General features: G+C 38.9%; 3 pseudogenes; 2 read left to right on the top strand and 1 right to left on the bottom strand.

Moving 5' to 3' along the window:
* Positions 1–23,938: 23,938 nt before the first annotated feature.
* On the bottom strand, positions 23,939–24,745 carry LOC129498850 (40S ribosomal protein S2-like; annotated as a pseudogene).
* A 2,528-nt stretch (positions 24,746–27,273) lies between these two features.
* On the top strand, positions 27,274–50,502 carry LOC129498432 (cytoskeleton-associated protein 2-like; annotated as a pseudogene).
* Positions 50,503–63,832: 13,330 nt separating this feature from the next.
* On the top strand, positions 63,833–64,157 carry LOC129498431 (60S ribosomal protein L36a-like; annotated as a pseudogene).
* The last annotated feature ends 7,932 nt before the right edge of the window (positions 64,158–72,089 follow it).

Genomic DNA, 72,089 nt, shown 5'->3' with positions numbered 1-72,089 from the left:
AGAGCAGACTTTGTATAGTGAGAATTTTCTATGTTTGTGAAAGAGAGCAAGAAAATACAGTGAAATAACCAACCAACCAACAGTCCCATGGATAATCCCCCCAAGTCCTTTCAGACTAATTGGTTATTAGCTTGACCCTCACACGTAACTGTTTGAAAATATTAGGGACTGCACCAACTAATGAAGTATTATCAGTATTTAGTTTTATTGCCAAATCATGTAGGAGAAAAAAATAAAAAAATCCAAGACCATAAGGCAAGAAGACTAAAAAATTGTGTAGCCTAGGGCCTATATCAACTGACTTTCGTCGTGGTGTGAACCTATTAAACACCCTTAAATTGGGTTAATATCACTAGCATCTGAGAACCCAGTGTCCCTATATGCCATGTAGGTTTTGGTGGAGGCAGGGGCCATACCTTCATGAAATAATCATCAGTGTTTTGAAGAAATGAAAACAGGAATGTGAAACATTTGGATGATAAGGGTGAATAAGGGCATAGGGACTCTGATCTTAAGGGAAAAAAGCTGTCGAAAAAGATGCTAATCACTGGTGTTGAGAAAACATGATTGCTTGTTTACCAGGTCCATGTCTGCCAACGAGAACGGGGTGAATAATAAATACTGTTCTTCAGGACTCTAAGCAACCTATAGTCATCAATCAACGAATTAATCATCAAACATCTGTGAAGGAAAGACATGGTTCTTATCTGCGGGCTATTATAGTCTAGTTAGGGAGAGAAGACACGTGCATGAATAGTTGAAGACTCCAAGGCATTACATGGTAACCTCGAGGAGAACCTGAAGTTTCCAGATCAGCTCACACTAAAATCTATGCATGGATTCCATTAACTCCATTGCTTCCTACCCCTCCCCCATGAATTAGGGCATAAATTCGGCCACCTCTTCCTCACGTGAACACCCCTGGAGAGTTGCTCAAGGGTGCTCATGAATTGTGCTCATGTGATCAGCTCCAGCTTCCTCAGGGAGGCTGCAAGACTCTGGGAAAGTAGTCTCACCTCTTCGGTGGTTGCCAGTGCCCTCCGTGACATTACTCACCTTGTGAATGCCACCACTGCTGCTTCTTGGAGTGTGAGGGCTGTGCAGTGTTCGCAGGATAGGTGGGGAGAAGACACACGGTCCCTAATTTGTGTCATTCCGTGTCACATCAGCCCTAGAAGTGGCACTACTTGCATCCAACGTTTCATAAGACCACTCTGGAAAATATCTCCTTAAACTGCTGATTCTAACTGCTGTGAAGGTGAGGGGTTTCTGGGACCATGTGAAATCAGACTTGATGTTACTACTTTTATGATTTACTACCTTTTGCATACCTTTGTGTCCCAGGTGCCAGGTCTTCTTATCCAAAATAAAACGCTCACACATATTAAGCCATGCAAATATCCTCTTGCCCAAGTGGGATGGGGTTGTGTCTAAACGTCTCCTCTGCCTCTAACTATACTTTGGCTCAGCTGTTCCGCGAATTACCATGACATGATAAAGGAATTCAGGGCAGTGGAAATTTTCTCTGGCTTAGGGTGGTCAGACCAGAAGAAGAAATAACAGGAAGCACTTGATTTTTTGCTGTGAGGATAATTAGAGTCCTCTAGGAGGGAAGGAGAAGAAGATCAAAGCAGCTTTCCAAGTAAAAAGGGTGGTGTAATAAATGTTGGGGCACCAGCCTTATCCCTGCTTCAGGACACAGGCACTCCTTTCCTCAGTTGCCAGGAGTGTTGGCTCTGAAGTTCACAGCTGAGTCCTTGTCCAGGAATTGCCCTCAGCTCAAGGGAACCTGTCACCCAAGGTTATAGCACCTTTCAAGGAGCAACCTGTACCCAGTGTTTGGTTAATGTGAAGATACAAAGGCCAGTCTCCTCTACTCAGTGTGAGACCCTCTGCAGTCCAGCCCCACTCCAGAGCTCCCCAAAGGTTTGGTTGAGGTCTCTGTTGCAACCACATCATCCCCTTTTTCACCAACTTCTTCCTCTGCCCCATCCTCTGATCATTTCCTTACAGTGTTCCCCAGAGCACTTTCCCTTAAAATTCCCATATGTTGATCTCAGTCTCAGTCTGTTCTAAAGGAAACCCACCTAAGAAAAATGAGGAATAAAATATTTTTAGGGGACAGGGAATCTATCAAGCTAGTTAGAGTGAAAGTTCAGTTAGGGTTGGTAGTCGGGGATATAAAGTTTGAAGAGTTGTCCGAGAGGCCCTTGAATGCCAGGCTACAGCATTAGCGGCCCCTGGGCTCCCAGCAGCTTCTCCATCCTATACCTGGAGTGTGCTCTCTTGACCACAGAACTCCAGCTGATTACAGAATCCTTCGTTCAGCTGAGAATCAGTCTGATTCATATGTTGTGAAGCCTGCACCCATCACAGCCATACATTTTTAGAAGGAATGGGATATCATTCTAATTTCTAATGAGAACTTCTTACCCATTGAGACTTCAGACATGTTTGTTTCCAATAGTCATTTGATATACAAAATTTAAGGCTACTGAGGTGGAAATGAAAGGCAGGGAGAACAAAACAATCCATATAAATATTGAGTATATATCCACCATTCGGGACCAGAATCTCTTTTCGAAGACCACTTGTTTGAGAATGTATTGTATTAGGCCTACTTTGTCTAGGGTAACCTTTTAAAAAGAATCTCATCATATAGGATAACATACACATAGGATGAATAAATAATAGGATTTTTAAAATATATCAAATGATGATGTATGGTTTGACATAAAATATCACATTTTCAATTTTGGTTCTTCTCCAACATCACTGCCACATTTAATTCGTACATGGCAGCATCATGAAGGTCTATGCAGTCTTACCGAGCACATCTTCATCACAGTCTGTGACGGTCTGTGCATTGACACACAGTATCATGTGTGACTTGAGTAGTGTGAGACCACCGCCACCCCTGTCCAGAATCACTACATTATTATTCCTATTTCCTTCTTTGGCTCTCTCTCTCTCTCTCTCTCTCTCTCTCTCTCGAGAGAGAGAGAGAGTCAGTCTCTCTTTAAATAACTTTGTATCAATGTTTCTGATATGAGTTGGATTTCAACCCCAAAGATATGAAGCAAAAATATTTATAATTTCATTCAGATTTCCATGGCCTAAAAGACATTTTATGCTTGGTGATTTTCATCTTTCTCTGTCGTGGAACAGTAGCTGGAGGAAACAAGGGTAAAAGGGTCAGCAGCTTCAGTTTACTTAGAACATCTGTCATGATTTTATCTCTTACTTCATATTGCTCATGTGGCCTGAAATGCAGAAGGAATCCTGCGTAGGCCTTGAAGAAAAATCACTACTTAAAAAAAAGATGCATGAAAAGAACATTCTTCCTTATCAGACAAAGCCCAAAAGGTGTGTATGTTGGGGGGTGGGGTGGGGAGTGGTGTGCTTACATGCGTGAGAGAGAGAGACAAAGACAGAGATACTAACAGTGCAGTCTCTGATTGTTTTTGCTGATCCTCATCACGTAAGTTGACCAAAAAAGACCAATGAGGCACCCACTGAACTCTGAGCAACTCTTTACGTTTGAGTCAGAATTTCACATGGAACTTTATTTTTATTTTATATTGTTGGGGACCCCATGATTTCTTCCAACATCAAACACCCCATTTTTTCAAATATAGCTATTGTAAATGCCTTATATATTTTAATCACAAACAAGTATAACTAAAATGAGTCCATATCTAGGGCAAAGAGATGTTATTAGAATTCATATACTAACAGCCTTCCGTTTTGCATTTTTTTATATGTACCAGTTTGATAAATATGATGATTCAGTACCAGGACTTAACAAAGGAGAACAAACAAATGATAATGAAGAGAGTATTACTACTAGATGACTTAATTATGACAACAAATCTGTCAGTGAACAACTCAAAATACATAGCATTTTAGGATCCTTTAATGTAGAAGCAAAGGTCTCTATACATTTAATGGCCTGGAGGGCATCTTTGTCTAACAGAATCAAGCAGCAAGGACTGTTAATGATACTGATGGGTAGGATCAGAAAGACTCAATATGTCTATATCAACTCTGCTCAAGAAGGCAGGGGTTTTAAGATACCTTAGAAAAACCTAAACAGACTTAGGGAAAAGCAATTTGGACCTCAAAAACACAGATATTTAGTATCTGAAAAATTCACTAAGGCAGAAAGATGGAATATCCAAGAAATCTAAATCGCGGAGGCAATATTGTCCAGAAACACATACTAACATCAAAGACATATACACTGTCCATATCTCTGCACTTATCCAAGAGCACAGCTAGTATAATTAACAAGATACACACATGCATCCAGGCACACAGCGTACCACCATGCACCAACTCTAGGAGAAAAGGTATGCTATGCTTTCTTCTGAGTGTGGTGAGTATTTATCATTTGAGGCAGTTACCTGCTCTCTTTTAAAAGCAACTCTTAGAGTATTGCACTGAAGTTGATGATTTTGTCCAAAATATTAAGTGGAAGAGACAATCTTTTACTGAAGTTCTAAAACCTGTATGGTTAAGTCCATCTCATTTTACTTTTTAGTAAAAATCACACATTTATTTGCCAGAATTTGCTGCCTGAATGTGCTGTGGCTCTCCTGCAGAAACCAAGTCGGCTTAGTTAGCGTCTACGTTCATTCCTAAAAAATTGGTGATAACATGCTGTGTTGTTTTTTTTTTCTATAGCTAAAGGTCAGTATGTTTTTAAAAATAATATTTCACAGGAATATAAAATAATAATGGCACTTATAAAGTCATAGATGCTTAGGAGAAAATAGCGTAATTGTAAAAAAAAAGAACATGAGGAGTTGTGTTTTCCCTAAGTGTGCAAAATATCGCAGGGAAGTTTGGTACAATCATCCTCATGTATGTTATTTGGTTTGCTAGCACTGCTTCTTTCTCTTGTCTCATTCCTGATGACCCCCTCCTTGTCTGCACTCTGTTTTATGTTTTCCAGAACAGCGATATGACAAAGACTAGCATTTAGTCTTTGAAAACACTATTAGCAATAAAAAGATGGGGATAAACTTTCCTACTCTAGGCAAATCTACCCAGCAGATATTTTAAGACTTCACAGAAATTGAGTTCTTTTCTCTTTTCTTTTTTTTTTTAAACCTAGTCCAAACCTACTAAAACATTCACCATGCCTGCTGCCTAATGCATTTATTCATGGCCTATATATATTCTCCTCTATAACCTCTTCCTTCATGTCTTCATTTTAATAATATTGCTTATGTGAAAATTGCTGGATAAATTATTCAATTTTTTTCTATTATCCAGTATATCTGCAATAAAACTGATAAACTATCTCTGTAAATACATTTATAATAATTTAAGTTAGTCTTCTCTGCTTATTTGTCTGTCTGCCTGCCTGTCTTTCTTTATCTAGCTCTTTACACTCCCTTCTCAGAGCCTTTGGCTAGGGTGGACTTGAAGTACTTTGTTTCTGTTTGTTATATAATGAAGACAAGCTGCTAAGTAGATGCAAATGCTATTTCTGTAGTTACTTTTCATTTCACATGAAATTTCATTAGTGTTAAGTATGGAAAATTAATTACTCCTTAATCACAAGTCCACAGAACTTAATCACCAACTACAAATAACTATGTTAAAGGGTAATGCTATGGATTAAGCATAAATCAACAAAGCAGGGAAATTCTGCTTTACGGCCAAAATTTAGGTGGGTACTCATGACCTCTAGTTGCCAACAACAACAAAAAATATAGGTACAATCTTTGTGCTAGAACAGTATTTTTCAAGTATTTAATTTTTCAGTCTCTATATATAGTCTCTATATATGTACATATATATAGTCTTTCTATATAGAAACTGAATATATATATTTTTCACATATATAAAATATGATAAAATAAAACTTCAAATTGTTTGCAGTTGACTAGAGGAGCTGGACAAGTAAAAAGAGATGGAGATTCACCCTTTGATTAGGGCTCTACACAGATGTTTTGAAAGGGTAACAGAAGAAGCAGCTAATTAAACCTTTAGGTGATTTGTGAAAATTCATGGGACCACAGGATGTTAAATAGAAATGCTTAGGTCAATATTTACTCATATCTTCCCTTTTATCTGTTTTCCACTTTCTTCAGTGGGACTTATATATATATATATATATATATATTTTTTAAGATTTTATTTATTTATTCATAAAGACAGAGAGAGAGAGGCAGAGACACAGGCAGAGGGAGAAGCAGGCTCCACACAGAGAGCCCGACGTGGGACTCGATCCAGGGTCTCCAGGATCACACCCTGGGCTGCAGGCGGCACTAAACCGCTGCGCCACTGGGGCTGCCCTATATATATTTTTAATGACCAAATCAGTGATGTGCTGGTCTTCATGCTGGTTGGCAGTTGGCAACCGGTGAGATCCCATTGTTGCCTCTCTTTCCAACTCTGAATTCAGTGACATCATGTCAATTAGTCCCTTGAAATTGTTGATGGTAATAGTATTCACACTACAAGGATTGGTAAATGCTACTAAGCAGGACTTAAAAAAAAATCCTCTAAAAAAGCATATTGTTAAACATTTACCAGCATGCCACCTGGCCAGGAAATGTAGCATTCCTTGAATCTACTGGAAAACTTAGTGAAGGTTAATGAGACAAGATAGTTCTTCCAATATGTCTAATTCATAGTCCATGAGAAAGCAGAGGTTAGAATTATAAATAAGACACTATCCTTGCTTTCTTAGAAATTACAATAAGGAGGATAAGGTAGGTCATCAATCTATCCCAAGACCAAATCAGTTTAAAAATTTTGAGAGAAGAAAGACCTTCTAGAAGGACCGCTATAAAAATACATTTCAGGGATACCTGGTTGGCTTAGTGGTTGAGCACCTGCCTTTGGCTTAGGTTATGATCCTGGGGTCTTGGGATTGAATCCTGCATCAGGCTCCCTGCAGGAGCTTCTCCCTCTGCCTGTGTCTCTGCCTCTTTCTCTGTGTCTCTCATGAGTAAGTAAATAAAACCTTTAAAAAAAATAAAAATAAGTAAAAATACATTTCAATGGTTGTTCTCTGGATTGTGGGTTCATTAGGGCCCTACAGTTGCTGACATGCAAAGTCTGTGTGTCACTCAGTCAAGAGTATTGTTGTTTTGGGGAATGAAATTTCTCAGAGAGTTTTTTACCAAAACCTGTCTTCCTTCTGTAGAGATCCTACCCAATGTCAGCAATAGAAACAGTGTAACATAGTGTTTAAGAATGTTGACATAGGCCTCTGAGTACCTTGGTTCCTGTACTCCATTACAATAAAATACTGGGAAAGCTATATTATAAACCTCTGCTTCATATTCCTTTCACTTAAAGTTAGAATAGTAATAGTATTTAAAAATCATAGAATTTTTTGAAGAATAATTACAGATATGAAAGCACTCAGGACCTGCCTGGCATATCCTATATACTCAAATGTCTATTGTCTTTTTTTAAATTCGGGCTTGATCTACTTATTCCTGAGGAGGGGTCATTTGTTCATTTATTTATTTGTTTGTTTGTTTGTTTGTTTGTTTTGAGAAAGAGAGAGAGAGGAGGCGGGGCAGAGGCGAAGGGAGAAGCAGACTCTGCTGAGCAGGGAACCTGACGTGGGGCTCAATCCAAGACCCTGAAAGGCAGATGCTTAACCATCTGAGCCATCCACATGCCCCTATATTGTCTTTATTAACACACATTCACGAGAACTGACAGGTTCCACAAAATGGATTAGGCATGATCCAATCCTATGACTGTGAATACTTTTCAGACTTACAGAAGTCATTGCTAATCCTTGAGCTTGACAAATATGAAAATTAACCATAGCATATTGAGCATTTGCCCAATCTCTCTACAATTATCCCTGACTATTTGTGATGCTATCTTCATCTTTTTCTAGCATTATGTTCAAATACAGGAAAAGAGATAGGAATTTGCTTGTATTGTTAGGTTTACCTAATCAATGAGAGGGGAAAGTCACAGATCTGGAAATATGATTAAGTTGACCTCATAATATGACATTTTAAAGAAAGATAAGGTGAACATATTTTTGGAAAGACATAAGCACTGAAAAGAAGACCTAGGACTTGCTCTTCACTTTGCTGGTCAGGGAGTTATTTACCACCTGTCAGTTCCACGAAGTCTCTGTTTAAAAGTAATAGAGAAAACGCGACCTTTCAACACAGAATGTTTACTTCACTTCCAGTTCTGCTTCTGTGTTTCAGGAATCCCACTGTAAAGGGGGAATCCCACTGTGATCCCACAAATGTGATGGGAGCTGGAGGCATCTCTGAGACATAAAGTAGGCATTTATGGTCTTTAGTGAATCACTTATAAAATTCCTTGGAAATGAAAACCTGCTACATTGGGCCTAGATCCATAAGACCCAAGAACCATAGATCACCTCTGTAAAGAGCACTATACACATTTACCATGTGCACATTTATGGAATGATGTTTGGATGGAGGATGAGAAAAACAGAAAGTGGGCAGGATTCTTCTATGCAGTTTTAAAATCTTGGACCATTGTGGAAACCTCTAGGACTAGTCCTGGTTACCATAGTATAGATACTGGTGTAAAAAACAGAGCAAGTGAGTTCAAGCCTCAGGTTGGGCTCCATGCTGGGCATGAAGCCTACTTAAAACAAAAAAAAAAAAGGACCTGTGTTTTAATTCCAGCACTACCACTAATTTGCCAAGATGTTATGCAAATAACTAGATTTTGTTTCCCTTCTTTTTAGGGTGTTGGGTTAGACACATGGTTTTCAAACTGTTCCAAGAACCTTTAGCACACCAACAGAGGGGTCTTGGGGATGGCATTCAGAGGTGGTAATATCAGCCCTGAGATGCCCAGGCTACCAGTCCCTGACCACCACTTCAATTAGCACAATACCACTTCAATCAGTTTTACAGATTAAATACTTTTAAGTTTTTTTATATGTTATATGTAATTTTCAAAAAATATCACTTGTTAAAAGTTAAAAAAACCATTAAACTGGTTCAGCCTTACAGATTGGACACCCCCTTTTTTACACTTTCCCATCATTAGTTTAGTTGATACTTCATGTAATACTCATAATTAGCTCATACTACTTACATTATCTAGACTCATAATTACTTAGAATGTAGATTATTATATAAAACTCTGATGAAATAAAAATAAGGAGGTGAATATTCAGTAGGGTTGAGATTGTTCCAATACTTTAGGTGTTACAAGCTAACAAGGGAAAAATATTGTCTTCTATTAGTTGTAAGGCATCTTTCATCTCATTCTTCCTTTTCCATCTGATGTGGTTTATCGCAGAATTCAATACTGGAAAGTACCTAAAGGAATTTATCACTTTACAGAGGAATGACTAGAGGGTTATTAGGAATTGCTCGAGGTAGTATTCTATGTCCAGGGTTCTTTCCTCTGTATCATATACTTTTGCCAAAGAATAAACATGCAAGCTACCTGAAGCAACCATATGGAGACATTTAATCACATTTCCCCCTTTCTCTTTGTGTCTGTCTCTCTCTTTCACTTCCTCTTTCCCTCCCTCCCTCCTTATTTCTTTCTTTCTTTCTTTCTTTCTTTCTTTCTTTCTTTCTTTCTTTCTTTCTTTCTTTCATTTACTAAACAATGTTTGAACTTCTACAAGTTGCTCAGCACTTTACAGTTATATAAGATCTGGTACTTGTCTTATGAAGTAGTCTAGAAGAGGAGACAGACAAGTAAATCACTTATATGTGTATAGAATGCTAGATCCTTTGGGAGAAATATTCAAGGGTCCTGTTGAAGCAAGAAACAAGACTTTTAAGTCATAGAGGCAATCAGGGATGGCCATGGAGAAAGTGGCACTTGGAGTTTTACATTTTTGAAGAATGAATAGAAATTGGGTAGACAAAAGGTGTCTATGGGTCTAATTATGTGTGGAGAGACAGGCTGTGGAGGGAATATTCAAGACAGAAGAAAAAAGACAGGTGCCTAAAACAGATGACACATCGGAGGATCTGCAAGTTTCTTAGTAAGTCTGGATGAAAGGGTGCCTGTCAGAAGGGGTGTTGGGACATGAGAGGACAGAGACATCATAGAGGGCCTTGTGAGACAGAATTCATAAGCATGAATTTTACCCTAAAAATGTTAGGGCGCAGCACATAGTGATCGATCGAGGAGATGTCATCAGCAGGTCAGGATCATAGAAGATAACTGCCTGGGCTGTGTGGAGAGACTGGAGGAGGCCAGGCCCCAAGATGGCAAAACCATAAGGCTACGCTTCTTGTAATCCAAGACAGCGTGATGAGGGTTATAGTGTGCGTGCGAGAGAACTGACAGCAGGGAATAGATCTTTCACAAATTGATTAACAATTAACCCTGTCCTTACCTAAAGGGGTTAAGAAAAATATATGGCAAGAAACAGATTATTTTGGGCCTCCCATGGACCTGGGTACACTTAACGATAAAGATCAAAATCCTAAATCTGTAATTCTTCACCTAACAAACACTCCCATAGATGTTTCCATGACATTAAAAGTAGAAAATGTCTCCAGGAGAGTTAAATACAGTATTTTTTTTTCTTTTGACAGAGTAACAGATTACTTGCTATTCTCTGACTTTGAGTTTCTTCTCTGGATGTTGGTTATGTTTTTATCTTCTGGAGTCCATCCAATACTGTGTTAGTTCAAAGACATATACTAAGATAAAAAATAGTATTAGTTCAGGAAAGAGATTCACATCCATCAGATCAGTCAAAATAATCAATATATTCATTGTATAGAACTAGCTACACATGCAAGTGAGCTATGGAGAAATGAGTATGGATGCAGAAAAGGACTTGTGTTATAAATTATAGAAATAGAAAGAGCTTATTTTGTTAAAACCAAGGGTTATAACGATCATAGATAAAAGTAGATCTGAACGTTCTTTTATTTTATTTATTTTACTGGGAATACTCAGCTTGAATCACAGAGCCAGTGGTTCTCAACTGGTGGTGCCAAGATCAGCAGCATCAGCCTTACCTGGGAACCTCTTCGAAAGGCAAGTTCTGCAAATCCACTGCAGACTTACAGAAACTCTACAGGGCAGAGGAGGCAGTAATCTGGCCTTTAACGAGCCTGCATGGAGATTCTGATGCACATCACTGTTCGAGAACCACCATGAGTTGAGCTGTTATCCCAGTGGGTAAGAGCATGGACTTCAGAATCAGGCAGACATGTCTTGAAAAGTGGGCTCTTTTACTAAAGACAAGTGGTCTTGGGCAATTTACTTAGCTTCCCTGAACTTCAGTTTCCTCATTTGTAAAATGGAGACAAATGTACTTCCTACAGTATAGGGTGGTGGTAGAGATTCAGTGAGATCATTCATTCATTCATTCATTCATTCATTCATTCATTCATTCTTACTCATTGGGCTTCCTCCCAGGTGCTCTTACCAGCCCTGGAGTTTTAATGGTGAATAAAAGAGACAGATCTTGACTTGGGAGGCGGGGAGATACACAGAGCATTTCACATCGTGGAGACTCATCACCCGGTCTGTTTGGCTCACGGGAAGCTCTCGATAAACGTTATCTGTGATGAGTATTAGGTAATGGTTTCCTTGAATCTGAATTCAAAAGCAATACCATTTTCAATACTCTCAAATCAGCTTTTGGAAATGTTGTTGAGATCAATATAGGTCTGCCTGGAGCAGCATTAGGAAAAAAAAAAAAAAAACAAAACAACCCTTTGGTTCTTAAAACAGAAAAAAACCCTAGAGACTCTAACTTATGAAAATGAAATTGCCACTAACTTCAAGACAACACTTCACCCTAATGGGAATGGAGACCCACTCAGGGCTGGTGTTGAGGCCATTCTGAAATACTGCGCTTGTAAAGGATTTAGAACACCCCAAAGTTTCTGTCCTATAGCCTGCTGACCACAATAAAAACTGACCTGTTCTAATACCAAACGCTGCCGGAAAGCGCTCTGTGTTTGATGGAGGGAAGCAATCTTCTGGGTGTCCCAGAAAAGCAGCTACAACTTTCTTAACAGCCTCTCTCATCTGGTGATGGAGGCCTCATCCTTTAAATAAAAAAAGGGCAGAGAAAATGCTGAGAGGCAGTTTGATCTAACTCAACCTTTTCAAATGACTACACTAATTTTAAACATGTGAATTTAACTGTATGTTTGCCCCTCTATAAACAGGGCGAACAAACAGTATATCATTTTTACACTTGAACTGTATTATGATTTTAATGCAGGCTCAGGTGAGGTGAGGTCAGAAGATACAATTAAATGGATCTGGTACCAGCTGGAGATTAGGCTCTCTTTAACCATGCTTGGGTGATTTATCCATCAACAACTCATGTACTGCTCCATAAAAATTGATATCTGTTTAAAAAGAGGTATTAAAATACAGTGTACTTTTAAAATTAGAGACTAAAATATTGTGTAGTTGCCAGCAGGTAGTTTATTTAATATTCATGTGCAATATGAAACAGAAAGCCTCCTGTTCTTGGAGTAAATATCTATTAGAATAAATTTGCCCCAGTTACTGATCTATATGGAGCTTCTGTGCTTGGTCAAGTCCTTGGAAACAAATGCAGAAACAAACTTTCAAATTATTTACAGCCCGCCAGCGTGTGGGATGGAGATACAGAACAACCTTACTAGTTAAATAACTTTGTTCCTCAAGGATTTATTTCCATGTTGTTTTTTCATGAAAGGCTGTTTAAAAAGAAAAACGGGGGAAAAAAGGGAACAGAAGTGCCAAGTAAATGGATTTATTAAGACGAAATACAACATCCTGGTGCTTTTATATATTCTACTGTAAACTATGACTGGTAGGCTTCAATCTTGCAGCTGAATTTCATTCCTAATAGATGTTAATTCAAATATTTGGATTTTCAGCATCCAAAGCCAACTCAGAGCACTAAGTAAAGGGCAATCATTTGTCTACTAATATGCATATCAAAAACTTAAACAAATGAGCATTTAAAAGTAATATTTGATTAACCATTCGCTGAAAGAAAAGTAATTCCGCCTGTCTAATCCAGTAATTTATATAGTTTAGTGATTTGCTTGTCAATAATGAACAAATTGCCCTAATATATTACTGCAATGCTTCATTTTCATTAAGACATCTGCCAACTTTTCAAAAAACCTTTTCCATTTGGGACTTGACTTATAATTGTAGAGTCCCTTGGGGGAATTTCAATATTATTCTAATCAATTTTATCCACAATACACAATATGGATGATTACATTGTGGTGTAATTTCCAAAGTTACCTTCTCGCATTAGTCATTTGCAAGGAGAGAGGACACTGCCAATGTCTCCAGAACCTATTTTAGAAAAGAAACTCACTGCAGCAACGGAGCAAAGAATATTTTTCATCATTTGAATGCATCACAACATGAATATGTATATGTACAGATAGGCTTATATAATTTACAATCACACTTCTAAGCTTTATGGTCTATAACATTTATATGTTATCTTTATGCAATCAGATGATAATGGATTTTACAACCTCAAGATTCAGAAGTCGAAAGTCCTCCAAGACGATCTTCCTGTGTATGGATTCCTGTGGTAATGCAGTTGTCTTTTTTTCCTTTTTATAACAAAGAGAGGTGGATCACAGTCCCAGGGAAAGCTAGAAAAAGGAAAGTGGTGTTAGTCTTACTCCAAATTTAATCAAGGATCCCAAAGAGTCTTTATCCATAACACGTGTAATATCTGGGCTTCTGTCTTTACTCTCATTTTCATCTCTAAACCTCTCCTGATCCGGGGGCAAAGAAGTCATACTACTTGTTGAAAGATGACTCCAGGACCCGCCCCCCATCATTATGATTGTCTTCCCCATGGGCATCTCGTCTATCTTTAAGACTGTAAAACTTACTCCTAATGTGTCAGAGAAGTCCCCCTTCAGTTTAGTGGTGAGTATCAAGGAGCACAGAAGAGGAGACAAATAGGTCAAATAAATATTTTAAACGTATAGAAAGAAAAGAAAATCAGAAGAGCAAGTAATAAACTTTCTGGTGAGCAGGTCAGTGGTATTATCAAGAGAGTTAAGTTTCTTGGATTCCTACAGGCCTTTACCAAGCTTTCAGACTCCCATTTCTTTATTTTTTAAAGATTTTTTTTATTCACGAAAGAGAGAGAGAGAAGCAGGGACCCCAATGCAGGACTCAATCCCAGACCCAGGGATCACGCCCTAAGCGGAAGGCAGATGCTCAACTGCTGAGCCACCCAGGGGTTCCCCGACTCCCATTTCTTTAAGCACTAGCAGGGAGTAGCAAAAATGAAATCTAATTCTCAGGTTTCTACATCAAGTTTCTTTCCTATTTTTAATGCATTTATAAGTCATTTCAATCAATCATTTTTTTACTTCAAAGTTTTAACATGAATTTCGTTATTATTCATTTATTATTAAATTATTCATTTATTATTTATATTTTGTTTATAAAAATAATATATTTATTAATATAAATTAATAATAATAAATTAATGAATTGTATTTAATTTAATGGATTAAAATGAACAGTTGGCTCCTTCCCAACCAAATTAGGTGCAAATTCATCATGAAAAGCAATAAAGTTGTCACTAACAAATATTTATTAAATGCTTACCAAACACAAGGTAATTCCTAGAGCATTATATGAGGAGAATTTTAAGAAAATACCTGTAAAAGAAGTCTTTGAAAACTACAAAGATACGTATTGTTTGTAGGTAAGGAGATTCAATATATCAAGGCTTTTTGTCCTATTTATATTAACTTACTCTTCATCAAAATAACTCTGATCAAAATATTACCAAGACTTTTCTTTTAATTTGTAAAAATGAGCTTATCTGGAAAAAACAAAAACAAAAACTTAGGATATGTGGAGTAAGAGGGGAAAGTATTCCAGGCTGGGAAATGGATGGGCCAAGTTTTATGGGCAACAATTTGGAAAGGATGATCCGGAGATGATAGACGTGTTTGATGGAACCCAGAACTCACATGGGAAGGAGGGGGATTGGTTTACAGAGACAGAGTGGACCCAGATGGGGGAGAACTTTTGATTCTCAACTAAGTACAGGGACTTGCTTGCAGAGGGAAATAATTTAAGGGTTTTGAGCCAGGGAATTACACGTGGAGAGAGCTACTTAAGAGCAGCTGCGCAGTCGTGTCCATGATGGATTGGAAGGGGAAGAGACTCCAGACAGCCAGAATAGTTCGAAGGCTATTGAAATAATCTATGCATGAAATGGTAAAGGCCCAGAATAAAATCATATAATTTATAAATGGAGGGACCTTCAGATCATCTGAAGTGCAGTGGCTTTCAAGCTCTTTTTTAACCATAAGCCATCGTTAAGAAATGTGTTTTACTTACACACGTATGCACATAAAACAAAAAAGTTTAACAGGACACCATTTATGCTTAATATTTACTGTGACATTTGACATTTTTTTCCTCTTTTCCTTTTAAATTTTAGAAAATGCTGATGGAAACACACTATATTTATTTTAAGATTTTCGAACAGGTTGTGACTTGCTGTTTGTAAAACATGGATCAGGTGCAGCCCCTTTACTTTTCAGAAGAGAAGCTAAGGTACAAAGAAACTGACAGACTTGTCTGGGGGTCCAACTGCTGGTGATTGGAGGCCGGGGCATGACCACTATGGTGAGGCTGGTTCCAGGGTAGAAATAGAGCTGAGCGTGATTTTAGAGAAGAAACAGGCAAAACAAAGTAACTGACTGTGAAATATTAAAGCCAACCAGTTAATTGGGTAAACACATTTGCCATAGAATTTCAGGTGTCTGAAGAAGGAACTGTCTTAAGAGTTCAGTGTGTGTGTCTGTGTCTCTCATGAATAAATAAATAAAATCTTTAAAAAAACACTACTGTTGCTAAAAATTCAATAACATTTATTTTTAAAACTTTAAAATCATTTTTAAAACTTAAAAAAATTAATAATCTTGTGCAGCTGCATCCGATAACTATATACTGGACTTTGCATCAACCTATATTGTTTCTTTCAGCAATAAGGCATGTATGTGTGTGTGTGTGTGTGTGTGTGTGAACAGTGCTTCCTTTTTACTTCCACCAATATTCTCTAAGAAGGCAAGTTGCCTCTTACCGGACTACCTCTGAAAAGAAACAGCCTCTGACAGGAAAGTGAGCTGCTGGGTGGCAGCCGACAGCAACTCTGTTATTTTGCACTGATACAGCATTTTAATATAAATGGCTGAAATGCAATCTGAAAATAGTTATTCATCACAAACTCCACAAAGCTGGTTAGCACTTAAGATATTATATTATACTGGCGGGCTGACTTCTCTCTAGGTGCCTCCCTTCCTTTAATGGTGATAACGGGATTTTCACACTGCCCATTTAAGGGAGGAAGAGGCAGTGGTACAACCAAGTCACAAACACTATGGCTGTACCCGAAGAGGGTCCAGCGTTCCTAATACCAAATCTACTTGGGCTTTTTTCTATTTTACCCAAATAGCTTAGAGTTTTGTCCTTGGGGAAAATGAAACAGAGAAACTGGTCATCAAGGAGTCAGAGTTTAAATCATTAGCAGTAATTACATGTAACGCTTATTCTAAGTTTTACTGCAGGTCCAGAGATTCTTGTTACTCTGAATTCTTTAAGTTTATATGGGCTTTGAACCTATAAAGTGAATACACTGCTTCCCAACATACCAAATTTCCAGACCACCTTAGAAATCTTCTAGCCACCTAACTGCTCTGCTAAAGAGATCCTTGACTTCTGCACACAACTCCATACGTCACTCTCGCTAAGTGACCATCATGGTGAAGGAGTAAGTTCATTTCAAGTTCCTTTAACCCATGGTGAAAACATACACCTCACCTTTACTCCCCAGAATATCTAACAGAAAAGGGCATCCCCCAAATCTGATAGCATGAGATGGAAGGTTATGCCACAAGGAAAAAGAGGGAAGTGGAAGACACCCAGAGAGGGATGATGCAGTACAGCAGGATATTTTGAAACTGCTGTTTTCATGAGGTTGCATCTTACAGTTCAGGGTGTGTGTGTGTGTGTGTGTGTGTGTGTGTGTGTGTGTGTAAGTAATGAACAACAAGCACCTGGGAGTTACTTTATCTTCAATGAGATGAATCTCCGAGAAAGATGAGATTAGAGATGGAATAAGCTTTCTGATGAGGTTCAAAGATAGGGCCAAGAGATCTGAAATCAACAATACTTCATGCTTTTTTGTTAAATGTAAGTTTTATAGGCGAGCTTTTCACGTTGCACCAAAATCCCATAGATCAGAAAAGACTACATGAAAGAGCTGTGCCAAAATATCTTTCGTGACAAAATGGTTGACTTAAACTTGTAACCTGGTGTAGTGTAGTGACTTGTCCCCCAACCCCCACCTGGGGACTTCTGGCAATGTCTGTGGACATTGGTTTTTTTTTTTCTTTTTTAGATTGTCACAGCTCCGAAGGAATTTGTCTGCTACTGGCACATAGTAGGTAGAGGCCAGGGATACTGATGAACATCCGCAATGCACAGGGAAACCTCTCCCCACACCGCCACAACAAGGAACATCAGTCGGTAGGAAACCACAAGGTGGAGGGGAGAGAACTAAGACATAGACTGGTATTTTTGAGAGTGTCTACGTGTAAAAACAGAAGAGAGGGTAACATAGATTTCTATCCAAAAAACTTCTTTTGAACGCAATTACTCTTCATTAGACAATAAACAATTCATCTTGCCCCAGCAAATCGCTTACTGAATTCTTATCCACCACTTGACTCTGAACCTGACCCAGTGAGCTCACTTGTGAGAATTTATCTTATGGAAATAATCTAAAAGAAAGACATGGTCATAGGCATATTCTTTGCAATGTTATTTATAACCTAAAATCTAACCCTAGAGTAAGATAAATTGATTTAGAGGTCATAATGTAGCATACCAGAGAAAATGTGGATTCTGCAATCAGAGCTGAAATTCAGGAGAGAGGTCAAAGCAAGTAATATAAATTCAGTGTATTAATGTTGCCCTAAGATTCAACATACCTATATCTCCAAATGAAATTTAATCTGCTCCAAATTCTTACGTGTCTGGTTAGCAGAAAACTCAACCCTTGTTATTATTGGGGGGTTCCCTACTGCTGCCTTTAATATGGTTGTAGAATTCTCAACTTTCTTGGGGCTAGAAAACTGGGGAGGAACTGACTTCTTAACCCTGAGAGTTTGTTTATTCCTGCTTTTGCTTTTTCTATTATGTGTTGCTGCTCTTGAGCCCTGGTACTGACAACACAAAACACTTAGGGCTGCCCTCTCTGCCCTCTTGGCCTGTGGTGGGCCTGGGCCAGACGCCACCTGGAATCAGAGACGGAGCCTGGCCACCCCAACCTGCTTTGAGGTGCACCACCTTCCTTCTGGTCAGACCCTGTCCCATGTGCTTTTCCCTCTTAAAATATCTCTTCTTTGTGAGCTGGAAACACAAAGCTCCTTTCTTCTCTGTTTCTCTCAAGGTTGAATACAATATTTAGAAACAAAACAGAGCACATGGATTTGGAAGAAAGAAAAAGGATCAACACAACTCTCAGTTTTTTTTTTCCTCAATCACTTGCTCTTTACATTAACAGGGTATGTATCATAATAAAAGAGCATAATTGAAAACCATTACCAAGGAAAAGTAGAGAGCACACAACTGGTTGAAGATCCCTTGCTTCCTGTGAATGTTAATAGAAAGAGAAGCCAATGAAAAGATAGAAAATTATAATCAGAGAGATGAGATAATATTCCAGGAAGCAGGATTTCAACAAATCCCCCAGAAATTTGAGAAAGATAGAAGGTTTCAGAATTTGATAAATTAGTTGAATTTGATCACAGAGCGATCGTCAAAACCGTGAAGTCGTCAACAGTGCAATTTCAGGAGCTTTGTCAAAGTTAGGTGAGTGTCCCGAAGAATGAGAGGGTTAAAATGAGGGCAGTCAGATCAGTTTGTTTTCAAATCTGGCAACGGGAAGAAGAAACAGGATCTGTGTATGAGGGATGAGAGAGCATCAAAGAAAATTTGTTGGGTAATGAGCTCTAGATGTACATAAATGCATAAGTGAAGATAAGTACTGGACAAGGAGAGCTAGAGGGCAAGGAAGGCAGAGACGGGAAAACAGAAGCAGGGGGCAGCCCGGGGGGCTCAGGGGTTTAGCACCGCCTTCAGCCCAGGGCCTGATCCTAGAGACCCAGGATCCAGTCCCACATCAGGCTCCCTGCATGGAGCCTGCTTCTCCTTCTGCCTGTGTCTCTGTCTCTCTCTCTGTGTCTCCCATGAATAAATAAATAAAATATTTAAAGAAAAAAAAAAAAGAAAACAGAAGCAGGGAGGGAGGCCAAACAAAAGGAAGTGAGGTTAGGAGCACAAACTGTTGGAGGGAGGGAGGAGATCATCTTGAAAGAAGGAAGCAAAAGTCCTCGAGACTAAAGAGAGGAGGCATATGGAGATATTTTAAAGTAAAACCATTGGAAAATGAGAATGCTCCATCCGATAACCCCAGCGCTGAGTAAAGTATGAGGGGAGTTCCTTGTCAGAGAGGACCAGCAGCCTGGGGACCTGGTTCAGGCGCTGATGATTTGTAGAGGCATTTTTTTTTCCAAATTAAAAGTTTAATATAGTTCATTAAAATAAAAGAGTGAAACAAGCTTAGCTTTGTGTTAATTTTTTGTTTATATGCAAATACATAACTACCACCTAAGCTCCTTGTAAATGCCAGGACATGCTGATATAAAATGACTCTTTTTAAAAAATGAATTATGATCCCATCCAGAAGTGCAACCCATGTATCAACTTGGGCTGACACGATTGTTTTTATTTCTAATAAAGGCCTTCATTTACTTAAAATGTCGCTCCCTCGGTATTCTATGTCTCTTTTAAACATGTAAGACCATTGCTGTAAAAACGGGAAATTACACTGTATCAAAAGCCATTGAAAGTATTAGTTGGAAACTTGATAGGGCTACATAGAATCTTAATCTTGAAAATGCTGTAAAATTTGACTCCATCATAATAACCACAAGAGGCAGATGAACATGACTGAGTTAAGGTCTGTTCTATAAATCATCACTTGGTGAATGAATGAGGAAAAAGATAAGCTGTAACCAAAATGGTGAAGAGTGAGACGGGAACACTCCTCTCTGGAATTATCTTTCAATAAAGTTCAGCTGGGAGCTGAAGAAATGGAGAATTATAGGTTGTGTACTGTGGGCAGCGGTATAGCTGCCAACCGGATGAACTTAGGTGTGGGATCTTGGGTTTTGAAAGCCAAGTTCTCACTCTTTATGTAAGATGACAAAACCAGAAAATGTAATGGCAATCATAAGCGGACATTGTAGATGTGACTAATATGAAGTTTGCTACCTGGCATTATACATTTGTGATGTAAAGTCTGTGCATATGCTAATAACCTTTTATTGCTTAAATCATTCGGTTTAACTCAACAAACATTTGCTTAGCCTTGACTACTTACAAAGTACTGCCTGGGAACTGAAATCCAAAGATGGAAGAGACCAGTCCTTCAACTACAAATGTTAGAATGTTGTGGACAGAATAATATAAACACCTCTTGAGAGTGTGCGTGGCCAGCCGGCTCTATTCTGAATTATGGAGATTCCAATAAAATTGTATTCAAACATGGGAGAGGAAGTGTTTCTACTCTCACTAGCGTTATGAACATGTCACTTTTTAAAAAGATTTTATTTATTTACTCATGAGAGACACAGAGAAAGGCAAAGGCATAGGCAGATGGAGAAGGAAGCCGCCTGTGGGGAGCCCGATGCGGGACTTGATCCCAGGACCCCGGGATCACCATTCAACCCAAAGGCAGCCACTGAACCACTGAGCCACCCAGGTGCCTTGATATATGTTATTTTTTAATGCTTGTTTTTTTTTAATGCTTGTTTTTATCTTTGCATTGTTATAGATTAGCCCAGTACCCACCTGATGGAAAGTAGGCATTAAACAATATTTGATTAAATGACAATGAGGGATGAGTGCTAAAAGCTTTTAGAAAAAAGATCGGGCTTGTTGATTTCATGGAAATATCTGTGTACTACTTTCTACTGAAGATCCACCACTTGACAAATGCTCACCTAGTCATAGCCTCTGTCTTCATGAAGCTTTTAGTCGGGCAGAACTTGAATGTTGAAGCCTTTCACAATATTTTACTCACTAGAATACAATGAAAGTTTGAAATCGAAAGATCAATGTCCCATCACGACATTGAATAGTAAATTGAGCAAGGCAAGGAAAAAATATGCCAAAACTTGGCATGGTGTAGGCATAGCAGAAACAGCCCCAGCAGTCAGTGTGCATTTGACTACAGCACCATCGTTAAAGGGCCAAGCATCATGCTGGTGAGGGAATGAAAAGACATCTAAGAATCTAAGAGAAGGAATAAAACCCCATTTATGCTTTATCCATAGAGTCAAAATTTAAAAAGTTTTTCCATGGATACTGGCTAATTTTCATTTCCTTTTAGTCTTCATTATTAATGATTTAAAAGTGCAGACGGAAAAGATGTGATTGTGGGATGCTAAATAGGTAGGCTTGTCTGAAGCAGAGAATTTAAAAGTGAAAGGGTAGAAATACAAGAACAAGAGAAAATGTAACACAGTCTTGGGTTGGATCATAAAAAGCCCCAAATGCCCCCTGCTAAGGAATTTACACTTGCACAATGAGAAGCAAAGCTTTTTGAAGAGGAGAATGTATTGCTGAAAACAGGATATTGAGGAAATTAGTCTGCATTTTTTTGGCAGGAAGGAATGGAAGGGACGTTGAGAGAAGAAAGTCAGAACTATTTATTACCATTCCAGAGCCGCAAGGGCACAAGTTGCACAGGTACATTGGCAATCTGCCTTCTTCTCAGCATCAGGTTCTATGTCCTGTGCAATAAATGGTTGTGGAAATAGTAGATGGTCAGGTCTCTCTTATTGGGAATGTCTGTTCTGATCACCTTCGAGTTCAAAACAAGACTTCTTGATTAGGAGTTTTACAATTTATGTATTAACAATATTTTCCATTTAGAATGCCTTGGGAAATTTCATGTCTATTTATAATCTCTGATGTCAGTGAGGGGGAAAAAAAAGGCTGATTTACAATGCATCATTCAGCCCATGGGTGGGACTAATGAACATTAGGTTATAGGCAGCAAGAATGTTGATAAGGGAAAGAATAGCAGGTTCTAAAGAGGACTTGTGGTTCAGCACTATCATTAGGCTCAATAAATAGAATCTTTGAAGATAATTCAGTATTCTGAGTTGCCACTAAAATAGAAGGAAAAATTGGGTGCTTTCTTTTTTTGCGGTAGAGAAAGTTATCTTTTTTTTTTAACTTTGTTAAGGAATAATTGACAAATATATTTGTGTGTTTGTGTGCGTGTTGTGTGTTTGTGTGGTGAGAAGGCTTAAGATCTACTCTCAGCAACTTTCAAGGATACAGTGCACACTATTAACTATAGTTACTATGTTATACATCCCATCCCAAAACTTCTTCTTATAACTAAAGTTTTGTACCCTTTGATTTAAATCACTCATTCCTCCTTCCCCCGGCCTTTGGCAACTACCATTCTATACTGGTTCTATGAAATTTCCTTTTATTTTTAGGTTCCACACATGTAATACCATACAATACACTTCTTTTTCTGTCTGACTTATTTATTGGCCTAATGGCCTCCAGTTTCATCTGTGTTATTGCAAATGACTAGATTTCCTTCCTTTATATGGCTTAATAATATTCCATTGTAAGTGTACATATATACTACTATGTGCATATATATGTTTGTATTATGTGCACACACATATCTCCATATATTTTCTATATATCCATATATATTATGTGTATATTTATTTTGTATACATATATATCATATCTTTTTAATCCATTCATCTGTCAAAGACATTTAGGTTGTTTTCACCTTGGCTATTGTGAATAATGCTACAATGAATGTGCGTGCAGATATCTCTTTGAGATACTGATTTCAACTCCTTTGGATGTATGCCCAGGAATGAGATTGCTAGATCACACTATAGTTCAATTTTTAATTTTTTGAGAAACTGCCAAACTATTTTCTGTCATGGCTGTACTAATTTGCATTCCCACCAACCCTGTGCAAGGGTTCATATGTCTCCACATCCTTGCCAACACTTGCTATTTCTTGTCTTGATGATAGTCATTCTAGCAGGTATGAGGTAATATTTTATTGTGATTTTGACTTGCATTTCCTTGGTGATTAGTGATGTTGAGCTCCTCTTCATATACCTATTGGTCATTTGTATGGTCTTTCCTGGAAAAATGTCTATTTTGGTCCTTTGCCCATTTTTAATTGTATTATTTGCTTTTATGCTATTGAGTTGTATGAGTTCCTTACTTATTTTGGATAGTAATCCTTTCTCAGATATATAATTTGTAAAAAATTTCTGAAGGTTGTCTTTTTTTTTTTTAAAGATTTTATTTATTTGAGAGAGAGAGCAAGCTAGAGTGAGGGAGAGAGCATGAGTGAGGGGGAGGGGCAGAGGAAGAGGGAGAAGCAGAATTCCTACTGAGCAGGGAGCCCAACTCGGGGCTCCATCCCAGGACCCTGAGATCATGACCTGAGCCGACAGCAGATGCTTAACTGACTGAGCCACCCAGTCACCCCTAAAAGTTGCCATTTCAATTTCTTGTTTCCTTTGCTGTGCTGAGGCTGTTTAGTTTGATGTTGTCCCACTTGTTTATTTTAGATTTAGTTGCTTATGTTTTTGCTGTCTTTTTTTTTAAACAAGCTTTAATTCACTTTATTTCTTTTTTTTTAATTTTTATTTATGATAGTCACAGAGAGAGAGAGATAGAGAGAGAGAGAGAGGCAGAGACACAGGCAGAGGGAGAAGTAGGCTCCATGCACCGGGAGCCCGATGTGGGATTCGATCCTGGGTCTCCAGGATCGCGCCCTGGGCCAAAGGCAGGCGCTAAACCGCTGCGCCACCCAGGGATCCCCCACTTTTATTTTTCTTGTATAAAACTATGTGGTAGCCACAGGTGGAGCCTGGGTCCTCTGCACGGAGACTCTGGTGTGGGTCTTTACAAGATGGTCAGTGAATTCCTGATAGGGAGACTTGGTGAACACAGTCTCTTCCCAGAGATCAGGGGTGAGATAGCTGTAGGTCTTGGAGATCGCATCAAAAGTAGCCTTGGCAAAGTTCCCCAGGGTGGTAGTGCAGCCCCTGGCCGAAGTGTAGCAGTCGTCAATACCAGCCATCATCAGTAGCTTCTTGGGCACAGGGGCTGAGACAATGCCAGGGCCTCTCGGGGCAGGGATGAGACGCACCAGCACAGAACCACAGCGACCAGTCACCTTGCCTGGGACAGTGTGGGGCTTGCTGATCTTGTTCCCCCAGTAGCCTCGTCGCTCGGGATGATGGAAAGCTTGGCCAGGATGATGGCCCCATGGATGGCGGTGGCTACCTCCTTGGAGCCCTTGACGCCCAGACCCACGTGTCCGTTGTCATCTCCGATGGCAACAAATGCCTCGAACCTGGTCCACTGGCCAGCACGGGTCTGCTTTGCACGGGCATGATTTTCAAGACCTCATCCTTGAGGGATGATGCCCCCAAGAAGAAGTCAATGATCTCAGATTCCTTGATGGGCAGAGAAAAGAGAGAGATCTCCTCCAGGGACTTGATCTTCATGTCCTTGACTCGGTGGCCAGCCGGGGACGGGGATCCACTCCTTGTGCTCCATGAGCTCCGCAGCCCCGGCCGAGGCCTCCCATTCCCGGGCCCCCGGGGCCCCCCGCAGCACCGGCATCATCTGCCATGTGGTGTTCTCTCGGAGAAGAAGCTGTTTTTGCTGTCTTATCTGAGAAATTATTGCCAGGATTAATGTCAAGGATACATTTTTCTGTTCTCTTCTAGGAGTTTTAAATGGATTCAGGTATTATATTTAAGTCTTGGATCCATCTCAAGTTAATTTTGGGGAGTGATGTTAGGTAGGGGTCCAGTTTCATTCTTTTACATGTTGCTGTCCAGTTTTCCCAACAGCGTTATTAAAGAGGATATTCTTTCTCCATTGTGTGTTCTGGGCTCCCTTATCAAAAATTAGTTGACTGTATACATGGGGGCTTACGTATGGGTTTATATTCTGTGCCACTGGTCAGTGCACCCGAGTTTTTGTCAGTGCCATAGTGCTTTGATTAGTTTGTGACTTTGTAATTACGGCTTTGTAATATAGCTTGAAATTAGGAAGTGTGATGACCACAACTCTGTTCTTTCTTTGGATAGCTTTGGATAATCATGGTCTTTTGTGGCTCCATACAAATTTTAGGATAGTTTCTTCTGCTATGGAAAAAGCCACTGACATTTTGATAGATTGCATTGAATCTGTAGATGGCTTTGTAGAGTATGGACATTTCACAATTAACTCTTCTAATCCAAGAACACAGAATGTCTTTCCATTTATGTGTATCTTCTTCAATCTTCTTCATCAATGTCTTACAGTTTTCAGTGTACAGGTCTTTCCCCTTGGTTAGATTCATTCCTGAGTGGGATATATATATATATATTTGATGCAATTGTAAATGGGATTCTTTGCTTTCTTATTTTCTCTATCAGACAGTTTGTTGTTAACGTATAGAAATGCAACTGATTTCTGTTTGTTGATTTTGTTTATTATTAAGTTCAATAATAGAATATTTCATGATAATTTAATATACAGAGCTGCTATTAAAGTAGTAGGGAGGGATGACTGGGTGCCTCAGTGTCTGCCTTTGGCTCAGGTCATGATCCCAGGGTACTGGGATCAAGCCCCATGCAGGGCTCTCTGCTCAGTGGGAAGCCTGCTCGTGCTATGCTCGGTCAAATAAATAAATAGAATCTTTAAAGAAAATGAAGTAGTAGGAAAAATGTATATTTTCTAAAATTGTTGATAAAGTCATCTTTTAAAGGTATGTCTGTTTCACACGTTGGAACTTTGCTCCCTCAGTATACTGACAGCTTCTAGAAGGAGTCATGTTGCCTTTCACGGCCCTATACAACTATATAGTGGCAACTAAGTGTTTCTTATTAATGTATAAAATACCACTGCACTCCATGTGAAAATTTCAACGTTTTGGGATCTGATTGCTGTTTATAGGTGGAAAACCATATTCGTTTCATTATTATGTGTATTTATATAAATAAGATCCAATTTCAGAGAAGCACAATAAAGTAGATGACATTAGGCACCTGGGTGGCTCAGTGCTTGAGTGGCTGCCTTTGGCTCAGGGCGTGATCCCGCGGTTCTGGGATCCAGTCCTGCATCCAGCTCGCAGGGAGCCTGCTTCTCCCTCTGGCTATGTCTCTCCTCTCTCTGTGTGTCTTTCATGCATGAATAAATAAAATTTTTTTAAAAAGCTAACATTTATTGAATGTCTCTGGTCTAAGTTGCTTCCAGAGATAAATACAGCTCTTCTTCACATCGATTTATGAAGTAAGTGTTGCTATGTCCCTGTTTCGTAGATGAAGGAACTGATGTAAGGAGAGGTTAGGTAAACTGTCCAGGAGGACGCAGTACTAAAAATGGTGAGAAGGGATTTGAACACAGTCTGATTTCAGAGCCATACGCTAAGCAAGTAGTTGGCAATTTTTTTTTTCTGTAAAGGGCCAGATAGTAAATATTTTAGGCTTTGCAGGCCATACGGTCTCTGTCGCAACTACTCAACTCTGTCGTTTAGTGCAAAGCAGCCATAGATAATATGTAAATGAGTAAGCATGGCTATGTTCCAATAAAACTTTATTTATGGACATTGAAATTTGAATTTCATAAATTCTCATGTGTCACAAATAGTATTTTTCTTTTGATTTCTTTCCAACCACATAAAAATGTAAAAAAATCTTTCTTAGCTGTGGGCCATACAAAAATGGGGAGGGGGTGACTGGTTTTGTCCCACAGGCTGTAGTTTGCTGTCCCCCATTATAAACCACAGAAGCCACTAGGAAAGGAATGGAGAACCACCTAAGAGTCTGCCTAGACCCCATTATTCACGAAGGGAATTGGGACCTTATGAGGAACTGCTAAAGGAAGGATGTGGGATAAAAATAAAGATAATTCATTGGATGAAATAGCAGCTACGTCCTCCCCCAAATTGTTGAGGATGATTGTAAATTTTTTTTATGCCTATTATCTATTTTCTGTAGAAAAGACTATTTCTCAGAGAGAGGAACCCTTCTTGGGAATTAGTAAAACCAGGATTGGAGACAAGCGATTCTGTAAACCATGGGTTGACAAATTGTGAGTGGGCGAAATCTGGCCTGCTGCCTGCTTTTGTACTATCTCTGGGCATATCCTAGCAAGCTAGCACTAAGAGTCATGGAGACCAAGGTTCAGGTGGAAGGCGTAGGGGAAATCCTTCCCCATTCCTTTTCCATACCCAAGAACCGTCTCCCCAGTCACACCTTCCTACCACTCAAGGTCTGTGCCGATTGTCACCTTCACATTGAAGGTGACACTGCTATTGGCAACTGGTAAGCACAAAATGGCAGACTCAGCCTAGTGAGTGGCCTCTTCTCTGGACAACTGCCCAAGCTGAGAAGGCTGCACTAGATCTGGATTTCACTGGGACAGACAGTAAAAATGACCATGGCAGCCACCTACTGTACTACCTGCTAGGCTCCTCCCCATTAGTTTAGTGTTTCATCATCCTGAGAAAGTCTTCTTTAGATAGAAACCAGTCACAGAGCATCCCTACCTGCAACACACCTTCCAGGCAAACTGGGAGAACAGGTCAAGACTTTATTCTCTAGTTATATAAGTACCTGCATTATATTCTTGATCTTGCCTGTTGGCCCAGAAAGTCTAATGTATTTAATATCTGACCCCCTTCAAATGGCTGACCCCTGACCTAGACCATGGGAGGGACTACAGAAACAAAGAGGAAAACAAGGACTAAGGGGAAGTTGTTTTGAATTAAAAGATGTTAGATTTGGCAACAATTTAGTCCATTCAGGATTTCAGTTCATAGAAGGAAAACAACTAAAGCTTAAGTAAAATATGTGACTAGAAAGCAATGGGACTGACAATTTTTCTCAACAATCGTGTGTGACAACATGTGATTGTCTTTCAAAATGGCACCCTCAGGAAGCTCTCCATGAAATTTAACAGTGTTGCCATTGCACTAAAACATTTTGGCACTCCTCTTTTAGAATTGCTCTCTGAATTTGCAAGTTGCAAGAGATTATCTCAGAGAGGGGATGTCATGTCAAATTTTAGAATTGAAAGGACATTTGAGATCAGCCTCATTGTTTTATATTCACACACTTCCTTTAACCAAGAATGTAAATTCCCAGTTAACCACCCTTCTTTTTAGTATACTTGCTTAAGTTTGGCTCTCTTCTAAATTAATTCATTATCCTAGGATGAAAGAAATGTTTCTCTCAAGGACAGTGAAAATAATCAACCATATGTTAGAAAGTCATTTTTAAAGAGAAAATACAAAATATTCTGAGTAAAATAAATATTCCTAGCAATGGCCAATAATTTGTTTGGCTGTATAAATTTTGGCAGATTTTCCTTAAAAATCACGCTGTTCTATGACCAAGCAAAGTGCCTTGAATTCCTTAATATTAGAAATATTAGAAAGTTTTTGGACCTTATTAATTTTTTTTAAAGATTTGATTTATTTATTCATGAGAGACAGACAGAGAGGCAGAGACACAGGCAGAGGGAGAAGCAGGCTCCCTGTGGGGAGCCCGACATGAGACTCGATCCCGGGACCCGGGGGTCACACTATAAGCCAAAGGCAGACAAACAACCACTGAGCCACTCAGGCGTCCCTGGACCTTAATAACTTTTAATTACAAAATAATTGAGCCCAACCCATATTTTCTCTGAGTATTCTGCATTGCCAAATAAAATACATGTTTTATGATAAACATGAGTATTTGTCTGGATCATATGTCAGATTGATTTTTAATATAGAAGCACAAAGAGGAAATGTCACCATGATCACCCATATTATTTTAGCAATATTTTTTCTCAGTAGAAGATAAAGACTTTACTTCTTTTTCCCCCACCACCAGGATGGTAGCTAGATTTTTTTTTTCACGGAGATGTGCCACAGAGAGCAACCAAATATAACAACTCTCTTTCACAACCATGTGGAAGCAACTTGCTTCCTGCCATTTCTCCCTCTTGTGATATTCCGAAGTGAAAATGAAATACAGATACTATCAAACTGTGGCTATGACAGATGAAAAAAAAAGGATACTTCTGTTTTACTGAAGTGCATTTGTTTTCCTCCTCCATTCTACAGGAAGCATCACAAACCCACAGAGTCCCTGGGAGATGGATTTCACTGAGAGGCAGAAATGCTAACTTTGCTCAAAGATGTGTAAATGCCACGTGCCCAGATGGTCCTTTTGCCTATTCATAGGAAGAGGCTCAGAAACACACACATGCATCTTTCTTGGTCAGTCATAACAGATTTGTTCTAAATAAGCCACACTGTTTTGCAAGATGGCGGGGAACTGTCAGGCTGTATTTTAAGCACAAATGTTTCTGCCAGACAGACCCAGCGTATACCATGTGCTTCAGGAACACACACACATGCGGCATTGATCTGAGGACAGACTTCCGACCTCGTGTTGTCATTTCGTGGCTCGGATCAGTAAGTCCAAGTTGCATTTCCTGAGTTGACCTTCAATTTACTCAAGGGTGTCATGGCAATGATCAAATATATAGATGGAGAAAGATAAGTAGGTAGCTGGAGAGATGGACAGACAGTCCTTGTCCTTTGCATGATAATGTCCCTTGGCCAAATCAGAGTCTCCAGATCGCCCCTGAAGGGGTCATTGCTCTTTTCTGGAGTGGGGGGTGGAATCTAGTTGTCCCTTATCTAATTTATTTTTAGTACTCTTCCTTCCCCCCCCCCCATTAAGAAACACTTTTTACTAATGTTTTAATATAAGTAGAACTTAATAAGCAACTATTTACACTTGACATTTGTGTTACCAGGTGGATTATGGTTCTTAGAAATGTACAATTTTAAGTAGATACTCTACCGTAGATAACTTTAGTTAACAGGGATTTATTTGAAAAGATAGAAGCAACAATTTGTTATAAAAAGTAACTTTCAACGATTAATAGTAATTTTGAGCAATGGGGAACCAGGGTACTTACTTCGCTGAATTGGTGACCAGATGGGAGAGAGCCCGGGGACTTCTACCTTCAGGTACCATGAGGCTGCCTGGTGGCTCCCTCCAGGTTTGCCCTGCCAGGCGTGAGGTGGATGGGCTGGCTGAAGGCATGTCACAGGAAGACGTGACGGCAGGTCAGGAGTGAGTGCAAGTGGGCATTGCACTGGGGAGGAGGGAAAGGCTCGTTGCTCGGTGCAGTTAATAATTACTTAACTAACTAATTAATTAATTAACTAGTTCCTTATATCCCATCTTAGTCTGAACAGAATTAGCAGGAGCTGACAGAGATACATCACCATCGGACTTGAGGGTAAATAAGAGAAGAAGATGAACTAGGGGAAGAGAGGGTAAAACAAAGTCCAAAGTAAAGATTGTGCCCAAGATTGCTCTAAGAATTTTGTCAGCTCCGTCTTGCAATTTTCACTTCATGCCTTCTAGCAGCCAGACAAGAGAAACAAGATCAGCTGCAAGTTTCTTGGTTTCCAACCGGTAAAAAGACACTGATTGCTTGGGTTAATTCCAGGTGTTTCTGATACGAAGTCTCAGATTTTTCTCCTGGTCCTCATAAGAGGACCCCGCAATGTAATGAGCAATGTCTGACAGCATGCTGGTGGTAAGAACCAGTTTTGTTAGATTTCTAAAAAATAAACATTCTCAAATTTAATAGAGGGATAATCCTACAGTACAGTTCAGCAAAAGCAATTCTACTCCAAACTTCAATGTCTCATTATTTAGAAAGAAACTTAAGTGTCTGGACGAATGGATGAACACACATGTTTTAGACAATTCCCATAAATATTATTTCTATGACCTATGACCAAGTTTCTATAATTTTCTAACAAAAGACTGAAGTGTGGATATTCTGTTTGTAATTAAAGGCGGATTTATATGCAATTGACATCAGGCAAAGATAGGGGAAGGGTTCAACACCTTTCATAAACTTAGGTGATAGCAGATAGAACATTCCCCATACATACTTGAATAAATACCATTTACTGTCGTGGCCCAGATTTTCACTAGCAAACAGCATCACAAGGACAAATGGCCATTTGGAACTTCAGTTTCAAAAATACCCTTAACATGTTTTGACTGTTTCAAAGAAAATGTACAATATGACCAATGAAACCATTTCTATTATGTCCCTGCAATTGACATGGTGGGATTAAAAACCAGGAATCAAAATTTGGAAATGTTGAGTATACAGGGCAGAAATTAAAATATGACATCTTAATAAATTATTTTAAAACCAATCAGGAAATTCAGCAGTATATTTGCAGCCTGTAATGCTAATATCAAGCCAGGCCTAAGGCATTTCCTGGGGGATTAATGACCAGAGGGAATTAATGGTCCTTGGCTTCACCTCAGGCCATCCACTTTCCCAGCCGGTCATTAATCCTAAGAAATGTCTTGAGCCTCAATCATTACAGCTTAATTGAGATGTCATGAAAAGGGTTAAAGAAGTTTTGACTACTTTACTACATGAATACCAGCAGTGAAAAAATGCATTTAGAATCCCTGTTTAAAAGACATGTAATTGCCTCGGATTCTTTATATTATCATAACTCTTCAAAATTGATTGGTTTTAGGTTTATGGAAAAATATGCAAATTTACAGGGGATATGACACACATTTCTCATCGTGGGAATAAAAGTAGTTCACACAGAATTCATTTGATTGAGTTTGATTACTGAACAAAATCTAATTATTTTAGATACACGATCAGACTTTTCTGGAGATGCATATTGCAGGAAAGAAGTATTTGGCACGTTGATTGTTTGTCAGTGCGAATGTGTCATGTTAAACAATGCTTACTCAGGGGGTCCGTCCTTTCTAGGAAGCATTGCTACCAAGAACTACACTCAAAGAAGCACAGCGATCAGGAACTACTTATTCAAAGTAAGCAAAGCGAGAAAAAAAGGCCTTTCCTGCTTACTGGGGCTGAGCCTACAGTTAGCTCCTGTGGAGTACAGGGGAAGACCAGCAACTCTGTCTCAGTATTTGGAACTCTTATTTCCTAAACAAGGACTCAAATCAACTTACAAGGATGCTTCACTTACATACAATTTGGTGACAAAACAAGGACAGATAAAGGACAGATAATGAGAGTAGCCAATCAGAGTAAAACAACAATTAGAAAGAATCCCAATAGGGAACCACTTTTTGAGCCAAATGGGCTTCCCTCTGTAGAAAGAGAGGGGGAGGAGACACCTGGGTGGCTCAGTGGTTGAGCATCTGCCTTCAGCTGATCCCAAGGTCCTGTGATCCAGTCCTACGTCGGGCTCCCTACATGGAGCCTGCTTCTCCCTCTGCCTGTGTCTGCCTCTCTCTCTGTGTCTCTCATGAATAAATAAATAGAATCTTAAAAAGAAGAAGAAGAAGAAGAAGAAGAAGAAGAAGAAGAAGAAGAAGAAGAAGAAGAAGAAGAAGGAGGAGGAGGTGGGGAATCACTAGAACCAGATCTTAAATAAAGATCTGATTGTACTCCCTGTAGCTGTGATCCTGGCTGCCTACCAATCCAGGGGTCGGCCTGGGGGGGTGGGGGCAACTGTAAAATTCTGATCATTAATGACCAAGTCTCACCCAACAGGCTGTGTCCAGATTTCAGTAGTTTGCAAATGTTTTCACGTCTTCCATTTTGGAACCATGGCATACCCATTTTGCAAGGAACGGATATGTTCATTCTGCTATATCCTTGAACATGAGAGTGGTGATGGTGATGTGTGTGTATTTTTTGTGTGTGTGAGTGTGTGATCAAAGGACTACTGAACACTGGTTTTTCAAATTACTCTCCACAGGGGATCCCTGGGTGGCGCAGTGGTTTGGCGCCTGCCTTTGGCCCGGGCGCGATCCTGGAGACCCTGGATCGAATCCCACGTCGGGCTCCCGGTGCATGGAGCCTGCTTATCCCTCTGCCTGTGTCTCTGCCTCTCTCTCTCTCTCTCTCTCTCTCTCTCTCTGTGTGTGTGTGTGTGTGACTATCATAAAAAAAAAAAAACAAATTACTCTCCACAAATCACCTCTTGTAGTGGGTCTAAGTAATACAGATATTTGCCTACTCACTCTTGGAGTATCTGTTTTCAGTAACACCATTTGGGAAGTTTTCAGAATTTTAAATATATGTAGTTGGATATGAGTGGGATTTTAAAAATTATTATTATTATTATTATAGCCTTTAAACTACTAACTTGGACCTAAAGCTACAGACAAAGAAATTCTATGTGTCCCCTGTTCTGAAGAGAGCTGGCAATAGTACAGGCTAGCCCACTCTCCCTCAGAGTTTAATATTTATTGGCCTATGGGCTAATTTTCATATCTCCATCCAACTGTTAGTACCCAAATTCCATTCCAGACTATTAAAAAATAAAAGGTAGGAAAAAAAAAAGCAGAGGAAGAGTCAGGGAGATCTGGGTCATCAAGAATGCTGTGATCCCCACAAGTCTAAGCCAGAGAAAGTCTATCCAAGGGAATCATCACCAAACAGATCGAAGATCCCTGCTAGGCTGCATTTCCCTTCATCTGACATCTGCTTGGCCAGTGAACTTGCTGATCCACTCTGAGTCTGAACAAAAGCAAAGAAAACCGGGGAGAAGGTGGTGGTGCACACAGAAAAATCTTACCACTGAGGTGTGGTAAGAATGTAGAAGCTTCTTTTTGGGCTAAGGGATGCTTTGAAGGAGCCAGGCTTCAGCTGCCCTGGTAGTGTCCAGGCCATGAGGGAGTTTACCTAAGATTGTGGGGTGATATGCTGATGGCAGGTGCACACACATCCACACACTTGGGTGGAGCCAGCTGGTGATGTGAGAAATGAAAGCTTTGGCTCAGATAGAAGACGAGAATTCTCTACTGGTCAAGATTGGACTTTGAATACATGAAAAGGACAAGGAAACAATGGGATCTTTCCAGACTGCTTAACTAATGTGAAGAGAGATTCAACAATATTTCATACTTCTAGCTCGGAGTTTAACAGATCTGGTACTCACATAATAGATCAAGGTACGCCTCATGATAGCCTCTCCTTGTGTTCTAGACACCTATCCCTCTGTAACTCGTCAAGTCATCGGTTCTTTTATTAACAGAACAATGAGATTGTGGAATCAGAAAGCCAGACAATTTATTAAAAGATTTGTCTCATATCCTTTGTCTAGAAGAGTCATTTGGTGGTCTTTATTTAATCCTTAGCACATTTACCAGTATAGAGAAAATCCAGGAGTAGAATTAATTTAAGCTATAAGAAATGAAATTATCAAAGGCATTAATTATTAATATTATTAGTTATTAATTATTGAAGTCATTAATCTTGATCTTTCAGGTGCTCAAGCTAGAACGTTAGTCATTTTTAAATATTCTTTCTTCTGTCATTCTTCATATCCAATATATCAATAAATCCTATGATTGCATAATCTAACCACTTTTTTCTTGACTTTGTTGTTATCATTCTGGTCTAAACCACTGGTGTTTCTCTCTTGGATTTCTGCAAGAGACACTTAACTGGTCTCCCTGCTTTTACTTTTGCCCTCCTGCAGTGTATTTCCATCCAGCAGCCAGAGCAGTCAAGAAAACCTAGTAAGATCCTGACACTTCTCTTGTTAGAATTCTCTCGTGTCTTTTTATTACATCCAAAGTAAAGGCCAAAGTCCTTACAATGGCCTTCAAGATCCTACAGGATTTGTATACTTGTCTCCCAATTTCTCTGACATGACTCCTATGACTCCCTCCTTGTAGTGACCTCCTGCTCCAATGCTACGTATTCTGAAAACAATAAGATCTAATATTTATCTAGCACCTACTAGATACACCCTGAGTACTTACCTGATACCATACAGCTAGTAAGTGGCAGAGGTGAGAGTTTTGTCTCAAGCAGACTGAGCCCAGAGCCTCAATATGCTGAATCTTGACACCATATTGCCACCCCGTAGGTATCTGTGAGGATGGTGTGTCTCTAAATAGTCAGCATTTCATCACAATTAAAATAGGATTTTGGAGTTAAGTGGAACAAGGTTCATACCCTGGTCCTTCCTCTCCTTAGCAATGTGACCTTAGCAAATTAGTTAACTTCCCTGTACTTCAATTTCCTTATCTGAGAAATGAGGATAAGAATTCCCTTACAGGATTATTGCAAGGGTTAAGTAAGCATACAAAAAATATATTCCCACAGTTTGGCTATTGTGGACATGGCTGCTAGAAACATCGGGGTGCAGGTGTCCCGGCGTTTCATTGCATCTGAATCTTTGGGGTAAATCCCTAACAGTGCAATTGCTGGGTCGTAGGGCAGGTCTATTTTTAACTCTTTGAGGAACCTCCACACAGTTTTCCAGAGTGGCTGCACCAGTTCGCATTCCCACCAACAGTGTAAGAGGGTTCCCTTTTCTCCGCATCCTCTCCAACATTTGTTGTTTCCTGCCTTGTTAATTTCCCCCATTCTCACTGGTGTGAGGTGGGATCTCATGGTGGTTTGGATTTGTATTTCCCTGATGGCAAGTGATGCAGAGCATTTTCTCACGTGCATGTTGGCCATGTCTATGTCTTCCTCTGTGAGATTTCTCTTCATGTCCTTTGCCCATTTCATGATTGGATTGTTTGTTTCTTTGCTGTTGAGTTTAATAAGTTCTTTATAGATTTTGGAAACTAGCCGGTGTCCATCGAAAGATGAATGGATAAAGAAGATGTGGTTTATGTATACAATGGAATATTACTCAGCCATTAGAAACGACAAATACCCACCATTTGCTTCAACGTGGATGGAACTGGAGGGTATTATGCTGAATGAAGTAAGTCAATCGGAGAAGGACAAACAGTGTATGTTCTCATTCATTTGGGGAATATGAATAATAGTGAAGGGGAATATAAGGGAAGGGAGAAGAAATGTGTGGGAGATATCAGAAAGGGAGACAGAACATAAAGACTCCTAACTCTGGGAAACGAACTAGGGTTGGTGGAGGGGGAGGAGGGCGGGGGGTAGGGGTGAATGGGTGACGGGCACTGAGGGGGACACTTGACGGAATGAGCACTGGGTGTTATTCTGTATGTTGGTAAAATGAACACCAATAAAAATTAATTTATTAAAAAATAAAAAAAATAAAAAAAACAAAAAACAAAAAATATATTCCCTTGCAATCCAAGACAAAGAGTATGTGTTGGAAGAATTTTAAATTATTATATGTATTTAAATATGTATTTCCAAAGAAAATTAATTTTCTCATCCACCAGGCTCTTACAATGCTTCAAATTTAGACATTTGAGAATCCATATTAAAATGGCTTATGCTCATATTAAAGATTTGTAGACAGTTGAGTGCATCTACCACATTGTCAAACTGAAGGTCAGAAGAGAGGAGTGGTTATTTTATTTGTAACTCTTCAAAGGCTGTTCAAGACTACAAACTTCTCATTTTACTCATTCAGACTTTTTTTTCCCTACAATAATAGTTTAGGGATGCCTGGGGGCTCAGGGCATGGTCCAAGGGTCCCAGGATCGAGTCCCATGTCAGGATCCCTGCATGGAGCCTGCTTCTCTCTCTGCCTATCTCTCTGCCTCTCTCTCTGTGTGTCTCTCATGAATAAATAAATAAAATCTTAAAAATAAATAAATAAAATAATAGTTTACATTAAAGCTGACAAACATATGCTAACGTTTTATCTAGATGCAAATTAAAGGTGACAAGTTATAATCTGGAATACCATAAAGTTTATAATGGAAGTGGCAACTGAGCCTCAAATAGAGCATTACAAACCCAAATCTATGTTTCCTTTTTTTATTGTTTTTTTTTAAGATGTTATTTATTTATTTATGAGAGACACAGAGAGAGAGAGGCAGAGACACAGGCAGAGGGAAAAGCAGGCTCCATGCAGGGAGCCCAACGTGGGACTCGATCCCGGGGGCTCCATGATCATGCCCTGAGTCGAAGGTGGGTGCTCAACCACTGAGCTACCCAGGTGTCCCCTATGTTTTCCTTAGAAAAGAAAAAGTGGTTACCAGGGCTACACAGGAGGCTAGCGTGGGTCTCTGCATCTGAATATTATTATTACAGCTCAACATTTGTCATGTTAGAATCAATGGGAACTAGTTTACCCTCATAAAGCATGATCTTTAAGTGATTGGAATAGGTTTTGGGGTTTTTTTGGAAAAGCCTCTTTAATTTTCATATTATATCAATACTAGAGTTTTTTCAGTTGGTGTTTGTTGCACTAGCTTGCCAAAAAGACCAATTTCAGATTTATAGGTGGTCCTTTGCACACCTTGAAATCTCTATAGACCTTGAACACGTTGTGGGTCCTCAGTAATATTTGTGGATTAATTAGTTGGCTCATTAATTAGTGATACAATGGTGTACAGAAATGTTAGTGTTTCTGTCTCCAAATGTCTAATATTCCCACACACACACCTGTCCCACTGTTTTAAGTCCTCAACATATATTTACATGAAAGCCTTCAGAAGTAGACAGTAATATTATTTCAATTTTATCACTCATTTTTGAAAAATTTACTTCATTTTTCAAGTGGAGCTATGAAGATAGAGGGGAAGTGGGTGACATTTCTATATCACATGATCAATATATGTCTAGGCTGAGATTTGAATCTTGAAAGTCAGACACCAGAGACCACCCCCAACGACTGCATCATGATGGCAAAGCACCACAGAAACACATGTGTTGTGCCCGAACATCAGGGCCCATATGTACTTTGACAAATATGTCCCTAAGCATCTACCAATACCCCTAATGCCTGCTGTCACAAATACGGGACTTGGTGTGGTGATGCCTCTTGATCCTTTGCTTTGTGTCAACACTGCCCCTATGTCTATGCCCCACATGACCCCCTCTACTGGACTATTTTTATATTCCTTCCCGTCCCCAACAATTCCTGGAAATCTCTTTAGCATTAAAGCTGCCTCTTCATTTTATCACATGACTTGATGAAATCAGAGTATTATAACTTTTTGTTTCCTTCACTGTCCTTTGTGAAAGTGTAGTTACATAGGATTATATCTTTATACAGTTATCAAATTATATTTACTAAATACCAGTATTACTTATAGCTATTATTCAAATCTTTAAGGATTTGAAGGGATTATCCAACTCTCTGAAGGGCCTGAAATCCCATTTGTTTAAAATGTAGCAATGGGATATATTTCCATAGCACCATTCTTTGAGAGCTCTATAACTCACGCCCATGATCCTTAAAATACCCCTGCTTAGTACGACTAGCAATATTTACTTTTGCTTCTGTACAACAGAGATAATGAGGCAAAGAAAGTAAAATTTCCTTTCTTATACAGGTTGCCCCCACTGTTCCAATGTAGAGCGTGCCTATTAAACCTTCATAAGCTGAACGGTGTGAAGGGAAGAAGCAATTATTGTTAATTTATATGGAAAATTTTTGAGCATTCCCAGACCTAAAAAATAACCTCTCTTAGGTTTTTCTGATACCTTCAGATACATCTCACTCACAGATGCACAAAACAAATTGAGATAAAGCACAGATGCTCCCAGACACAGTTTAAAGCTACGGTGGCTTGCAGCTGGACACTGAGTGCAGTCCTGGGAAGGAGCTTGGCAGGGCCACTGTCACTGCTCACGGTGTGCATTGTCTCTCTAAAGCAGTATCTCTGTTTTCACTTTTTGCCTTTAAAGTAAGAATCCTCTTTGGGTTTCTTTTGGTTAGCAAAAATAGATATTAATGTAGATCTTTCTTAAAAGCAAAGTGGTGTAACACGAACTGCCAAATAGCAGAGGATGCCTGAAGTTACTTGTGTTCTTAAACTCAAACCATTCATTTTATTATGAAGCAATTAAAAAATGTATCATCATTAGGAATAGAAAATGTTGACTGATATTTTATAGTTACAGAAAGAATAGTATCACCTTGTAAGACATCTGCTCCATAGCTACCTGCAGACAGAAGAGTGGAAATTCCTAGGGGCAATGGCCCCATAAACAGGACCAACCTGACTGTGGTGACTTAGAAGGTCCGCCCCTTTTCCCTAGTGACATAAGCAGTTTGATTAACATCCTTCATTTCTTTAGAATAATAATGGCTGATTGTCTGGCTTTAGGCTTTTTGATGGGAGCTTTTTAAAGCCAGCTTTATACTGGCACAGACTTAAATGTCATCTTTACTAAAGCAGTCTTCTGATCCCTTTCCTGGTGGTCTATTGCATTTACTCTTAACAAGGGCTAAAATGGGTTAGATCAATAGAACTTTCCTTAGAAACTACTCCTTTTAGCACAGCATCTCTTAAATGACAAAACAGCTGGTTGAAAAGTGAAAAACCCCTACTCTCAATCAACTGTTTTATTTTTTTTAAGATTTTGTTTATTTATTTATTCATGAGACACAGAGACACAGGTAGAGAGAGAAGCTGGCTCTCTGAGGGGAGCCCGATGTAGGACTCGATACCAAGACCTCAGGATCATACCCTGAGCCAAAGGCAAGCGCTCAGTGGCTGAGCCACCCAGACATTTCAATCAACTGTTTTATTTAGGTGATTTCAAATAACTAGTTGTGTGGGTTGATTAACAATTTTCTTCAACAAATTAAGTGGAAGTATAAATAGAATGAAGTATTAGCTCAGCTCAAGTTGGGTTTAGAATTTTTTGATTAGGAACATACATTGTATTGTAATTTGAGCAAGTCATCTAGTCATCTATTTGGTCTCAAGTGCTCCCACATGAATAGTTGGGTTCCATTTGCTTAGTTGGTACAACAAATTTTGCAGTTTTAGTTTTTGATTTGCAATTTTATTCTTCTCCACTCATTGCAATTGGCCAGATTGCTCTTGGTATTTTATCTTCTTAATTCTTCCTTTTTTTCCAGTTCTTATGATTTGGAATATTTTCATGTGCTTAATTTTCCAGTGTATTCACAGGAAGCTTTACTAGAGATTAAGGTTTGGTTGTCATTCTTGTTGTTTTTACTGGCATCACTGTGCAAACTTGATGGGTTCTTTTTTCTGTATTCTATATTACTTAGCTGCAAATCAGCTGATAAAGCAGATGTTTGATGTTAGTGGTTTTTAAAAAGCAATTCTCACTTAAAGGAGTGTTTTATTTTATTTTTAATTTTTAAAAAGATTTATTTACCCATTTGAGGTAGGGAGGAGAGGAGCAGAAGGAAAGAATCTTCAAGCAGATTTCCTTCCCATTGACTGTGGAGCCCAACTCAGGGCTCTATCCCACAACTCATGAGATCATGACTGACTTGAAACCAAAAGACAGACACCTAACCGACTGAGCCACCCACATGCTCCAGAAGTGTTTTTTTTTAATATAAAATGAAAAAAAATGGAATAAGATATTTATCCCTTTCTAACATTTCTCAATTATAGCCTTTTTTCTATGGAAATTTATATATTAAAGTTTAATGCTTTAGATAATATTGTTCCTTCATTATTTTAACAAGGATGAATTTGATGGATCAGAGTGCTTAATTCTGATAAGTAAGCATATTAGTTTGTCTCTCTGTTTCTGTTGTTCAAAGAAAGTCCTCCTGAACCATTCTTTAATTCAACAATCCTCAAGTTCGTTGAATATGTTTAAGTGCACAAACATTTTGCAGTTTATTTTGGTTTATTATTACTTTGTAATTTAATTAAAGGAAAAATAAATAAATAACTTAATTCAAATAAATATGTTTGGTTCTTAAGTAATTTTTGTGCCAAAATTTAAGGTTCTTTTCAAAATAGGGCGACAATCTCAACTAAATTATTTATCAGATCACTTAACAATGAAATAGCTGGGAGAAATTATATTTACGTTTTTAAAGGCACATATTAAATTGTGAGTTTCTTTAGCAGCAAGGTGGTACACAATGGCATATTCATGAGTCGTCACAATGACAAAATAATGGAATTTATGTCTTCCCTCCATGCAAGTAGCAAAATTTGCTAGTCTGAAATGTACTAGTTAAACTTAAACACCATATACCACCTATATACTTAATTTAGACTCTAACCATAAGTACCCAAATTTCCCAAGGCATGCAAAATCTAACAATCAGTAGAAAAAACTCACAGAGGTCAACAAGCTTGAGTTCTAGTTAGCATTCTTAGAGCAAGACAAGAATGTAAACCAGAATTTTATTTTGTTATTAAAATTTAATCACTTGAAAATAAGACATTCCTATGGCAAAGGATTAGTGTTGGATGTAATCACTAATTGTTTTCTATATGAACAGTGGTATAAATATGCTACTTATACAGCTGATTGGAACATTTAAAGCTATGACAATGCCATCTCCTTATCCTTATGTAACGAGGAGAAGCCTATCACAATCTTCCAAACTTGAAGGGAAATTCACATTGCTTTTTCCCCTTGTAAATTATTTTACTTAAAATTGAAAACCAGAATGACAGCTCAAGCCAACCAATATATTAACTCTTTGTACTAAACCAAAAACTAACAAAATATCTTCTACTTATTTTTTTTATTTTTTACTTTTAAGGATCTTATTTATTTGAGAGAGAATGAGCGAGTGAGTGAGAAAACACAAGCAGGGGGAGCAGCAGACACAGAGGGAGAAGCAGACTCCTCACTAAGCAGGAAGCCCGATGCAGGGCTCAATCCCAGGACCCCGGGATCTTTCCTGAGGTGAAGGCAGACACTTATCTGACCGAGCCACTTAGGCACCCAAAATGGCTTCCACTTAAATACACATAAGATTTCATATCTACCCACAGAACTCCTGGTCAAGAAGCTACGGGAATTAACTTCTGCAGAAAATTGCTTTTTTTCTCCTCAACTTGCGGTTCTCTGTGTTCACATGAAGGTGAGGTAACAAATGTAAAACCAAATGTGGAACAAATGGTAAAACCCCAGGTGGCTAGAACATGGACATTCTGTGCTACAGGGGTTCATTCAACAATAATTCAGCCTTAACATTTCAACATCAATAAATGAGGTTACCAAAATTCTACAGACAACATTATGAGGTTTCTTTATTTGTTGTTATTTAGGTTCCAGGAAAATCTATGACAAAGATACAAAGTGATATACAATATAAATTACTGCTGATACTAACGAATATTTACAAATCTTTCAAAATTCTTGACACTAGAATTTTATAAAGAAGAAACAGTAAGTCCAACCCTATCTATCTGTTGTGTTTAGTTGAGTTTGAGTGTGGTGCTGTTCTAAGGGCTTTACAGAAGTTAGGCTGAGAACACAGGACTTGACTCCCTTTTAGAGGAACGTCTTGTTTCCCAGGAGTTTAGAGAGTCTTCCTGCCCAAAGGAAATTGCCTCAACCAAGTAGAGCACCTTTACTGTCTTCTCTTATATGCAATTTTTTCTGAGTATAAAATTAGTGACTACTGTTACCATTTTGGAAGATGCTTTCTTCTTTCTTCTTCATTCTTTTTCACTCTCCTGTTTTCTTCTTTTTCCTTCTTCCCAGCCACCGATTTTCCCTCTTTTCCTCTTCTTTTACATCTCTACATATAATGGTCTCTTGTTAACTTCCTGAAGCATTTACAAAATTTTGTTTACATGTTTTGTTTTGATTTTGGGGGGCATATTTTTAAATGTTGCATAATAGTCTGTCAAGTAATTAGTTTACTTTGTTCCAGATACTAGAACCATCTCTCAGTAGCAATTGCACTTTGTGATCTTGGGGTGCATATCGGTGACAGAAAAAATGCTGCATTAAGAATCTTCAGGGATTTTTGTGATCACATGATGATTGCTGGACCGTGGGAATTAGGCTATGGAGAGCTCCTAGCTCATTCTCAACTAATGGGGATGCCATGGCTATATCTTAGAAATGTACCCAATGACTTTCGGGACATTGCATCTACCTGTTTGAAAAAGGTTGGGAGTGTCTTTGAACAACGAAGAATTTTGTGGAGTCAAAGAATAAAGTGGTTTCTGTCATTATACTGAAGTCAAATTTGGATAGAAGAGTGTGCATAGATATTGAGTAGCCATGTTTGGCCATAATGATTATTACACTACTGTCTTTTAGCTTTAAACTCATACATCTGTATTGTGTTTTTTTGACACTGAGGTTGAACTCGTGTATACTTTGCCAGTTGGTCTCCATGATATTTTGTCAGAAAGAGGCCCTAGAGAGAATCCTGAAGGCTGAATGAATTCAAAAGGACTTGGGCTTTCTTGTTTGCACCCAAATCCAGTCAGGTGATAGCTCTTTATCCTGGCAATGACAACTGATCCCACAAGTAGCCGTTCACTGCAGCCTGCAATTTTTCTGTGCTATTTAAAATCAGCCTCAGTACATTCCTTTCAGAAAACTCAGAATCAGCCAGACCGCGCTTCAGCCTCAGAAGTCCGAGTCCCCGCTCTGCAGGCTCTCCTCTGGGCCTCTGAGCTTCATTGACCCCCTTTGCTCCCCTAACCTTGGTTTAACACACAAAGTGTCCTCCTCCTCGTGCCTTTTTCATTTTCTAATAGCCAGTTGGCAGTTCTGTCTCATTTTCTTCTGCTAAGATAACTGATGCAGTTTCTGTCTCCCTGAAAACCTCTGGCCTATTCAGCGGTGGGTGAAGATAAAGAACTATATGGCATTACTCAAGATAGCTGCATTAGAGAGGAGGCAGGGGCTAAGATAGAAACTCGAGGGGACAGAGGACAACTTGCCCTTGGGCGTAGAATAGAGTTAGCATAGCCACTGTTGAGGGAGACAGTCGGAGAGTCCTCAGGGGACCCATGTGGGAGAACTTTCAACTAGGTTACAAATGAAATTATTTTCTGGGAATCTACATCCTGGTGAGTCCATTTACAGCAGAGGAAGGATGAGGCTCTTCAGTTTGGAGGATAAGCTTTAGAAATTCTTGGTCGTTTGTGTTTGGTGGTCCTGGGTCTGGGGCACCAGATGGTCAGTGGTAATGAAGACAGAGGCCGCAAGAAAGGCCGTGTTCCCATGAGGTCAGCCCACCCAGTGAGTCCTGAGGGTAGGGACTGCGTCCAAGGAGGCTGCTCAGTATGGTGTTTTGTTCTAAATTCATTGTGTCTAAATTCATCATGCTTCATTGCATGGCAGTCTGAGGGGAATTTTAAAAAATAGGCCATATTCCCATTCCACACAAGTGTGTAGTATTCTCTCATGAGAATATCTGTTGGACTCTTTCCATCCCCAAAATACCAAGGAGCCCAAAAAGAGCGGTGGTTTTAATTGACCATCTCAACTCAAGTTTAGACAGTGAAGGTGGTGGTTTAGGCTCCTATAATACGATGACGCATGCCTTGGTAGAACTGAAAAGCACTGCACCTCTGTACAGCAGCGTTCCCAGCTGCACACTGTGGATAATCATTTCACCTTTTGGACAAATCATAACAGAGCCCCTTCAATGAAAGAATGTATTAATCTCAAGTGCAACGTAGACTAATTGCATTCACTCTGACTGCTAATGATGTATTTTGCTATATCATAAAGAAGTAATATAAAAAAAGGACATTTTTTTGTTTTTTTTAAAGGATATGATTTTAGTTTGTATTGCAGGCAGTGTGATTAAAATTTTAACATATTTTCATATGACCAGCAAGTTTTATAAATGATGTTTCCTTTAAAATGGTTTTGTTTTGGAGATTCAGATTTCCTCAGAATTTGGTTAGATTCAAGTCCCTATCTCAAAGATCAAACAAACACCTAAACAATCTATCATTCCTAATTCTATAACTTAAAAAACTTGACATTTTGTGCCAAAACCTTCATGTGTATTATTTCCATTAATCCTCACAAAAATGTGGCAAGAGAATAATTATTGATTATAAATGTCCAAAATAGACATTGGCTTATAACTCAATTTGACTCTAAGACTCATGCACTTTCTACTATACAAGCTGCTTCCCTTTAGTATATGATTCCCTTTGTGTTTGGGAAAATATAGGGAATTGTAAATGTGAAACTGATATAGTACAGAGGCTACAATGCAGGCCCCAGTGGAGCTCAAAGACTTTATAAGGCTTCTGAGATAGTAGAAGAACCGACCCAACCCAGCTCTGCTGATTCCTGATACTTTATACAGCTAGATCTGAACTTACTCCAACATGTTCATAACCACGATCTGAATGCTACTGCCAGCAATGAAGAGTTGCTGAGTTCCTTGACTGTGTCTAATTTTACCCCAGCCTCGAGTCTAAAAAGCACCAAATTTTATTATGAGATTGAATGACACAATAGGCACACTTGTATTGCTACATATCAATGTATGTATGAAAGGAAAGCTTTGTCAGTTTGTGTAAAGGTTCAGATGCAATTAGAAATCATTTCTTTTATCATGATTTCTCTTAGAAGATCTAGAGAAATTCCATTATGTATGTAACAAGAGGACTAAAAGCCCTTCTCCCTTCAGATGAAGCCTGGGAGAAGAAAAAGTCACTAATAAAGAGATCCATCAGACTGTACAAATAATCATTTCAACTTCACCTTGTCTGTGTTGCCCTGGAGCTGAGTTTGTGGGTATTTGGGCTGGAGAGATTGAATTTCTCTGGTATTCAAATATGAGAGGAATATTTTTTAATTGCTTGCTTTTGCTGTCATGGTTATTGGCCTGAAAAGGGAGAGGAGAGTGTGGAGATTGGGAGTGGCTGGGTACCATATCAGAAAATCCAATGAATGGCTTTTAAAAGACAGGATATCCACTTTTTAATCTTTTTTTTTTTTTTTTTGCATTTCTATATGTAAATTTCCTCCATCTCCCCAAAACAGTGTGGAAAACTTGATACACATACAAAGGCATGGTACTTTGGAGAAGGAAACTATGGAAATCTGGAAGAAGAAATATGTTATTTTTTCTTTTTTAAAGGATTTGTGAGAAATAAAGAAAGAACAGCCATAGCTGAACACCTAAATAAGAGATGAGTGAGGAGAATGTAAGAACACCTGGAATTCATAGAGAGATATTAAAAAAAAAGTGTGACTCCAAGCAACCTCTGTGTTATAGATATAGGTACTCAATGAATGTTTTTGATATGTATTACATTTATTGAGCATGTGTAATTCTCTAGGCACTGTTCTAAGTACCCTGCACATATCAACTTAATAAATTCACACAATAACCCTTTAAAACAGGTGTTCTTATCCTTATAACTTTACAGATTGAGGGTATTGGGATTACAACATTAAGTAATTTAACCAAGGTTGTATAATTGAAATAGCTTACAGCTTCTAAGAGGCAGCGCTAGGATTTGAACGTTAGGTGTGTGGCTCCAATAAAAAAAATGATTCAGAGAAATATTCAAAAATACACTCTATAAGTGTCAACAAATTAAATAAATGATATCACTCCATCTTCCTAAAATATCCTTCAGGTAACAAATACTTAAAAAGAAAATTATAGCTAGATGCCATGTACTTTTCAATCCTATGAACATAGCTTTCAGAAAATATTGACTTATTCTAGCAGACTGTTCTTAAGTGCATTATTGTTGGACTAAGAGCAAATTCATGTGTCCATTATTGGCATGAGCAGACTCAAAGAAGCTGCACCTCCTGAGCCTGTGTAATAGTGGCAGAGGGATTAGTGTGAGATCCCCAAGGAGAAGATCAACCTTGATGAACCAGAGATGGAACAGTCAGGGTTGATGCTCTTTCCAATGTGAGATTCTCTAGCCATTTTGGAAGGTCTGGATTCAATTGTATTTAGAGGAATGTTATTATAAAGTCTCTGTCTTCAACACAACAGTTACAGAGCTGTATTTTTTTATTCTTTTTTTTTAAATTTTATTTATTTATGATAGTCACAGAGAGAGAGAGAGAGAGAGAGAGAGAGAGAGAGAGAGAGGCAGAGACACAGGCAGAGGGAGAAGCAGGCTCCATGCACCGGGAGCCCGATGTGGGATTCGATCCCGGGTCTCCAGGATCGCGCCCTGGGCCAAAGGCAGGCGCCAAACCGCTGCGCCACCCAGGGATCCTTTTTTTTTATTCTTGAGGGTTAAACTTCAGAGGAAAGAAAAAGGAATCAGTACACATACTGCAGGGTCCATGCTTCTTTGAGGGTGCCTGAGACTCCAAATGCCCATTTTGCTGCTCTTGCAGTTGTCCTTTCTAAGTCATCCATTGACAATCTGTGATTTGTGATCATGGCATAATCTGTTTGTGTGAATTTAACTCTGTATGCGTTTATTTGGTTTCACATAGGTCAGCTAGGTGACTTTGTGAACTGAATAGATGACCACTTCATTGAGCAACATACTCGTGGGAGCATCAGAGTGATTCTATTTCTATATTCCTCCCACTTCCAACACTCTCCTAAATTCTCACTGGCACACAAACTGCCTTTCATTTTATCATGGCTTGATAAAACCTTAGTATAGCTTTCATTCACTTACTACCCTCTTTCAAGTCATTTTTGAAAACTACTTTACTGTTGGTATACAAGTATAATTACAGAGTTCTTCCATATAGTGAATGACTGCTTGTCTCTGTCCATTGATTAGTACTAGTTCTAACCTTTGAGGCAGTCAGGATAACATGGACTATTTTCTTTTTCACATAACAATCTTTTGAAAGGTTGAATCCTTAAAATCATATATTCACTAGTCACTTCTCTAGTTTTTCTTTTCTATAAGCTAAAATACACAGCTCTTTCAGCCATTTTTTCTTTGACACAATTTACTAGAACATAAACCATCTTATTTAGTTTATTCTGAACATTTGGTAATTCTTTATGTTATTCATCTATTGTAAAGTCCTGGAGAGTACACGTACCTTCAGGCATGACCACCTGACTGATGTTATGTGTGAGAGGATTGTTACCTGCCTTGATACGGATATTAGATACTAACATAGCCACATAGCCTACAAGTTCATGATTTTTTCCCTTCTCTTTTTTTCATACAAGCTAATCACATTATTGGTTATTACTGACATTCTTGTTTGTAAAAACTGGATCTTGTATATGTAAGCATTTACAAGAAAGTCAGCTCTCATTCACTGTGAACATTTAAAACAATGTACACAATGGATTTAATATTGGTTCTTCTTAACTCCAATTGGTCAATTTTAATCCATTGTTCTGGATTGAGGCAGCACCAGAGGATTGTGAAAACTAATTTGGGTGAGATAATTCCTATGTTGGAAGTCCAGCTGAGCAAGAGGGATGAAATGTCTTTAAATGTTTCTTGAAAATCCTGGTTATCCATCTAAGACACCCAAAAGTCTTCATCTTGGAGTTTAGAACCCTCCCACCTCATTTTCACTCTACAAAGATTAAAACTAAGTAGTCACAAGGCCCTCAGGGGAGAAAGAATTTGGAGGCTGAGTACTATCAAATTAGAGTAGAGGACAAAGTTCATATAATTTCAACAGTTTCAGAAAATGCATTTGACAAAATCCTACACTCTTACATGATAAAAATACATTTATTTTTGTAGAAATTGAAGAAAACTTCCTCGACCCCATAAAGAGTATTTACAGAAAACCCATAGCTAACATTATATTTAATGCTGAAAGACTGAAGTTTTCTAAGATCAGAAATAAGACAAGGATGTCCAATATCTCCACTTGTATTCATTTTTGTGCTAGAAGTTCTAGCCAGTGCAATTGAGCAAGAAAAATAAATAAAATGCATCCAAATTGGAGAGGAAATGAAACTATCTCTATTTGCAGATGACATGAACTCATATAGAAAATCCTAAAGAATCCACAGGAAAGCTATTATACCTAATACATGAGTTCAGCAACCTGGCAGGATATAAAATCAATATACAAAAATTAATTGTATTTCTATACACTGGCACTGAACAATCTGAAAATGAAATCATTCCATTTGCAATACCATCAAAAATAAAACCTCAGGAATATATTTAACAACAACAAGAACAACAACAAAAGTACATGAGTTGAACATACCAAAAACTACAAAACATAATTGAAAGAAATTAAAAGGGACCTAAAAAAATACAAAGATAGGCCTTGGTTTGCATGGTCCCAGATTATCAGAGCCAAGAGGAATCCCCCTCAAGTACTAGCCATGAGCACCCCAGCCCTAGGAGTTGCAGCTGTCCCTAGCCCGCATTCAGAGAACAAAGAAGACAAAAACTGAAGGAATATATATTGAAAAACCTTTTTTTGCATACAAATAGGAAAATCACACATCCAGTAGTAGAGACCAGAGAGTGATGAACTCTGAAGGTCAGGTCCAGGAAGAGACAAAAGTTTTGAAATTTAAAACAAAAATATCTGGTAAAGAAAAAATGTCAGTAGACCTCCTGGGAACAAAAATAATATAACAGTGGGGGAAATGGTATTCCTTTAAGACTTTATAATGAATTAAGCAATTCAACAGTAACAATTGACACCCATAATTTTGAGGATAAATGGGACAGTTGGTGCCAATTAAAGATGACCCTCAAAATCAACACATGACATTACGCCAAGTATTTCATCTTAAAAACAACAGTAAAAAGAGACAAATATCTACAGAAAAACCAGAGCAAGATGCTAACATGTCCAAGAAGCTTGCACTTGGGTCTTACCATGGCTAAATTGTTTAGTCTAAGATTAATTCATTTAGAAAGTCAGAGATGAGAGTTCTGCAATAATGAAGACATTTCAGCTCCTGTCCCCAAAGCCCCAGAGCCTCTACCCACAGACACCCACAGTGTGACAGTGAGAAGTGAGAGAGCCCCAAACATGATGACCACCACTAGACTTGTGAGCGCTACCTCTCAGGACTGACAGCTGCTGTGGGTCCTATCAGAAGTCACCACAACAGTGCTCAGAATGCTGCAAAATAAGGCATCAGGAGAACCACTGCCAATGTTACATTCCAAAAAGGGCCTCGGGAGAAAGAATTACTACAACCAAACATGGTTTCATCTAGTGCCAAAACCAGTTCTCAGGATGCATGGAGAAAGAAGGTACTGTCAAGAAGCCTGACATCTGAAATTATAGCCAGGCCTGCTTCATCTTCTAACACCAAAATGATACAGAAGTCAAAAAGGATTGACCCTTGAAGACACACTGTAGCAAAAGCAACTATTGATAAATCAGCTCAGCCCAATGAAACAGTAGAAGAAAGAAAAGAAAAAGCTCCTTTGAGTGAGTGGAAAGCTGGCAAAAGAAAAGTGCTGAAAAGGCCTTCTAGCTCAGTAGTACCCAGCCTGAGCCTGACCGGCTAAATGAATACTTAGTTGAGTCCTTTTGGACTACCATGGTAGGAGAAGATGAGCAAAGATTATTTACTGAAAAAGTAAACAAACTTCTTCTGAATGCCTAAACTTGATTGATGAGGGGAGCCCAAAAGAAGAAATATTGGTCATACTTAATAACCAGATACCAAAACCAAAAATTGGATATGCCATGCATGTATTGAACCTCTCACCTTCTCAACAAATAGTATTGGGAAAACTCGGTAGTCATGTGAAAAAGAATGGAGTTGGACCACACACCAAAAATAAAATTAACCCAAAACTAGCTAAAGACCTAGATTTAAGAGAACCTATAAGTTAAAGCACTTATAAAATTTTTAAAAGAAGATGTAGGTGTGGGGCACCTGGGTGGCTCAGTCATTTAAGTGTCTGGCTCTTGATTTTAGCTCAGGCCATGACCTCAGGGTTGTAAAATTAAGCTCTGCACTGGATATGGAGTCTGCTTAAGATTCTCTCTCTCAAAAAAAAAAAAAAGATTCTCTCTCTAAAAAATAATTTAAAATTAATAATAAAATAATAAAGAAAACGTGGGTGCAAACCTTCATGATATTGAAATAGGCATTAGTTTCTTAGTTATTACACAAAAAGCACAAGCAATGAAAGAAAAACTAGGGTAAACTGGATTGCATCAAAATAAAACTCTTTTGTGCTTTGAAAGACTATCAAGAAAGTAGATAACCCACAAAATGGGGGAGGATATTTGTCCATCATATATATTATAAGGATCTTGTATATAGAATATATGAAGAACTATTACCACTAATGTTTTCATATTTGTATATATTGCAAAATGAAGACTTCCATATTTTGGTGTTCATACTTCATAAATGTGAGTAAAGACTAAATTTAACCCAAATTGCATGAAATAAAAATAAATTAAGATAATGGGAAAAACAACACAGTAGGAAAAAGGAAAAGAGTATAGAAAACTAACCAAACTCAAAGCTGATTCTCTGAAAAAATTACTAAAATTGATTATACTTAGATAAAACTAATTAAGAGAAAACCAACAATGTCAGGAATGAAAAAAGAAAATATTACTACAGATCCTACAGACATTAAAATAAAAAAGGTAATATTTTGAATATCTTTATGTCAAATTAAATAACTATGATGAAATGAGAAATTTCTTATAAAGCACTAATTTCCCTAATTGACACAGTGGAAATAGAAAATCAGAATAACTATACATCTACTGAAAAATCTGAATTAAAAAAAACAAAACAAAACAACTCCTCCATAAAGAAACTCTGGAGCAAGATGACTTTACAGGTAAATTCTATCTAAATTTTAAAGAAGGAATTTTAATGATCTTACAAACTCTTTCAGAAAATAGAGAAAAAAGTGAATGCTTCCTTTATTTTATGAAACCAGCATAAACCTAACACCAAAACCTAGAAGACAATACCAGATAATTAATTACAAATATTCCTCAGACATATAGACACAAAATCCCCCAACAAAATATTAGCAAATCAATTCAGCAATATATAAAAGAAAAGAATACACCATGACCATATAAGTTTATCCCATAAATTCAAAATTGGTGTGGTATTTCATAATCATTCAAAACAAGATGCATAAAAAGTATTTAACAGTGCCCTAATAAAATAAAAACTCTTAGGAACTGAGATATAGAAAACAACTTTCTCAACCCAAGAAAGGGCACCTTTTAAAACCTACAAATAAAACATCATATTTAATGTTGAAAGATGAAATACTTTACTCCTAAGGTCAGGAACAAAGCAAGAATGCAACTTTTACTATTTCTATTCAATATGTACTGTAGACCCAGTACAATAATGGTAAAAAAAAAAAAAAAAAGAAAGAAAGAAAGAAAAGAAAAGAAAAAGAAACTTAAGCCTTGGAAAGGCAAAATACGTCTCTATTTGTAGATGGCATGATTATCTATGTAGGAAGTCCTAAATAATCTACAAATAAGTATTAGAAAGAATCAATGAATTTATCAAGATCACAAAATGTAGCATCAACAAATAAAATTCAATTGTATGCATCTAACAGCAAATAATTGGAAAATGAAATCTGGAAAAGTGCATCAAAAACATAGGATACGTAGGAATAATTTTAACTAAAAATGTGTAGGAAGATTCAATGCTGTTAAGATGTCCATTCTTCTCAAAATAGCCTATGGATTCAGCACAAGCTTAATCATAATCTCAGTAAGCAGTTTGTAGAAACTAAGAACTTAAAAAAAAAAAAAGAAACTAAGAACTTACTATAAGTTTGAAATGAAAATATATAGCAATATTGAGAACCATAGAGAACAATAGTTAAAAAAAAGAATAACTTTGGAGGACTTTTAAAACCTATTTGCAAGGCTTTAATGACTAGAATCAGTGAAACAATAGAAAACAGGAAAACAGCAAAAAAGCGATGGTAATCATGATAGTGTGGCATTGGTAGGAAGGTAGATATACAGGTAACTAGAAATTCTAAAAATTCACCCACACATCTTTGGTCAAGTCATTTTCAACAAGGTGCCAACCTAATTCAACAGGTGAAATTACGGAGTTCTCAATAAATGGTGTGGGAACAACTGCATATTCAAATAGCTTCTATCTCATTTCATGAATATGCATTAATATTAATCCAGAAAAGATAATAGATCAAAAGACAACATCAGTAAATTGAAAAGGCTTGCCTCAGATTGAGAGACAATTTTTCAATACATGTATATCTGCCAACATACTTACATGTAGACCACAGAGAGAACCTACACAACTTAGTGATAGGGAGATCCCTACTACCTCTTCTACTTTCCTGAAATGGACAAGTGATTTAAATGGGAAGAATTTGAAAAAGATATTCAAATGGCCTACAGGCACATGAAACAATCTTCAATATTATTAGTCAGCAGGGCAATTCAGAGTGGAACCACAATGAGGTATCTTTTCACACTTAATAGATTGGCTGGAATTAAAAAAGATAGTCAAAGGGTGCCTGGGGAGCTCAGGTTGTTGGGCATCTGTCCTTGGGTAGGGTCATGCATGACCTCAGGGTTGTGGGATCAAGCCCCAAGTCAGGCTCCCTGATCAGTGAAGAGTCTGCTTCTCTCCTTCTCCTTCTATCCTCTCTCAAATAAATAAATAGATAAACAAACAAATAAATGATTATCAGTAGTGTTGATTAGGCTGAAGGCCACTGGAACTCTCAAAAATTTCTGGTGGAAGTATAAAATGGTACAAATACTGAAGAAAACATGTTGACAATTTCTTATAAAGCTAAATATACATTTTCACATGACTTAGCAGTTCCACTTCTAGGTCAGAAATTAAAAAGTAATAATAAATAACAGAAAGACTTATACACAAATATTCATATCAGCTTTCTTCATAATGGCTAAAACCTAGTAATAACTCAAATGTTGTTTGGAGAATGGATAAGAAAAATGTCACTCATATAATACAATATTACTCAGCAATAAAAATGAATAACGCAACGATATGCACAACCACTTGAGCAAAAAGGTAAGACAGGAAAATGCATACACTTATGATGCCATTTACATTGGGTTCTAGTTACAGAAATAAGAGTAGTGGTTGCTTGTGGTAGTGGCCTGGAGCAGACTGAATGCAAAAGAGTAGAAGGAAACTTTTTGGGGTGACAGAAATGTTCTATATTGTGATGGGTCGTGAGTTACACTAGTTGTAGGGTATATACATCTAGCAAAGCTCAATGAATTGTGAACTTAAATTCAGAATATTTCATTACATATGTATTATTCTCAACACAGTTTGTAAAAAAAAAAAAAGAAAGAAAGAAAGAAGAAAGAAAACACCTCGAAGCTTTGAAAAACAAAGCCATCTTTAATTATACATTTAACCATCTGACATTATTTCCAAAAAAAGTTGATAAAATCACAGAAGCTATGAAAGCCAAGGCCATCTTTAATTATACCTGAAATATCAAGGTAAACAAGATTGGTCCTGAGCTCCATTCAGAAAATGGAGGATCTTTGCCTGTGTCCCTAATGCTACCATTGCTGCAAGTAGTTCATTAGTGTTCTCATTTACCAAATATTTCGTGGAGTGTCTACTTTATATGGAATACTGTGCTGGGTGTTGAGCTTCGTCCACAAAGAGTTCACACCCTAGTTGAGAGGACATATGTGAACAGGCAAATCTCAACGTAAAATGTTATAAAAGTTAAAGCAATGGTACTGCAGTATGGCCAAGGTGCTGTTGGAGTCTATAGGGTAAAACAACTAACTCTCCACTAGGTGACAAAGCAACATGCCACCAGGATCTTGAAGATGATGAATGGGAGTTTTCTAGGTAAGGAGAAATGAAAGATGTCAGGGGCCTGTTAGGCAGTAGAGCATGTGCAAGATATTTAGTCCTAGAAAGCCATGATGTGTTGCAGAAGCAGAAAATTCCCAGGTGGCTGGGGGATGAGATATATAGAACGTGGTAGGGAATGAGGAAAGAGGAAGAAGCCTCCTCTGAAGGACTTTGTAAGTCACTCTTGTAAGCACATCATATACATAAATATACATCAAACGTTGTGTAGTGGGCACTGTTGTGAATTAATCTTCCATTACTTACCTGACTCTTATGTACTTCGCTTCCTTGACTCCATTGGTACATCTTAGCAACATTGTATGAGATCTTCCCCAGGAAACTATTTTAGTTTTAGATGTAAGGATAAGATAATATAAGATTGCAAGTTATTTTAAGATATTTAGACAAGTGAAATACAGCAACTAGAAATATTACCATGACTCTGTTTCCTCTCTATTTTGTTAAAATATATGCTGTGTGGAAAGCTATGTGCAAGCATAACAATAGGTGATCGATAGTATCGTTATTATCATGACACTATTCTGTACTTTTGTATTCCAGTTATCTTCTTGTCAAGCATCTCTCATGCCTTTACAAATGAGTAAATATAATTTCCTCCAATTTTTCATTTATATAATTGAGATAACATGAAGTCGAGGAACAGAGTTGACGCTAGACAGGAAGGCTTTGGAATAATTCAGAGGAGACCACACAAACCGAACAGAATTTATTTGAGCCCGTTCTAACCTTTGGATCATATCCCTCCCAGAGGAGATAAAGAAATCCGTCCGCCAGTGCACACTGAAAATACTGACTATACTCTCCAATGACTGTTGAGTTAGAAATTATTTCCAGTAGGTAGTCTATACAGCCAGAGCATTTAAGTCTGATGCGGTGGGCAGAGACCAGACCTTTCAACACTTTTAAAAGCATTTTTTTTGATATTACGAATTCCAAACGACTCTAACATTTTTTCCTTTTATCAGTTACCACATTCAGTGCTTAATCCAGAACTGTTGCCTACTCTCTTTTCTCTTTTCCTTTGCCTTTATATTTCATCTCAAACCTCAGGATAAACTGCGGGGTGACTCAAAATACTATTTAAATAAAAGGCCTTCTTAGAAGGCCCTAAAAGGAGCGGAGTTGGGTATTTGAGGGAAGGTTTCCCCACCCGAAGCCAAAGACATCTATTTAACTGCTGTGGTCTCTAGGCCGTGCATATTGACTGATTTACTGTCACAGATAATCCAGCGCTTGGCCAGAAGCCATTTCAGTTTAAGGGCATGCGGTTTGGCAGGCAGCATTGCTTGCAATAATGTAATAAAACAGAAAGAAATCCATACCTGGTTGTGAAAGGAAAGAATCTATCTATTTTGCCAGAGGCAGGTGAAATGGGTCTGTGTGATTTAGTGGTGGGTCAGAGCAGAGCCGTATAAAATAACCCAACATGACTTGTATTTCTGAAAATGACCAGCATGCTTCAGAGTTCCTGAATTCTGTTCACTTACTGGAAGTGGTGGGGGACAGTTACTAGTTTTATTTGTCTTTTCAGACCATTGGCTTATGATGGTGCTATTACTATTTATGGTTGTTCTGATCAAGCTTCTTTTGGTTGCAATGATCAGAATGCCATGTAATCTCACTCAAATCACACAAAATCAGAGGCTAGGAGATGAAGTAGAGGTGGGTTTCAGAAAATACGGAACTGAGACAGGCTGCTGCGTCTCCTGGCGATTGGGTTCCATTCTTTTCTTTAACACATTGCCTTCCTCTGCTCGCACATGACCCCAAAGCACTGCCTCGCCCACTTTGTCTTTTGTCCTGTTATCACAGTCTTTTTGTCATAGCCCATTGCTAACTAACTGAGTCTTTTGGTGTCTCATTTCCAAGTTCCCAGGAAGAGAATTTGACTTGCCCAGCTCACCCATGTTTTGATCAGGATCTTTGCACCAAGTGATATCCTAGGTCTGTATGAATTGGTGTCTCAAGAGGTGGTTTGAATAGAGACCCTCATCATACAGCCTACTTCTCATCCAGCTTGGACTACAAAAAGGAAAGGCAATAGTAGCCATGTCTGCTATCACAAGGGCTTCTAATTATATTAAAGCTGGAGATGTCTTTCACTGAAAAATACTGAGTGCCTGCAACAGACCACGATGTCTAAGCACTATGCTAACCTCTAGAGATGCAGCTGATAACAAGATGGAAAATCTGTTCTTCCCCCGTCTGCCCCAGTCATGTCATCCTCCAATATCCCTCAGTCCCCTTCAGACAAGGTTATTCAATGTATCCTTTATTTGGGCTTTGTGGTATCACCTCTGAGTCTTCGCGACACTCTGGCTCTTCAAGATCCTTCCTTATTACACACAAAGCCCTTCCATTGTTCCAAAAGCTGTGTAAAGACTACTTTTTTTTTTTTGGCACATCTTTTCACTTCCACTCTGTATCAAAACCCCCCAAATTTCCCTTCCTTCCCTCACGTAGCCCTCCTGGTGTCCATCCCCTATATACATCTGTTCTCTAGTGGCCACCTCTTTCCCTGGCTCAGCTTGGGGCATGGCCATGAGCTAATGAGAAGACGGTTCATTGAAAAAGCTGAGGCCATACCATCCTATATACGTGTACATTTGGCTTTTAAATTAATTCCTTATGACCTAGACTTGAAGACGGAGGCTGTATTATTTCCAGATCTGCTTTACAGTGCAGAGGCCATGAAAAGACAGCGTCACTCGAGAAACTGCCTAAATAAACGTGATGCCCCGGGTGATTCACCAAGCTGGTAACAATCCAGGGACACCATTGTTTGTTTCTTCCTGGAGGTATCTTAGCAAGCCAAGTGAATAGCCCACTAGAGAAAAGTTGTCACTTGCACTGATTCATCAACACTTTTTCCAGCAATCACAGTACCTGCGCCATCTGTGTTTAGCACTTTACAAAAAAAAAAAAAAAAAAAAAGGAAGAAGAAGAAGACGACGAAGAAAAAAAAGCTCTTTGCGACTGCCATACAAATCAGGGCACTAACAAAGGTCACACGGAAGGGAATTTCAGGACTCGGAGAAGATGTTCCCCTGCAAGGCAGGGAGCAGCAACAGCATTCTACACAAGTCGTCCGCATCCCCGGCTGCTCCGGCCCAGCCTGGAGCTGCTGCGGGTCCGTGGGGAAATGTGTATTATGCCTAGGTTAATTTGCTGATTAATCTCTAGTCAGTGGTTTGTGCTTTCCCCAGATGGCCAATTAAAATTTACAACTGGCAGAGCAGTGTCCTGTTGGCAGGCTGCTGAGGGGCCAGAGCTGGAGGCAGTGACAGAAGGCATGGGCCCAGTTTTGCCTGCTTGTCCCCTCCCCTTTTCTTTATTTCTCTGTCTTGCTCTTTTTAAAGCTGCTGGATTTATTCAGAGGAAAGTGTAAGCCGGGCTTATGCGGTAAGTGTGAGATGTGTGGTGTAGTTTACAACTCTGCTGCTATTTACTCTCCAACACTCTCAGGGCCGCTCCAGCATTCCCGGCATCAACGGTTTTACCCACAGCAAATATAGCTGACAAAATCAGCCAGGGGGCACAACTGATTTAACAGCTTCTGAAATGTAATAGCCTTTCTTTTTTTTTTTTTCCTGATTTGCAGTCCCCATGGATTGATGGTCTAATATCATTCACTTCCTCACAAATATATAAAACATTTACAGTTGTTTGCGTAAATCAAAGGCAAAGTGCTATGTGTGAAGCTGATAATAAGTAATGCTGTGATATATATAAAAGATAACATACTTTTATAGCAATAGCCCCCAATATTAACTGTTACTTTTTACTTAGCGTTCCATACAAATGGCATTGGGTACACATCTGAATAAAACAGACAGCAAGGAATTTAATTAAACAAATGCAATTTGATATCATTCTTTATTTTATAGTGAAATATTTACCATACGTTTCAAATATGCATGAAGTCATCCGGATTGGAAATTCGGGAGGAAATTGTTAATCAAAGACCATTGATCCTTAAATAAGCCAAACATGGTCATGATGTATGATATGGTGACAGTTTGCTACTTTCGCTAACTGTTGATTACCATGTGCAAAACAATAAAAGAAAATATGTTCCTTGAGGTGGAAAATAATTTTTTAAGGTGAATACTGCATTATTGATGGGAAAAATGATTTGGAGAACTCAGGTGTAAGTCTCCGTTATGTTAGCTAAATGGGGAGGGAGGAGGCATTGTGTAAAATTGCCTTTGTGTAAAACACATAGAATTTTGATTTTTGGTTTTTTGTTTGATTGTGTGTTTTTGCTGTTGTGTTCTTTTCTTTTTTGAATAGGATACATCACAGAACTTACACGCCGAACATCAATAAATCTCGATTAGACACTCAGATCAGACCTAACGTCCACGGGTGGTACTTTGTGAGTTATTTTCACTTCTCTAGGGACGGCAGCTGTAAATAAATCATTGTTAAATTTACTTTTATGAAGTAAAATTTGAAAATAAGCAGAGAGACAGCAAATTCCTTCTGAGCAGTGATCATATTTGTTACGTTTGCCCTCAGCGCCAAGAACAGGATCTGGCACATGGTGAGCACTTAGAGAAAGGTTTGGATACTACACGAGTTTCCCCAGCAAATAGGAAAGACTCAATTTCCTCCCTGCAAGGCTTTCCATGTGAGGCTCCATTCAAATATAAGATCTCAGATTATCTTTCGGAAAGGGGTTTCTCATGTGTTCTGGCCTCAAACTGTTCTTGTCTAAGAGATCATAGGACAGGTGTCACACACCCTTCACCTTTTTCCTTCCCTTGATGCCAGCACCAGTGGATCTGCTCAGTAAACGGATGCAAAATTGAATTCAAGGGGCTTCTTGAACTGCTGCTATACTTTATAGAAATGACTTAATTCCATTGATAAACCTTGCACGTTAGGAAGTCAGACCTCGACCAGGCAAGGTTTCAGCTCGAATTATAAGATGAGTGTGGGCCAAAAGGATTTTAAATGGGATATCTACAGACAAAACAGAATTGTGGAAGTAATATTTCTTGGTTTTGTATTTTTTTAATCTAATCGCATAGACTACAAATTTTCTTTGGGGTAGATATTTTTATCCATAAAACAAACCACTTTTATGTAATGTATGTGTTGCTCTGAGGTATTTGGCAATAATTGAATTGTATGCCTTCTCAGCTGATTAAGGAGTTTGTGTCTAGCTAGTATCTGACCCCGATTCACTGTACAGATAAAACTCGGATGAGAGGCTTTGTGGTGCCCCAGCTTGGAAATACTAAACAGTGAATCACTGTGTCTTGATGGGAGGGCTGCAAATCACTCCACACGTATTTATTAAGTACCTACAAGATATAAGGTACTATGTTAGGTACTACCAGTCTTTAGATATAGTTCCAAATATCAAGAAGCTTTTAGTTTGTGAACCAAAATAATAGTAAAATAGGCATAATAAGACCACTGCCAAATGCAGACTAAAAGGATCCTTGTGGGACACTGACTAGGAAGTGACTGATTTTTGTCTGATCAGATTGGGAAAGAATTCTTGGGCGAGGTGAGGCTTAAGGAATATGGATTTTGACAGGGGAGGGAGAGAAAAGAGGGACTTTCCAGGAAAAAGAGATTACAGGAGCAAAGGTATAAAGGCAAAAAATATTAATTTAGCTCAGGAAGTAGAAATTGATGGAAAGGATGATCAGGATGTTCGGGTATTGTGGATATGGGCACAAAAGGAGGCTTCAAAGGTCAGTTGATAAATTTGAGGGGTAGAAATTTGAAGTGAGTTAATGATCAATTCAGAACCTTCAAATTTGTTGGGCAGGGAAGAAATCCTAGTTGCATGTGCATTCAACCCTGGATAGGAGGGGGAGTCTGCCAGTAGGGAGGGAAGTTGGGACTATTGCAATGACATAAACAAGAGGTATGGATGTCTGCACTACTGCGGGGGTAGGAATGACGAGGACCATAAATGACAGAGCTATTTCTGATGCAGAACTGGTAGAATAGGATGGCGATTAGGACACTGAAGATGAGGAAGAGGGTCAAGTCAGAGATGACTTCAAGTTCCTAGGCTAGAAGCTAGACTGGATAGCGATGCTCTTGCAGGGAAAGAGAAGACAACTGGAGAATTACAGAGTCAGAGAGTCCACTGAATTTTGGATTTATCGAGTGGGAAGATTTAACAAGGTATCATTTTTACTCTATCTGGTAGATTGTTGGAAATATAAGTCTACTTTGAAAAGAAGTCACAAACTAGCTAGATCTGGGGATTGGCTGGCCACCTGAGGAGTATGTTAGTTAAAGTCCTAGAAATGGGTAAGATTGTTACGAGCTAGCCAACAGACCACATCGACATGATCATGGTGATTATTAAAATACTGAGCTATTTCTGCATTGGATGGTAATTGTAAGTGCCTCAAGCTCCTCAATGCACCCTAGCTGTCCTGTCTCCTTTGTAGTGGTCCCTAGGACCACTGCTGCCTAATAGCAATGAGAAAGTTAACATCTATCCAGCATAAGCCTCCAGGTCCCTGCTACCGCGCTGTGGCTCTATCTGTTCTGATTGGTCAGTGCCCTTGCCATTAGTGTCCATCATTAAGTAATTTAACAGTCACTCTACTCCACAGAAGGACCACAGAGTAAGAAAAGAAACAAACCAAGGAGTGCACTGCATGATTTGACAGGTTGGAGAAGGTGCTTGCAAGTGACATTAAGGTTCCTCTTCCCATATGCTTTAGGCTAGTTGCTATGGTGGGGCATGCAGTGAGACAAATTAAATACAGTATATCATTGGGTCTCAAATGTATGGTGTACAGACAATTAAATAATAGGATGGTATACACAAAGATGCTCCATATCCATTTCTGATTCCGTTTTCTCATATTTTAAAGGACACATAATTGGCAATATGCATTTATGTTAGGCAAACGGGACGTGAATCAGAATGGCATTGTCCACAAAGACACAGGTTTCATTCTACATGATCATGAAGAACTGAGTTTATGCAACCCTCTGAATGGAAGGAAATTGAATTTCACTGGAATTACAATACCCATTGTCATACACAAAGTTTGTCTACATTCTCTTTTTATAGATTGTACCTACAGTTGAGAAAACTTAGAGAACTATGAACTAGAAAAATGAAAAAAGAGAGCGAGTATATGGAGTCCATACCAGAAACAGTAGTTTTGCTTACTGGATCATGAATGTATTACTTACAAGCTTCAACTACCTTTGTGACTTTTGTGCAAATGGCAAATTCTTGGATCTCAGGCATTTCTCTGATTTTTCTGTTTCTCAGGAAGAGTGGAAAGTAACAGATCATTCTAAGGCAAGATAGTTTGAGTTTTCCAGTTGAAAGGTTGTTAACAAAATCAGTGTGCTAGTTGTAATCTTATCATGGCTTTTCCCAGCATGAGAGAAATTTAAGTATTCATGATATTGTAATTACAAATACTGATCCCATGTTTCAGTAATGACCTTAGAAGAGAGTTAGGAAACTGAGTTTTTTTCTTCATCCCAAGAAAAAAAATTATATACTAATTATTTGCTATTAAATCGATAATATGTAATTTTAATAAATATTTTATTTTGATCTGACAATTAATTAGCCCTACAAATGCAATATTTCCCTTTCATGATCTATTTGCAGAGAGAACGATTTTGAAGACATATTTCTAAGTTATTAACCAGTGAATTACACAAACTCTTAAGTAAATAATGAGAATGTAAATATTGGATCTATGCCCCGATAAGCAGTAGGTCAGGGTGCTGGTAGGTATTACAGGGTGTACTCAGCTCATTATCACTGTTTTCATTCTTTTAATTGTACATACCTATTAATTGTGCACTTAAGTAATGCAGAGTGGGGTGAGATTATAGCCACTGTCTGCATAAATTTATGTATGATTATTTAATCAAAGGTCAAATCAACCCTTATCTGTTTTATGGTGATCCACAACATATCTAGTAAGGACAATGCAATCCTTTTTAAAACTGCCAGGTCAGTAGCAAGCAACATATCCATACCCCTTACTACTTCTGGTAATCAATAATTTAGGTTTCTACCCGGAACATAGACTTAATAACACATAGACTTAATAAGACATCTGATGCATTTGATGAGATTTTTAGATGAACATATTTTTGTTTCATATGTTTTACATAAATATTATATATGTGTATTTTTTATGTTTCTATGTGTATATTTATTTTTTATATTTTTATTTTACCATAATGAGAAAATCAAAGTGAAACGGTTAATTATCAGACCAGAAACAAGTGAAAATACAACATTCTATTGTGCTTCATTCCCTTAGTCTAAGATATTTCAAAATAAGATGTAGAGCCACAGATAATGTATTTATTATTAACAGTATCAATACGTTATTCAGAAATTTAAGTGCCATGCAATTTAAGGTGAAGAAAAGACGACTCATCAGCATACTCATGCCGTGTACCTAAACTCTGCAATTGAGAAGATGACACACGACAGGGAAGCGCCTGTTTGCTGATCCTGCGGTTCTCCGTGTAAGCTTTGTAAGTGGAAGGGGCAGACTGAGATAGGATCATCTTAAATAAGTGTATATGCATTTGATTATGATTCATTTTGTTAATTTTTTTACGTATGGTTTTATTCATTTATTCATTCATGAAAAATAGAATTCACATAGCAGTGAATAAAACAGACACACATGCCTATTGTCTTGGAGTTTACATCTTAGTGGGAGGAGACAGACAAATAAACAAGTATGATAAATATGTAGTAAGTAGGATGGTAATTCATACTGTGGAGAAACATAAGGAAGGAAAGTAGGTTAGGGAACGCTCTAGAAGGGCAATGCATTTATAAACGAGAATATCAGGGAAAGCCTCATTAGGAAGGTGACACAGTGTAAATACTTGAGGGAGGTGGAGAGCAGTCCTTAAGGGGAGGCAAGAGAATTCCAGCTGAGGGGCATGTTCAAGGAAGAAGAGGAAGCCAGCACACCTGCCTGCCTGCCTGAGAGTGAGGAGGGGAAAAGTAAGAGAAATGTGGTTTGGGTGATCAGAGGAGCTCGTATAGCACATTGTAGACCATCGCGAGGTGCAACTGTTGGTCCCTTTTGTTTGGTTGGATTGTTTTGGGTTTTCGAGTTTACAGGGAGATGAATTAGAGGCTGTGAGCAGAGAAGTGACAAAGAGACAAGGGCAGAAGCAGGGTCATCTTTCAGGAGACTATTTACAATCCTAACCAGAAGGCTGTGGTGGTTTGATGGTAGTAGTAAAAGGAGAAAGAAGTGGTTGGATAATGATCTACTTCAAAAATAGAGCTTTTTCCATGCCAATAGCACTCTCGCAAACATGGTGAACATTCCTCAAAACTGATGTAGTTTTTGCAAGAAGTGTGGCAAGCACCAACCCCACAAAGTGACACAGTACAAGAAAGGCAGGGACTCTAGTCTCTGTAGGCCCAGGGGAAGTGGCGCTCTGACAGGAAGCAGAGTGGCTACGGTGGGCAGACTAAACCGATTTTCCGGAAAAACCCTAAAACTACAAAGAAGATTGTGCTGAAGCTTCAATGTGTTGAGCCCCACTGCAGCTCTAAGAGAATGCTGGCCATTAGGAGATGCAAGCATTTGAACTAGGAGGGGATAAGAAGATAAAGGGCCAAGTGATCCAGCTCTAAGTTGAGCAAGTTTGGAATTGACTTTGTTCTCTCTTTCTTTACTTTTAGAAAGATTTTATTTATTTATTCATGAGAGACCCAGAGAGAGAGGCAGAGACACAGGCAGAGGGAGAAGCAGGCTCCTCGCTGGGAGCCCGATGTGGGACTCGATCCCAGGACCCTGGGATCATGCCCTGAGTCAAAGGCAGATGCTCAACCGCTGAGCCGCCCAGGGCACCACCCCCTCTTTATAAAAAAATATTTTATTTATTTATTTGGGGTTGTTTTGTTTTTTTTTTTTTTTTAAATTTTTTTTTTATTTTATGATAGTCACAGAGAGAGAGAGAGAGAGGCAGAGACACAGGCAGTGGGAGAAGCAGGCTCCATGCACCGGGAGCCCGACGTGGGATTCGATCCCGGGTCTCCAGGATCACGCCCTGGGCCAAAGGCAGGCGCCAAACCGCTGCGCCACCCAGGGATCCCTGTTTTGGTTTTTTATTTTAATTTTTTTTTATTTGAGAGAGAGGGAGAGAGAGATGACAAAAAAGAAAGAAAGAAAGAAAGAAAGAAAGAAAGAAAGAAAGAAAGAAAGAAAGAAAGAAAAAGAGAAAGAAAGAAAGAGGAAGGAAGGAAGGAAGGAAGGAAGGAAGGAAGGAAGGAAGGAAGGAAGGAAGGAAGAGCCGGAAGCATGTCCTGACCAGTATGTGGGGTACAAGAGAAAGAAAAGAGCCAAAGCTGACTTTAATGTTGGGATTCTGAGCAACTGTCAGGGTCACTGTTTTCTTACGGGGCGGGGGGAGATAGGGAGATGGTAAGAGAAGCATAATTGGAGAGAAAAGTAAATCGGATTGGACTATATTTCAGTTTCAGGTGTCTTGAGATGTTAAGTAGCTGGGTAGCTCCATGAATCTGGGAGTCAGGAGTGAGCACTGTGGACTAGATGGTACACTGGGAAGCAGTGAGCCCGCAACCGCAATTAAAACCAAGAGATGGGCAGCCCGGGTGGCTCGGCGGTTTAGCGCGCCCTTTAGCCCAGGGCCTGATCCTGGAGACCTGGGATCGAGTCCCACATCGGGCTCCCTGCATGGAGCCTGCTTCTCCCTCTGCCTGTGTCTCTGCCTCTCTCTCTCTCTCTCTCTCTCTCTCTCTCATGACTAAATAAATAAAATCTAAAAAAAAAAAAGATAAAACGAAGAGATGGAGTGAGTATAAATCAAAAGGCAATAGGTCTAAGGGCTGACCTGTGGAGCTTCCAACACATAAGGACTGGGTGGAAAATGAGGAAAAACCAGTCAAAGAAATTGAAAAGAAATGACTAGTGAAATGTGAGTACAATCAAGGGAACGAGGTGTCGTGAAATTAAGCAAGGCAACTGTTTTCAGGATGAAGGTGTAAACATTCTTGTCAAATACTGTGGATCTATGTCAAGTGCAGACTGAAGATCAACCCTGGGACTTAGCGCTTCCGCAAGCCCTTGCAGTCCTGCCGTAGAGGAGCATTTCACCTGATGTCGTATCAGAACACAGGCAACTCCGGGCCTGGCTGGCTCAGTCAGTTAAGCATCCCCTTTGGCTCAGGTCATGAGTGCAGGGTCCTGGGATGGAGCCCCACGTGGGGCTCTGGCTCAGTGGGGAGCCTGCACCTCCCTCTCCCACCCCTCCCACCCCTGCTCCTGTTCTCCCTCGCTATCTCTCCCTCTCTCTCTCTTTCTCTCAAATAAGTTAATAAAATCTTTTAAAAAAAATTTTTTTTAAAAAAAGGACAAAGGCAATTCCAAACTTACTCAGCAAACTTTCCTTTCTATCCAGGACATAAGGATCAGAATGATTGGCTGCTAAGAACCTGGGGAATGTTTTCACCTTCAGAATAAAGACAAAAAGAGAGTCCCCCACATAGGACCACCGTATAAAGACAAGCTGAAGATTTACAGTTCTCTATAAGCAATTTGAAATGAAATATCACGTTTTCAGTGGTTGGTGTTCTGCATAATTTGATTTTCTGCATTGCTGCTGCTTTTACCTATGTCACCATGTAAGGAAATGAGAAAGCCCAAAGAGGAACTGCCATAATTGAGAGGTACCCCAGATGCACGCTGGGCTTTGGAGTTCCTCAATGAAAAGGCAGCCTGACATGTACCATTGGATCTACCTCTTGAGCCACGTTGTAAGGAAGGTGTGTGATGGAAACACATCCCCAGGGTCTCTGGGGACAGAGGCCACTTGGCTGGGTCGCAAGATACCCTCACAGGAAAACAGATTCCAGGCTGATGCTGTTTGTGAGGCTTTATACCGTCTTTTCATATTGCTTTCTTTACTAAAGCACAAGATAGTTTTCAGGATGAATATAAGTAACGTTTAGTGACTGAAAGCAAAGCATTTTAGGTTCTTCTGAGAGAAAGCAATATCATTTTGCAGTAATTTTAAAACTTGGGCAAAATTAGTGTTTTTATGTATCAAATGCGCTGCATATAACACTACTCAACTTGCATACAAGTGGAGCAACCATTTACTTGATAAACACTTTTATTGGGGATCTACTATGTTCCAGGCACTTCGCTAGGACAAAGAATACAAACTGTCAGAGCGTTAGTAACCAGAGTTCCTGTTAAATTTAGTCTCATTTCACGTGTCAAGGAATATTAGCTGTCTAAACCACACTGCAGCCCCACACTCACAATGCTATCTGGTCCCTGGGACAGACTGGAATAGAGGGCTGCTTCCTGGAGCCTGGAGCTGGCTATTGGCCTCCTCTCTTGTGTGAGGTGTGAAGCCAAGCCTAGCACTGCCCTGCTAGCAGAGGGAGAGTGCTGGGCTGCAGACCGGAGCTCCCCCCTACCTGGCCCACTTGGCGGCACAAATGGAGGAAGTGGGAATGTGAGCAGCCCTGACAGGAAGAAGAGGGGTCATGGCAAGGGTGCTGGCCTTTCGGTGACATTGGTGTCCAAGTTATGAGTCTCCTGGTTAATGTCCTGTGCTCTGAACAACCAGATTAACAATTCTTCTTCCCTGAAAAGCTGGCTAGTAAGGAGATGAAGAAACCGGTCAGAGGTCCCTCCTCAAAGACCTTGGTTTTCTCACATAGAAGAAGGAGTTACTGTGAAATTTTCAGATTCATCCCAGCCTAAAATCCCAGGTTAGTAAAAACAGGATTTTGAAAATAACATAACAATTAAAGAGGTTTTCCTGAATTTGTGAGGATTGGTGTATATTTGCTTCTCAAGATGGGTTGAGCAGGATCCATAGACTCCCCATCATATGGGAACTTGTTAGAAATGCAGACTTTGTCAGCCTTCAGCCCCAGGTGAATCAGTTTGCATTTTTTTTTTTTTATGATAGTCACAGAGAGAGAGAGAGGCAGAGACACAGGCAGAGGGAGAAGCAGGCTCCATGCACCAGGAGCCCGACGTGGGATTCGATCCCGGGTCTCCAGGATCGCGCCCTGGGCCAAAGGCAGGCGCCAAACCGCTGCGCCACCCAGGGATCCCGAGTTTGCATTTTAATAAGAGCCACATATCATATGCATATCAAAGGCCATGCAGAGACCAAGCTTTGAGTAGCAAGCTTCTGGAGATGAAAACCCCAAGATGCTTTGAATTTCACCAATAATGTGTTAAACCTAAGGCAGCATAAGTGGGTAGCAGCTCTCCTGAAAAACTTTCGAAGATTCTGTTTACGACACATAATTATGATGTAGTATCTGGTTAACGTAGGAACTAGTTAATGTAGGAACTAGTCAATGAAAAATCTGTTCAATGAAACTGAGGATTGCTACTTTCCATGTGGTTAATAAAGGGGGGGTAGGAGGATGCCTTCTAGGCACTGCTGCATCTAAGTTGAAATTTTACTTTAAACTTGTCATTTAGTTGCATAGCCTTGACTCCCTTGGTTGTGTTACTCTGAGATTGCCAAATAGATTGTCGGCTTCCTTCAGGTTTCCTCAAGCATCATTTTGAAAAAGATTTTCTAAATTACCAGAAACAGACATGGTTGTCTACATATCATTAAAAATCAATTGCTTGGAAATCAAGTAACTATGCATCTGGGCTTAGACTAAAGCCTATAAAAAAATTAAAAAGGGCCACGTGGGTAGTTCAGTGGTTGAGCCTCTGTGTTCAGCTCAGGGCTTGATCCCGGGGTCCTGGGATCGAGTCCCGCATCGAGCTCCCTGCAGGGCACCTGATTCTCCCTCTGCCTACATCTCTGCCTCTCTGTGTGTGTCTCTTATAAATAAATAACATCTTTAAAAAAATTTGAAGAAACATAGTTGTACGTGCCTCTCAATGTATTTATAGTCAAATTGTCTTTTTCTTCATTCAAAAATACAATTTCATCTTATTTGAGTGGAATTAAATAAGGTTGATATTAAATTTAAATTATGTATTTGTTTTTGTTTATCCACTATTTTGTTTATCCACTATTAATCATAAGGGGATATGAAAATGGTTAAAATACCCCGATATGCGCGTTATTAAGTACATAAAATATTGTCTTCTGGTGATATACAGAATCTGAAATTCAAGAATACACCTAGAAAGAAATGGAACATGTAAATGCAATCCAAGGAGCACCGATATTTAATACTATGATGTTTTTAGCAATAGAAGATTTAATTTAACAATATACAGAAGGAAATTTAACAGTAAAGAAAATTTTATTGTCTTAAGTGACTTGAAAATCCAGAGATAGTCTGGCTTTAGGTAAGTCTCTGTACAATGGCTCAAGCCATTTACTCAGGACTTGGTTGCTTTCTTTCCATTCTTTTCCACCCTAGGCTGCGTCCTCAGCAAGCCCCCTCCTGGTCATTGAAGTTGGTGGCCACCAGCTTTAAGATCTAGGTGCTTTCTTGATTTACTTTAGCAAAGAAAAATAAAATGCTTTTGCCCCAGTATTTCCAGCACATTCTGAAATTCAGTCTCATTCAACCAACCTAGAAGCCACGCTTGCGGCTAGACCAGGGCCTTGGCAGAGGAAGAGAACAGCCTGACTTGCTGTGTCCTGGCCAGGTCTCCATACTAGATCTGGGGACGGAGTGAAGCACAGGATACCTTGGTGGAAGTCAAGTTTCTTGGCCATGGGAAAAGGAGAAATGCACCCTGTGAAAGCAACACTGTACTTCGTCACAGGGACCTGAAGGGAGAGGTGGGAGGATAAGCAGGTGAAGTTCTGTCCCCTGGTTGGGTGCCTTCCCATGTTTGCATAAAAATCTCCTAAGGGAAAGGACGGAGACCACTCTGGAGGTGGAATTTATTTATTTTTTTATTATATATATATATTTTTAAAGATTTTATTTTTTATTTATTCATGAGAGACAAAGAGAGGGAGAGAGAGAGAGGCAGAGACACAGGCAGAGGGAGAAGCAGGCTCCATGCAGGGAGCCTTGTCTCTGCCTCTCTCTCTCTCTGTGTGTGTGTGTGTGTGTGTGTGTGACTAATGAATAAATAAATAAAATCTTTAAAAATAAATAAATAAACTGCTGAGCCACCTGGGCTGCCCTGGAGGTGGAATTTAAACTGGGAGAACAGGCTGAAGAGACAAAGCTAAAACCAGGTTCGGTGGTTGGCACAGTACCCTGACCTATGGGAAAGGTTTTGGGAGCTGAAAATTAAATTTAATTCTCTAATAACTCTGTGTGTATTTTTCAACCCATTGTTTTATGTCCATTCTCTATATTGCAGGGACCAGGATTCTTCTGAAACAAAAATATGATCAGAGTTTTCCTTGATTAGAACCATTTCGTGACGACTCACTGCTTATAGCATAAAGTCTAAACTTTTTAGTAAAGGGGTTCTGCAAACTCCACCACTGGTATTCAAATCACCCTCCCTTCACCGCGCTCCCCTCCCCGCCCCCCCCCACTCTGGCCTCCACCAATTCTGCACTTGCCTTCTTCCCAGACTCACCAAGCACTTTCCCTCCCTTAGCTCCCTGTGGCATGGGCCTAGAATACCTCGCCTCTGTGGCCCTTCCCCTTCCCCCGGGTTTCTCGTCCTATACTATCATACGTACCACGCACGGTATGTACTGGCTGCATCTTATTGTACCGTGAGCTCACTAAGGATGGTGAAAAAGCTTCGTTTAGCTTTGTGTAATAAGGACTTAAGACATAAATATGTACAATAAATGGAATCTCAAGGTTCTCAAATATAACTGGAAATACTACATTGAAGAAAAGATGTTTTTAAACATCAAGGGTTGTAATTTCAAATTACTTGTTTGGCATAAATCAATGTAGACACACATTCATTTGATTAGTTTTTTTTAAGAAGGAAACACATCGTTTTCGAATTTTGCTGTTACATTAAATGTTTATTACAGAAATCTCATATATCCGGAAGCTCTTTTGTTGAGGGAAATGCTACAGGGGGAATTATTTCTACGATTACCGCATTTTTTGAAGTTGTTGAACATCTAGCTGCTTATAGGTCAAGCAAAAAGGGTTATACTCCAAAACAAATAATTGAGTAGTATATGCACCGTTTCAGTAAGGAATATCTAGATAATCTGGGAAATACCATGTGTTTCGATTGAGTATAATATATAATCTTAATTCTGAATTGTCAGTTATCTGTCGTCTTGGTGGGTAATACAAGACACAAGCAGCAAAAAGCATAATGAGGTCAAACACCAGGGAAATAGAATTTGAGTAATAAGGGGGATAGTCAATCTATCCTCTGGGCCTCAATGTCCCAATTTATGAAACAAAAGCATTGAAATAAAAGCCAATACATTTTGTTTGTTGACATTTTGAACCAACTTACTGAAACTTAAAAGTTAGAGTAATTTTTTCCCCTCCAAGATTGTCGTCTTGCATCATAAAAGGTATATTATAGGGATCCCTGGGTGGCGCAGCGGTTTGGTGCCTGCCTTTGGCCCAGGGTGCGATCCTGGAGACCCGGGATCGAATCCCACGTCGGGCTCCCGGTGCGTGGAGCCTGCTTCTCCCTCTGCCTGTGTCTCTGCCTCTCTCTCTCTGTGTGACTATCGTAAATAAATAAAAAATTTAAAAAAATTAAAAAAAGGTATATTATAATGATACTCAGAGCTCTCAGAGTATATCAAAACATTTTTGTAATTTTCTTTAGAGAATACAATATGAAATTTGAGTATGCTTTAGAATAAACAATCTTTAATTTTTCATGTATTTTTGGTTTTTGGAACCAGTGAAAAATTACTCTTATTCAAATTTAATGCATAAAATGCATACTATGGTTTGCAGATAGAGTTAAACTGAGAATGCAATTAGACTTTCTAGCAATGATATATTTTAGAAAATGTCTCAGCAGGCATAACTTTCCAGCATAACATGGAATTTCAAGGATTTGAATATAATTTAGATAAGCATATATCCTGCAAAAATTTTTGCAACTGAGGGCAAATAATACATGTATTATTCTTATGTTGTTGTTGTTTTGTTGTTGTTGTTTTAAAGGCCTCATTCCCTGAAACTGAGGTAATATGAATTACCATTAAGAACAAAGACTTTGGGGTCCCTGGGCGGTGCTCGGCTCAGTATGCTAAACAGTTAAGCATCTGTCTTTGGCTCAGGTCACGGTCAGAGGGTCCTGGGATTGAGCCCCACACAGACATCCTTGCTCAGCAGGGAGTCTGCTTTTCCTTCTCCCTCCCTCAGCTCATGCTCTCTTGCTGTCTTTCTCAAATAAATAAATAAAATCTTAAAAAAAAAAAAGAACATAGCCTTTGAAGTCAGATGTGAGTTCAAATTTGAGAACTGTAGGAAAGGAAATGATAATAGTCATAAGGTTGTTGTGAGGATTAAACAATATATATTCATCACATAACACAATGCCTAATACACAGTGAGCCTACAATAAATGCTTTCTACTAATTATTATTACTTTATAATTACCACAGACACAGTTTATATAATGCTAAGTTGTTACTGCTTGTTATGGGCAGTAATTTATTAGCTTGTCCTTGAATATTTGTTAGGGGC

This window comes from Nyctereutes procyonoides, unplaced genomic scaffold (assembly GCF_905146905.1).
Source record: "Nyctereutes procyonoides isolate TBG_1078 unplaced genomic scaffold, NYPRO_anot_genome, whole genome shotgun sequence".
NCBI classification, from domain to species: Eukaryota; Metazoa; Chordata; class Mammalia; order Carnivora; family Canidae; genus Nyctereutes; species Nyctereutes procyonoides.
This window is presented reverse-complemented; position numbering and strand designations above follow the sequence as displayed.